We start from the raw sequence: 72,089 nt of genomic DNA, 5'->3' as shown, positions 1-72,089 counted from the left end.
TTGCAGCAAACGTCATCAAAGCACTTCATTTCCTAAAGAAACTTTCAAATAGCCTCAAGGCATTCTTTGACCAGCTGTATATTATATCAGCTAAATGTCCTTTGAGTGAAAAGTGTCCCATAACAGAGGCACCTGGAGGATGTGTTGCAATACACTTCTACTGCACATACTTGTTCAACGCAACCATACAGCTCCACAGGCTCATCATTTATATTCACAATGGACAGCTGGCGCCAGCTAAATTAAACATTACATTTGTTTGTGTTGTCATTCTTAAAAAATGGCTCAGAAAGTTCCTCCAGACTTTGAAATGTTTAATTGTACTTTCAACTGCAAACCAATCAAAAATGTGCTGTTCTCCCGTATAATGAGCACTGAGGGGAAAAAATAAACCTTTGCATCCACTAGAATATTGATAGATCAATTCACCAAATCTGGGAACTCAGACTCTCTCAGTAAGCATACTTCCTTTTCTGCTTCATTAACCGATCATCATTCCACAGAAAAGTTAGCCCTATGCTGTATCTCCCTAACAGAACAGAGGCAAACTGAAGGTTTGTCAGTTTACAATTCTTGAGAACAATGTATATATCTGCTAAATTCTAAGGGGCAAATTCTGGCCTCACATGTACCAAGGGGAGTCCAGCAGGACTAGGATTTCATCCAGAGCAGTTAGGGGCCAATCCTGCAAGGATTTAGCCATATGCTTAACTTTGTACAGTTGAGTAGTTCCATTGAGTTCAGTGGGGCTACTCACGTGCACAAAGTTAAGCATGAGTGTAAATGTTAGCAGCTAAGTTCCCTGTTCCTGCAAAGATTTTAAAGGGCACTCATTTCACATCACTCAACTCTACATTCAGATGACTGACGAATATCAGACCTGAACTATTTACATTTTTAAGTGATATTAGTGCTTGGGAATAGTTCTCAATGGGGAGCAGTAGAGACTTCTTTTAGCAAGTTTCTAAGGGTCTGTCTTCACTGCAGCATTAACTCGAGTTATCTACTCTCAAGTTCCTCCTCTCAAATTAGCCTGGCTCAAGCGACAATGCTTGGGTGGCTGTGTCCACACTGGCACTGCACTCACCTGTGGTGCTAAGACTTCAGGGGGCACATCCCAGGGTTCTGAGCACTGCAACAAGCTGAGCTTCCCTATGAATCCTTCCCCAGTGAATTGTGGGAGAGCAGAGTGTGAAACTGAAGTACAGAAAGGCTTAAGTGACTTGTCCAAGGTCACACAGGTAAATCAGAGAAGCAGGAGCACCAGCTGGAGGGAATTGGGTGCAAATATCCATCCCCATGCAAGGTTTTTGCACATACTTAAGGTTCCATAGGCTGGGGAGCCCGGGGAGCCATGGCCCAACCACTTTTAAGCAATGGTCCCCGTACTAAATCAGTATGGCTGCTGCTGGAGTGGTCCAGAGTGCCGCTCTGGCTGTATAGTTGCAACGCCACTGAAATTTGAACTGACCACTTCTCTATACAGAGAGAAGGGCATCTGGGCCAAACTTCAGTGAATGGCATTGCAACCTGGTGCATGGGACCACAACACCACACACATTTGACCCGGCCACCCCTCTGTCCAGACAGAGGGGCTGCCAGGCCACGAGGTTGCAATCTGGTGCACAGGGTGCCTCTTTCTGCACGTCGCAGCACAGGGGAGTCCACCAAGAATTCCACATCTGACAGCACACAATGTGAGTAAGAGAGAGGAGACACTACCCAGCCAAGGGATACCCATGTCCCTGCCGGGTGGGGGTGGAGCACAAGCAGGGATTAGAATGAGTTCCCTGCGGTGGGGAGGAGAGACAGAGACTGAATTTGCCATCCCCCACCCCAAGAACTTTATGAATTGGCTCCACTGACGAGAAGTAGCGAGAAGAGAATAATCCCAGAAATTGATGGAGACCTCCAGCTCATTTCACTCAGTCGCTGCTAGAGTTGGATGGACAATTAGCAACAAGAAAGACTGATTTTTTACTAATTCACAGTTGTTCAACATATCCATTCTACAAACACATTTCAAACCTAGGCTCCTAGGGGAGTATTCATGAAGATATTTAGTTTTCTCACTGTATGACTGGTTTCCCTAAGTCACATGATTTGGTTTCCTGTCCCACTCAAAACCCCACAGATTTCAAGTGCCTTGCACAGGCACTTCCATTGTGAATACTCACATGCCTATACCAGATAGACACACAAGTACTTGCCAGAGTGTTCCTCACAGTTTCACTTTCTTCAGACATTCTCACTAGCAAAAGTGTGCTTGCATGAAGGTTTATAAAAAGTGAATTAACTGACAAATCTGTAGTTTTTATATGAAAGAATACTTGTGTACACCTTTTGCTGTCTTCCACCCAACTTTGCTCATTACTACGTGATAACTCTTCGGTAACCTTTCATTATTGACCTGGGCCAGACTTGAATCTGTAACTGAATACTAAGAAGTTCTATATCCCACCACTAACCTTTAAGCCACGTAGTTGCCCCTTTGTCCTAAAAAATATATGAAACAAGAACAATGCTCCCATTGCTAAATGAATCAGTGTTCATGAATTGTTATTGAGGGTACCACACAAAGGGTCCTCCCATTTGTGCCTTACGACCTAATTCAATGCCCCCCAAAATGAACAGGCTTTAGATTGTGCCCTCAATTATCCTGCATTTTTCAGCAGGAAAACAGACTTCAGTTGGGTTAAGCCATCAGTTCTCTGAAATGAATGCAGATATAATTACTTGATTTAGTGAAGAATTGTTCATCATTACTATCTTAACCTTTATTAAAATGCCAAAGATTTATTTATTTAAATTTTGGACTGACAAATTTATTTTTAAAGCCATTTATTTAATACCGAAACATCAGGGAATGCTACCAGGGATAAACTCCTGCTGTTAGAATAAATGCTGCATTCTGGTTTGCATCTGTGTTTATTTTTAATGCAGACTCCCAAGGACTTGTTCAACAGTGGGAGTCTATTTATGTGCACAAAGCATTCTCTTATTTACACATTATCACTTGGTAAGGTTATGTCTGAATATAACAGACAAAAGGATAAACTGGACTGACACCGCGTGGATCTAACAGAGGGAGTGCTCTTGACAAAACAGAATACAGGTTAGGATTTTTAGCACTTCATTTTATGAATTGCCAAATGATGCCAATGGTCAGAATGTTAATAAGGTTTATAACCAGGTCCACTTCACTCCCTTGTTTCAATAAATACCATACAATTGTTTGCATAAATAATACAGGTTGTTAGGTTCCCAAACTGACTATTTATCAGAATAATTCAACTGGATGAAGGTCAGAACAGAGAGAGTTGGGCATGAACTTCTCTCTACAATGGGAGAACTGGTGCAAATAAAGTAACTAACTTAACCCAACATTGAACCAAACCCAACCCCAAATTTTCTTGAGGCTCAAAAAACTTTACAAGTAGGATTTCCATAAGCATAACTCTGCTCTCTTGTTTACCTCATGTGTCTATTCCAAAGTTTGCACCATCTTCAACAACTGAACTCTTCTCATTTCCCACCCACCCCTAATCCCTGAACCAGCACTCCAATCGCCTAACAAGCCTGTCCCATCGACACCTGTCTCAACAATGTCTTCAAGGGATCGTTCTTGAAAATCAGAATTTGTGACCAAAGGATAGATCCTAAGCTAGCATAGCTCCATTTAAAGTTAGTGGAGCTACACCAGTTTATACCAGCAGAGGATCTGGCTCCGAGAATACTGAATGCCTGATCCTAAACTCACTGAAGGCAATGGGAGACTTTCCATTGATTTCAGTTGCCAGAGGTCAGGGACTAAGAAATGTTAATGCATACAGGGTATCAGGTCACACCTCTGTATGCCTCTAGTTTTATTGCTTTGTTGTTTATGTAATCCAGCCAATACAACTCCAGTGAAGTGTAAAATCTGTTAGCCATTTCTACTCAATGTTAATCATCATGGTCCTGATTCTCCACTCTGTTACACCAGTTTTGCACCAGTCTAACTCCATTTACTTCAGTGGATTTACACCTGTGTTAAACTGGTGAAATGGAGTGGAAACTCATCCCCAAGACTACACCATGTATTAGCAAGAGAGGAGATACTAACAAGGAGAAGAGGTCAGACCAATATCCTGAAACTCTGGCTCAGTGGGACCCCAAGTTCTTTCACAACATCTATCTAATTCTATAGCAAAGGATATTTTCTATTCTCCCTGGGACTAATCTTAATGGTGAATGTTCTTTCTGGACTCTTTATTACTCGAAAGACTACTGATGCACTACAATGACCAAGGGCTGTTTGGCTGGATTAGCTTTGATATTTATGCACTGAGACTTCAGCCAACACATTAAGAGAACATACAATTGATGACTTTGCAAAGCAGGCAAGATGAAGAATGTAATGCTTTACATGAGCAATATGATCATTGTGCAAGCCAATGTATTTCATAAAGATGTATCTAATTTTACATAAAACTTGTGTGCATGTTACTTATTTGGTCCCACCCTACCCCATTATAAAAATCTTGTATCTAAAACTGAAGTGGTTACTAAATAAAAATCTCTTTAACTTGACTAGCAAATTTCATCATGAATATGGAACACACTTTGCAGTATGTGTTTTTGATTGTTACAAGTCTCTCTTTGTATGCATTGGGATCAATCAGGAGACAAATTTTCTGTTTGCCGATAGGGTTGAAGTATCCCAGGGGAAAATATACATTGTGTTCTAATCTTGCTCCATGTAGCCCAGTTGGGTAGGATACAGTGAACACATTTTGAAAGATGCCTCTAAGGCTAGGTCTACACTACAGCGGTGTTCCGACCTAAGATACGCAACTTCAGCTACGTGAATACCGTAGCTGAAGTTGCGTATTTTAGGTCGGCTTACCTGGTGGTGAGGACGGGGGAAAGCCGACCGCTGCCGCGCTGCCGCCGACTCCGCTGCCGCCTCTTGTCGAGGTGGATTTCCGGAGTCGACGGCAGAGCGATCAGGGATCGATTTTACCGCGTCCTCACGAGACGCGGTAAGTCGATCCCCGATAAACCGATTGCTACCCGCCGGATCGGCGGGTAGTGAAGACGTAGCCTAAGTGAATTTGTATAAATGGCCAACCTCACTATGAACTGTGGATGTGACAGGGTTATGATCTTCAAATCATGTATTTCCCTTCCTTCAAATACTGCTAGCCTGAGTTCTCGGTCATGTCTTAAGTGATAAGTAGAGCCAGAAAACAAGATTGGAGCAGTTTGTATATCAGCTATCATATTTCACATAAAGAATCTTTTAAGTGACAAAGAAAGAGAAATCTGTATGAAATGTATTGCCCTTGTGATACATTCCAGTCAATAATTTGCCACTTTTTATTTTATTTTATTTTTTGCTACTTAGCTGTCCAGCAGAAAAAAGCTCGGTTCTTAAAAAGGGATGAATCTGCTGAATTGCAAATAGTTTGTCCTTTTGCTTTAGAAATGCCTGGGTGAAATTTGGTGGTTTTCTATTCATACAGAGCCGTGCTGCTGTCTCAAGCAGTCCTAAATAGGAAAGATGGCAATGATAGGTGCCCTGTATTTTAATTTTCAATGTTAAGATCCACCAGTATATTTCACACCTGCTTTTTTCTTTATAGAGATTTCACTTTGAGGAAAACCCAGATATTTGTTTTTCTTTTGCCCTAACAATGTTCCTCTAGTATCTTGTTAAATGAGAATACATACTTACAGAGACACACACTTCAGGATAGAGAAAAATAAATGTGATTGATATAGAAATGCTAAGCAAAGAATGCTCATGCAAAGCTTTGCTTGACAATGTAAATGCACATTATTAATTGGTCATATCTTTTATGTTCTTAAAAACATCAGTGATAAAAACAAGTCACAGCCGATGCATAAGACATTAAAGCACTAACGCTGCTTGGAGAAAAATGAAAAAATGAAAAGGCAGTTATCGGGCTGTTTATTTTCCTGTATATTTGAGAAATGTGTAATACCATCTTATCACCTGTCACAAAACCCTTAAACAGAGATGAATATACCATAGAGACATTTATAATATCAACTCCAGTAGCTGTTATAATCTGAGTAAACACAAAAAGCAACTTTGTCTTCTAGCTTAACGCTTTGTATCTCCTGTAGGACGGACACTCTGAGTGGCTCTCACTATAAAACATTGCACCCGCAGTAATCAAATGTCTTTAAATACCAAAATAAATCTTAGGGTTAGAATTCTTTCATACTTACTGACTGTGCTGCTTGCTTTTGAACCCAGACCTTTCACATGCCCCTCATTTTGAAAAGCCTTACTCATTTCTACATATCTATCTGTCATAGGGGTTTATATTGCCACCTATCACTGTAGTATCTGAGTGCCTTCTACCTAAGATCAATAGCAAAGTGCCTCATGGAGGGAACACGGAGACACATGGGAGCACGGCACCTCCCCCTTTTTAGAGTCAAAACTCCACTTGGAATAGTGTTTTTATTATTATTATTATTTGTATTTTATTTTTGGTAGGGGTTTAGGAGTGGAAAGAACCATCATTTACGTCCCATAATTACTTACATTCCACAGATCTGTGGTCTTCTCACCTTTATTGTTGAAAGTTAGTTACCTCAGTAGTAAAGAATAAAAAAAATCTGTGGATACAGAATTATTTACAATAAACACACAATCACCAGGCACTTCAAATTACCTATATGTTTCCCTCAATCTGGGTCATCATTATACATTGGGCCCTATATATGGACCTTGGCAGATTGAGAGGCATGTTTGAACACAGGTCCAGCTAAAGGGCAGGGCAGCTAGAAAACTTTAAAAAAAAAATGTAGGCTCCAAACCCAGGTGGTCACTGGGGTGAGTGGATGAGAGAGCAGTGGCTGCATGCTCCCCCTGCTCCCTGTCTCAGCCACTTCTTGCACTCTTTCTGGTATCTGGGACCACAAGGGAGCAAAAACAGCAGGAGCCAGAAGAGAAAAGCCACCAGCTGCTCTCACAGTAGCAGCTATTCTTCCCCTCTCAATACTGTATTTGATTTAGGAGTGGGACCCCGGTAGAATGGATCAGCTCAGGATTGAGGGAGGGAGAGCAGGACAATGAGCGCTGGGATAAAGGAGAGAGAAGCCCTCTCCAAGAAGAGAAAAAGGGGAGAATCTCAGGGAGTGAAAGAATGGAGAAGCCCATAGGAATCACCTCTTTGCTCCAGGAGAAATTAGGGCAAAACCCTGAGGAACTTCAGGGAGAGAGAAGGGGAACTACCTCCTGAAAATGCCAGAGAAAATTAATCTGCTGTCATCCTGTAAAGAAACAGGAATGGGAAATAGGTCTGTTCTTTTCCCCTAAGTATACCAGGGAGGGAATGGGGAAGGAGCCCGTCCCTGCAGATGCCTGTGAAGGGCAGCAGACCATTGGACTTCCCACCAAGATGACAAGTGCTGGTTTGGGGAACCTGTTGGCCAAGGAGTGGAGATGAAGGGCCTGCTGCAGTATGTCTACACTGCAATTAGCCACCTGCAGCTGGCCCATGCCAGATGACTTGGGCAAAGGGGCTGTTTAACTGCAGTGTAGACATTCAGGCTTGGGCTGCAGCCTGACCTCTGGGACCCTCCCACCTCACAGGGACCAAGAGCCGGGGCTCCAGCATGAACTGGAATGTCTACACCAGAATTAAACAGCCCTTTAGCCCGAGCATAGGTCAGCTGGCACAGGCCAGTCATGGGTTTTTAATTCCAGTGTAGACATACCCTTGGAGAGCATCCATAGGTTTGGATAAGCATTTAAACATATGGAGACTTATCCAAATGCCAGAACTGGTGAGATTCTGATTATTAAGTTTTAAAAAACAAAGTTCACCAGGCCACGCACACAGCCTTCAGCAGCTTGGGCCAAGCAGGCCCCAAATACACAGTTTCTTTAATTGTCTCAAGAAATATTTTTAAATGCTGAAAACTACTAAACCTTCTACTTTTTTTTTTTTATTCAAAACCTGCAAAGTCAGATTTATAAGGCCATAGTTGCCGGAAGGTTAGAGAGCAGATAACAGAATTTCAAAAGAAGAATTTACATTTCGATTGGTTATTTCTCTCTTTTCTTTGGGGGAGGGGAACAAAAGCAATGAACGTTTCAATAAATAGTCCCAGTGACAGATTTTAGTCATTGATGGCAGAAAGCCTCAAAAAGGCTTGCAAGTTCTGATAAAGTGACCCAAACCTCTCTGGTCTGCAAGGAGAATTAGAAATCTTGATGGAACAGGCTTTCCTGTCAGATTGCTGCTTGGATTCAGCCAGGAAAAAGTACTGCCAGAGCAGTTCCTTTTGCTATACATTGGTACATCTGCTTCCAGTACTGGGTGAAACCAAGAACATCAGAGATATGTGGAGATAGGGAGTGAGGGCAGGGGACATCAGGCAGAGATTTTCAGGCAGCTGGATGCTTAACTTTGTGTCTTTGAAAAATCTCCCCCTTTGCCGATATTTTTCAGATCTTTGGACAAAGATTCAAGACAGTTATTTTAACCAAATTGGCTTGGTTTATCTCAAATGCACAGGGCCCTCAGTATATTTAAAATTCATCTTAAATTGTTCTAGAAAGACAAAATAGGACTATGGACATAGAACAGGCTAATGAACATTTAAAAAATAACGGCCTAATCCTGCAAACACTTACTACTAAGCATTGTATTTACTACTAAGTGTAATCAAGGGACTGTGTCTGATAGTAAGAGTTTTCAGAATCAAGCACCAGTTTTCTTCCAAACCTTCATGCACAACTAACAAAATGAAATCATGGGTAGTCTACTAATAGCTGTAAAGAAACTGCTTTGATTAGGAAACAAGTTAGTAGAGGAGGAGATGGTAGTCAGGACTTCTGGGTTCTGTTCCTGGTTCTGCTGCTGACCCATTAACCTTGAACAAGTCACTGAACCACTTTCTGCCTCAGTTTCCCTATCTGTGAAAAGAAGAAGAATGCCATATTCTTCACAATGGTGTTGCAGGATTAGTTAATGTTTATGAAGTGCTTTTATGTGCCAGCTTACTCCGAGGATCTCAAAGCGAAGCATTTTTATGATAATAGACATGTACATAACCTGTAGGATGAGGTTAAGTGCAGAGGACTAAAAGAAAGAGCATCAATGAACTGTCTTCATGTCCATAAGGTACAGTGTATGTAAATATATCAAGCTCACACCTCAGCCACTTAATAAATAGGCAACCAAGCCACCATTCTGAGCTGAATGTCTCTAACTTATTAATTCCTTACGGACTAGTTAAGGAGATGAGAAACCTCTGAAGCATGTAAATTCCATTGTAAATGCAAGTGCTTTTAATCCTGCATAATCATGCCAGACCTCTGAAGTGCACCCTGCTAGCCCTCGAACGTCAGACAGCATTCTCCCAATTCCGATGTTCAGCTCAGCACAATTCTTCTTCAGCTAAGAAACAGCTGCCTCAAAGAGTCAAAGAGAAGGGTGGGGACAGGGGAAACAACTGCAGTTAGAGTATCACTCTTCAAGTACAAAAAGAAGATTAAAAGAGCAACGGGTTTTATGATAATGAGGCCACTTTAACTCGAACCACAAATGACCATACAAGGCCCCTGGCTGACAAAGTTGACTATAAGGCACTAGTTTGAAATCCACTCCTGAGTATAGTCATTCTGTTTCTCAAGTGTGTTACAGGAGGGAAATTCAATCATATTTGACAAAAAACAAAACAAAAACACAAAAACAACAACCCTGCAGAGGATTCCAAAAGAAAAAGAGGATGGCTCTTTTAGTTCTCTCCCATAACATTTTTAATTAGCAAAGATATTTTTAAAAGACTGAGTTCTCCCTCATGGCCCAGTGTCTCCTTCTGTTTGATCTTGCAGTGAAGTCACATGATGGCGCTTCAAAAGTTACAGAGGATCAGGTTGCATGAGCACCCAAAAGTGGCATGCTTGTCTGAACTTTCTCCAAACTATCTGAAACAAAATACTTAGATTGGAATGACTGGGCTGGAATTCTTCCAGGTACATTATTTGCTGTCATCTGTCAAAATGAATGCAGGGTATGTGTAATGGGCATGATTATTTTCTTAGGGTATGTCTACACTACAGGATTAATCCGAATTTAGATAATTCGAATTTGGGAAACAGGTTGTATAAATTCGATTGTGCGCGGCCACACTAAGCACATTAATTCGGTTTTTAACAACATTAATTCGGTGGTGTGCGGCCACACTACCCCATTACTTTAACCACAGTAATTCGGTGGTGTGCGGCCACACTAACCCTAATTCGAATTAACAAAATCGATTTAGGCGCTATTCCGCTCGTCGAGGTGGAGTACAGAAATCGATTTTAAGTGCCCTTTAATTCGAATTAACTGGCTCTGTAGTGTGGACGGGTGAAGGGTTAATTCGGATTAACGCAGCTAAATCCAAATTAAAGTCGTAGTGTAGACCAGGCCTTACTTGCAGCAGTTATACACATCTATAGTTACATTGAGTTCAGTGAAATTACTCCTGATTTATAGCAATTGAGAGCAAAACCGGACTTAATATATTGACAAATACTCCAGTGAGCAAGTGTGCTGCCACATTCAGAACTAGCTGCAAGGGATAGAATCCTTTGGCAGTCTGGACAAGAAGGATTTACAATAGCCCAGCTGTGAGGTTTTGAGGCCCCGAATAGCAGTGGGAAGATTACTGTCTGAGAACAGGGGCAAATACAACACAGGTTATGAACCTGGTAGAAAAGAATCCTGATCTTCTGCCACCTGTATCTTCATATCCAGAGAGCAATAAACTCATCGGCTCCTGCCAATTCCAATTTACCACCAGGAGAGGCCATCAGCTGATTCCTGGAGTGTTGTCCCATCTGCTTTTCCAGATTACTCCTTCGTGTGTGTCTATTTTTTGTTATAAGAAGTCTCCACGGTTTAATGGCCACCTCCTAGAACAGAAGTGGTTGTTGAGTCAGAGATTGATTGGGAGATTGGGTGTACTCCTACCTAAGGGCAAGCCAATATTACAAGACAAGTTAAATGCCGAATTGCAATTAAACATCCGAGCTTCAGAATGACAGACCAAGTGATGAGTACACATGGCTGGCTTTTCCTTTCTGTGACATGGTGTTCTAGCATAGTGAGAGAAAAATCAGACAAATTACCTGACTTCTGAATCAGCAGCTGCTTTCTAAATATGTTTTCTGAAATATCAACATTCTCCTAGCAGGACTTGGGACTACTACTATCAGGCAAAAAGGAATCTGATGCTTTTTAGCATTTTTCCCTTTGATTGAAAACAGTGGCGTGGATTCTGAAGAAGCCAACATTTTATATTACAAGTAGACGTAAGTTAAAGAAAAATATAGATAAATACACAGAAAGAAGCAGCCTGATCAAGGGAAATAGGTGTATTAAAGCATGTCAATATCAAACATAGACAACGTGGTTCATGCTCTCTTCTTAGAAAAGGCTGAATAACACTAAAACATAACATTCAAATGTATCATCTAGTAGAAAAACCTCTACTTGCAGTAACGCTTTTCATGTAGGACTCCCCATGTAGCCTCCTCAGAAAAATAAAAAAGTCATAGTACCTGTAGTGGGGTGGTCACCCCGCTCCGGCCCTGAAGAGGTTAAAGCAGCCCTGGAGAGGGCTGCAGCTGGGAAAAGGGAGGCTGATGGGGAAAGCAGCCACAGCTGTGGACAGCTTAATCAGGGCCCAGCTGGCCCTTATAAGAGGGCAGTTGGCCAGAAGCTAGAATACATACCCTCTTTAGCTCCCTAGAGAGAGAGAAGGGCCTGGCTGCCTGGGAAGCTGAGGAGGGTACCTAGGGAGGAGCAGTGCTGGGGAAGGGCAGAGGGAGCTGGGGAGCTCCAGCCTAGCTAAGCCCCAGGCTGCAGGCCAAGTTAAGGGCCTACAAGGATACTAGAGCTGCAAAGGGGCGGCCCAGGAATAGGCAGAGGCAGCTGGTCCTAACCCCCTTGCCAATGATGAGTGGTTTATAGCCTGCAGTCTGCCCCAGGGAGCGGGGGCTAGACAATGACTGGCAGTAGCCACTGAGGCAAGGTGGGGATAGGGGGTTGGGGGCTCCCCTGGAAGGGGAGACCTTATTGCTGGGGGCAGAACCCTGATGTAAAAGGCACCAGAGTCCGGGAGGGACACGGGGGGCCAGCAGCAGGCAAGACACCAGCCTGCAGAGGGCGCTCTGGGCTGGAAGACCTAATTCCCAGGACGACCAGCAGGAGATGCCATGCCGATGAGTCGTCGCCCCGCCACATACCCAAATTATTTATCTGTGAGCCTTATCAATATAATGGACACAATTTTCACAAGTACCTAAGTGACTTAGGAGTCTAAATCCTCTTTTCAAAGGTAACTTAGGCGCTTCAGAGCCTCTGTCTCATAGGAAACTCAATGAGACTAAGGCTCTTAAGTGCCAAAGTCACTGTTGAAAATGGGACTTAGGCATTTTTGAAAATTTTACCTAATATACATTGGTATTTCACAAAACTATGTAAAGCAAAGTCCCTTGCCCTGAGGAAATTAAACCTCACTCATATACAATGCAACTGCAATCCAGCACAGACATGGTCAGAGGAGAACAATGTTGGAAGCGAAAGAAGACAAAGCATATTTTACAACCAGGGGAAAACTCACAAAGAACCCAAAAGCCCCAATAAGAAACTTGGAGAGAATAAAATAAACCCCAATGGAATGTTCACAGCCACGGTGAAACTGATGGCAGTAGAACCTCAGAGTTACAAACACTTTGGGAATGGAGGTTGTTCGTAACTCTGAACAAAACGTTATGGTTGTTCTTTTAAAAGTTTACAAGTGAACATTGACTTAATACAGCTTTGAAACTTTACTATACAGAAGAAAAATTCTGCTTTTAACCATCTTAATTTAAATGAAACAAGCACAGAAACAGTTTCCTTAACTTGTCAAATCTGTGATTGTACCGTTTCCCACCCCACCCCCTTGCCCTGTTTCCCAAGCAGTTGTGTTTCTTTTCAATAAATGGATTTTTTGGCTTTGAGAACATTCTTTATTATTGCATAAAGTAAAAGATACCTTAGCCCAGGAAAGCAACAGGCACTGCAAGTCAGCGTAGCAAACACAGATTCCTACTAGCATTGGAACCACTGCACTTCACTCCCGTGCAGGGCACCAAACATTACTGGTGGCTTTCAGCATCAAATTGCTGCCTCAAGGCATCTTTAATCCTTGGGCCCCTCTAATAGCCCTGCTCTCTGGCTGTGCAAATTCAGCCTCCAGATGTTGAACCTCCAAGTTCCATGCCTGAGCGAATCTTTCACCCTTCCTTCACAAATGTTATGGAGGGTACAGCACGCGGATATAACTGCGGGGATGTTGTCATCGGCCAGGTCCAGCTTCCCATACAGAGAGTGCCAGCGGCCCTTTAAACAGCCAAAAGCACACTCCACAGTCATTCTGCACCGGCTCAGGCTGTTGTTTAACCGCTCCTTGCTACTGTCAAGGCTCCCTGTGTAAGGTTTCATGAGCCACAGCATTAAAGGGTAAGCGGGGTCTCCAAGGATCACAATGGGCATTTCGACTTCCCCTATGGTGATCTTCTGGTCTGGGAAAAAAGTCCCGGCCTGCAGCTTCCTGAACAGGCCAGTGTTCCGAAAGATGCATGTGTCATGCACCTTTCCAGGCCAGCCTGCATTAATGTCAATGAAACGCCCACGGTGATCCACAAGCGCCTGGAGAACCATAGAAAAATACCCCTTCCGATTAACGTACTCGGAGGCTAGGTGGGCTGGTGCCAAAACTGGAATATGCGTCCCATCTATCACCCCTCCGCAGTTAGGGAAACCCATTTGTGCAAAGCCAGCCACAATGTCATGCACATTACCCAGAGTCACGGTTCTTCTGAGTAGGATGCGATTAATGGCCCTGCAAATTTGCATCAACACGATTCCAGTGGTTGACTTTCCCACTCCAAACTGGTTAGCGACCGATCAGTAGCTGTCTGGAGTTGCCAGCTTCCAGATTGCAATAGCCACCCGCTTCTCCACCATCAGGGCAGCTCTCAATCTCGTGTCCTTGCACCCGCAGGATGGGGGCGAGCTCCTCACACAGTCCCATGAAAGAGGCTTTTCTCATCCGAAAGTTCTGCAGCCACTGCTCATCATCCCAGACTTGCAGGACGATGTGATCCCACCACTGAGTGCTTGTTTCCCGAGCCCAAAAGCAGCATTCCATGGTGGTGAGCATGTCCATGAATGCCACGAGCAATCTCGTGTCGTATGCGTTACTTGAGTCGATATCATAGTCCGAGTCCTCACTGTCAGTTTGGATCTTAAGGAGTAACTCGACTGCCAAACATGACGTGCTGGAGAGACTCATCAGCATATTCCTCAGCAGTTCAGGCTTCATTCCTGCAGACCGAAAGGGAAGACAGCGCGCAGTACAAAAACCATTGAAAGATGGTGCCAAATGTGGACGGAAGCAGAGGGATTGCTGGGATGCGAACCGATACATCACGGGGCGTTGGGACAGGACCCAGAATCCCCTGCACCTTCCCACAAGCCACAGCACCAGAACGAGAAAAGGTGTTCTGTGGGATAGCTCCCCATAATGCACCACTCTCAATGCCGCTGCATGTGCTGCAAATGTGGCCACACCGGTGCGTTTGCTGCTGTCAGTGTGGACAGACTGCAGTGCTTTCCCTACTGCGCTCTCTTAACTCAAAGCGCTCTACATCTGCAAGTGTAGTCATGCCCTGAGTCTTTTGCAGGGAATCACAGCACTTGGTATTCCTGTTTAAATAAAAACAATGGGTCTACTTCATCCCAGCTGTAAGGCCATCAGCTTCTGGGCTGGGTTAGGCCCAGCATCTCCAGGATAAGCCATGGAATGGATGCAGTAGATTTTGTCTGAGAAGTAAAATTAAAAAATAACAAAGAGAACCTTTAAAATGAGACCAAATAAAAGCCCTGTAGAAGCTCACCAATCTGCACTTTGCTAAATCACCCACTTTAGAATTTGAGCCCCCCAAAAATTGGTGGATTCTCCTCATCTCTCAAAGATTTAATAGCAGATACTACAGTGAGGTCTTGTATTTCATTATTTCTGAAAAATATAGGACAGTACATTGGCTCGTAGATTATGAAGGATTATAAATAATTAAGAGTCTGCTAACACTGACAAAAAAGGAGAATATATTTTGTGATGCAGTATCATGAGGCTTTCTTGGGGTGCGTAGGACTGTGAGTCACCTTATCTCCTGCCCCTGTCCCCAACAGAAGACGACCTGTTTATGCTTAACTGGGTGTCAGCTCCCTGACACCTCCAATCTTTTAGCCACCCAAATAATCTCTTCACAGCTATGCTTACCCTTTCAGGTTGACAATAGGCACACGCCCCTCCCTGAGTCCCTTTGAAGAGTTCCCCTCTAGTGTTCAGCCCCTTAGCCATTGAACACTCACTGTTGTACAAGGTTTGCTGTCCCCAAGGGAACAACACACACCAGCCTAAATGATTCAACCCAGGATAAATTCTTGTATAACACCACAGCACTGATTCATAGATTCATAGATTCATAGATTCTAGGACTGGAAGGGACCTCGAGAGGTCATCGAGTCCAGTCCCCTGCCCGCATGGCAGGACCAAATACTGTCTAGACCATCCCTGATAGACATTTATCTAACCTACTCTTAAATATCTCCAGAGATGGAGATTCCACAACCTCCCTAGGCAATTTATTCCAGTGTTTAACCACCCTGACAGTTAGGAACTTTTTCCTAATGTCCAACCTAGACCTCCCTTGCTGCAGTTTAAGCCCATTGCTTCTTGTTCTATCCTCAGAGGCTAAGGTGAACAAGTTTTCTCCCTCCTCCTTATGACACCCTTTTAGATACCTGAAAACTGCTATCATTTCCCCTCTCAGTCTTCTCTTTTCTAAACTAAACAAACCCAATTCTTTCAGCCTTCCTTCATAGGTCATGTTCTCAAGACCTTTAATCATTCTTGTTGCTCTTCTCTGGACCCTTTCCAATTTCTCCACATCTTTCTTGAAATGCGGTGCCCAGAACTGGACACAATACTCCAGTTAGGGCCTAACCAGAGCAGAGTAGAGCGGAAGAATGACTTCTCGTGTCTTGCTCACAACACACCTGTTAATACATCCCAGAATCACGTTTGCTTTTTTTGCAACAGCATCACACTGTTGACTCATATTTAGCTTGTGGTCCACTATAACCCCTAGATCCCTTTCTGCCGTACTCCTTCCTAGACAGTCTCTTCCCATTCTGTATGTGTGAAACTGATTTTTTCTTCCTAAGTGGAGCACTTTGCATTTGTCTTTGTTAAACTTCATCCGGTTTAACTCAGACCATTTCTCCAATTTGTCCAGATCATTTTGAATTATGACTGAGTTATGTTTATAGTGAAAACAATCAGACATTTATTATCAAAGATTAAGATTTAAGAGATAGTGAGTAAGAATAATAGAAACAGAAAGGTTACATAGAGAACAAAATCATAACATGCTTTCTAGAGACTAAAGGCTAATCTATCTAAGTAAGTCTACCTCACCCAAAGGTCCTTTACAGTACTTCCACCCAGGGCAGGGATCCTGTTTTCCTGAATGTCATCAATTACATTACTGTCTGATTATTTCCTCAGGTTCAGGGCAGGTTCCTCTTATATTCCTGAAGTTCAGTGTCTGACCTCAGAGACAGGGCAAGCCCCAGAGGTTCATTCCCTGGGGTGCTCCCTAGAGATACACATCTTACCTCCTGTTTGGAAGAAACCTGTTTTTCAGTTTGGTTGGTGACAGACTTTAAAACATATTTTCAGTATGTATACACAACTCTTTAAACATGTCGGAATTATTACGAGGATCGGTATCGCACAAGTACCTAGACAGAGGCCAAGATTTTCTAAAGGGTGTCTAAAGTTAGGGTCCTAAATATATAGTAGGTATTTAAATAAAGGCCAGATCCAAAGCCCACTGAAGTCAATGGGAGTCTTTCCATTGACTTCAGTGGGCTTTGGATCAGGATTTGCCTGGCCTAATTTTGGGAAGTCCAAAGCACACAAGTGCTCCCATTGACTTCAATGACACACAGAGGGGCTTAAAAATGGACTGAGAAGCCTAAACATCGGCCGTTGATTTTCCAAGTCTTGGTCTGAATGTCTGATGCAAAGTATTCAAAATATAATTAATTTTAAATTATCTTAACAATTTGTGAGCTAAGATTTGGTAACTCACATATCAACTCCTACATTAAAAGGTGACTCTTTTGATGGACTTTTCTACCAATTCGAGTATCTCCCATTAACGTGTTCATGCTAATGAGATCTAAACAGCAGGAGGGGAGCACCATTTCTTTATTAGACATACATGGTTGCCTTCATTTGATGTGACTTCTTCTGACATCTTTTTAGATTCCATTTACAGCTCTTCCTATGTCAAAGTTTAATAGTGAACCTATTCTAGTTTCAGAAATAAATTATCCATTCATCACACTCCAACACATTGGGCAGAAATTTCACACACTAAAAAGCCTGTAAGCAGCTCCCTGTGGAAGTTAATTATCACACTTTATAATTTTGTTTTTAGCAGCAGAGTACAGTAGAAAGCCCCACTGGGCCAGATTCTGATCTCAGCAACACCAGTGTAAATCCAAGTATTTCCAATGAAGTCAGTGGAGTTGTTTCAATTTTTTGCCAGGGATACTGATTTCAGAATCTGATCCATTAATTTATACTCCACAGGTTTTTTATGTGCTGTTTGCAAATGAGGCACAGTTTTCAAAGTAATCGCTTTCCTACCGGTTCATACAAAACATTTTTCCATGCCCGGCTCGGTATGTCGGGATAGAGAAGGTTCTTTTTGTACACCAATGAGCCTCATTTTCTTCTCACTTACTCCAGATCAGGAGCAAAGAGTTAAACAGGTGAGTGAGAGAGGAGCCAGGCCCAAGGATTCTACCTTTCAGCTTAAACCACTAGTTAGTAGCCAACACCTGCCAAAATCAATCATCAAGATTACAAGGAAATAGCGGAGTTGGGGCAGGGCCAGAGGCGGGGGATGGGGGGCGAGCACCCACCGGCACCAGGAAAAGTTGGCGCCTATGACCACAAGGCAAATAAAAAGAGGCCAACATTTACCATTTTTTAAAGAATCCCATGCTTCTTAAGCCAATATCTCAATTTTTGAATGCTTGGTGCTGGCAATATTCAGACTGCATGGCTGGCTGAGGGGACCACAGGGGAGGGAGCAGAAGGGACTGAAACACAGCCTTGAAAGGACTGGATGAGGTCTGCAGGAGAAGGTGCTGCTATCTAGACATTCTTAACTTTGCAAGAGTGGATCTGCTTTCATTCCAATGAGGCTTAAGGAGCTCCTCATGACATGTGCTTTTTTCAGCAGCACGAGAGATATATTCCCATGCAGGTTTGGAGCTCTGCTCTGTGAGGGCTCAGGCGCTTTCATGACATATGCCTCCTCTGGCAAGCAACTCCCTCCAGTTTAAGAGATGTGTAATCAAGCAACATTGCTGCATTACACTGCAAAATTCTGCCGTGTAAATTGGGAGCCTTGCTACACTATGTGAGTCTTGCCTATAAGTCCCAAGAATGAAAGCTGGGAATCCCTGCTTGTTATCAAAGAGTGATAGGTTATCTATCAGCAAGTGCCTGCTGTTGCTGTTATTATTTAATTATATTTCAGTTGTGCCTAGAGGCTACAAACAGGGCAACTTCTTGCCAACAGTTCTAACAGAAAATAATTCCAAAAATAAAGGAAAACAGTTGGTCCTGTCCTACTCACCCATGTAATTAGAAACCAGTGCATCAATCGGCAACTTGTGCATAGATCTTCTGATGTCATGTTTGGGGAAACACAAGTTTAAATTACATGGGGGGGAATGGGGAGAAGCAGTTTGTGAAATCTAATTAGCTTTGTGAATCCAGAATTTATTTTGCAAATTCCATGAGGTTTGATCATCCCTTATTGAAAATAACAGTGCCACCTTCAAAAGGAAGGGAAATTTTTAAAATGCATTTGATAGATTTCAGTGCTCTGTGAAATCTATCGACCAAATTTAGGTCAGATTAAAAAACCATAAAGAGACTTCAAACAGACTCAATACATTAAGAATGTAATATCTACAGCGATATATAGATGGATAGGATTTTGCTTCTACAGACACTTGTGGAGAACTACACGCTATACCAGGGGTCGGCAACGTTCGGCACGTGGCTCGCCAGGGTAAGCACCCTGGCGGGCCGGGCCAGTTTTATTTACCTGCTGACGCGGCAGGTTCGGCCGATCACGGCCCCCACTGGCCGCGGTTCGCCGTCCTGGGCCAATGGGGGCGGCGGGAAGCGGCGCGGGCGAGCGATGTGCCGAACGTTGCCGACCCCTGTGCTATACTATTTGCATGTTGATTTAAACAAAAATTGTTGCTGACAAAGTGCAGCTAACGCCATGTGCCAGTGAAAGTATTCTTCTCCTTTATTATTTGGATAATAAAATTGCCTTGGAGCCCCAGTCATAGGCCAGCACCCCCGTGTGGTAGCTGCTTTACACACACCAAACAAAAGGAGTGCCTCTGCCGCAAAGAGCTTTCAATCAGAGGCTATGGGTGCACTACAGCGTTTACAGGAGTGCAGCTGCGCTTCTGTAGTGCTACTAATGCAGATGCTGTAAGCCCACAGGAGAGAGCTCTCTCACTGACTTAATTACTCCAGCCCCCGCAAGTGGCAGTAGCTATATCAGTGGGATAAATTCTCCCGCCCACATAGTGCTGTCCACACTGGTGCTTAGGTCAGTGTAACTTAAGCCACCCCTCTGAGTGGCATATTACACCCCTGAGCGACATAACTTATACTGACATAAGCTGTAGTGTGTACATAGCCTAGGTAAATTAAAGAAAGTAAATGAGGTGGCATCAGAATATTAAGAAATGACCCTACAGAGGACTCAGTCCTACAAGGTACAGAGTGCTCTCAACTGCCATTGACTTCAGTGGCATGTAAGAGCGCTTAGCACCTTCTAGGATGAAGTCAGACTGATCACACCCAGCCCCTGTTCCATGGACTTCATTAGCTTCACTTAATTTCCTGAACAACTCAAGGTGTCACTTTTAACCCATAACGAATTTTGAGTCATGGCGATGTTACAGATTGCTTCTCCTCCTCCCCAGCTGAGGAGCTTGACTTGACTTGACTGTCCTTAGATTGGGTGTTGGCTGAGGATTTTACTCTGTCTCTCCAAGATTTCTCACAGGATGTTCTTACTTACGCGCCCTTGTCTCTAGCACACACATCTCCCCTTGTTCCAACACAGAGCAAGGGCTTATCATTCACATCAGCTTCTTCTGCAAGAAAGAACTGAAGGAGGGAGAACTTTTTATAAAAAGGGAGGGTGGGTTCTTTTATAATATTAACATTTTTATCAGTTTAGAGGAGTTACGCTGTTTGTTTTTTAACTGTATTGTAAGTACACCTAGTGATTTATGAGAGGCAATGTCATAAATCAATGAAATACATATAGGAGGGTAAATCAGGAGGCAAGCCACATCTTACAGTTATTAGGGAATGTTTTTTCACTCCTCTCTGTGTCTTTATCACATGTTAATTGGGCAAAGAGCTAGTATCAAACCTGAATTCACCTTGCCTTGGGTTAGATCTGAACACATTTCCATGTTTTGGTTTGGTCTTTCCCCTGAGATTTATATTTATTAATGACTCCATAGCTATGAAATTCTTGGGTGAAGGTAAATAAGGCAATAAATCAATATTATATGCAGTCATCTGCTGTGCAAATGTAATTGTGTATTTTTATTACACTAGTAGTCAAGCTTGGCTGGACTAATGATTCTCTTTGTTTTTTTATTAATGACCGGAACATAACATCCTTTTATTAACCTCAGACGACAAAGTGAGAGAGTCAAAATCCAAAGAAATCCAGCAATACTCTCCTCTTTATAGTAAAACGAAGCATGTCATTTCTTTTAACAACCTAAAAAGGACCATCATCTTCTGTCAAGTTGGACAGAGCAATGTAGGTTCTGGGTCTTTGTTTATTGGAAAGCTATAAATATTAACAAACAGCTAATCTCTGACCCTCTGGACTTTTTATAATTCTCTAATTGGTCCCATTTTGTACCAATCAATATGTTACAAGCCCCTAATAGGAAGCCCTGCTAATCATTGAAAATTACCTGTACCACCAAAAATACTACAGCACCGAATATTCATGTGAGTGCAAATGTTAATTCATGCAGTGCTCATGTTACATTGCTCTAATTATCTACTGGAGGCATCTATTCAAGACATGCTGTCAATCCTGCAGATAGGGTTCAGCAGAGTGAAACCAAATTGTGTGCCTTTTCAGCTAATTGGAAAAAAGAATCTGCCTTGACATGCCTTTCAAATTGGCCAAAAAAGCAAGCAAGCAAGTTTGGCCAGCATGTCGCTGAGCAAGCCCTCCTATTGCCTATCCCCTCAAGAGGCCCCACAGCCTATTTCCAGCCATGGCAGCCAAGGAAGGAGAACAAGATGAACACCATAAACAGTGCTGATTTTTATTTGTGATACAAGGGGACAGCTCTTCAGAAAAATTGCTCTCTTGCACTAATGAAAATTTGAATGAACGGCTTCCAAGTAACCTTTTGGCGTTGGTATTCGCAGATGTAATACAATGACTGATGTTACTGCTGTCACAGAAAAGCCCTCAATACATCAGAGCAGTATCATATACCAAGTCCTGGTAAAGGCTCCAAGAACTTCTGCAACAGGAGGGGAAAGCAGAGAAACAAGTTGCTGCCTGAGCCTTCTTTATCCCTTTCTTTCATCCTGTAGTCAATTGTTTTTCTTTTTTGCAGCTGTTAGGACAGCTCAGGTCATGGTCCCCCTGCTGGACACTCACCAAGTTGCTGTGTTTGGATCCCAACACTGGTTGTGTTTTTAAGCTCCCCTTTGGTCAGAGTTGGTTCTAGGCCAGCGGTGCTAGGGTGGCCAACTTACTATTTGCAGAAAACGAAACACCCCTGCCCCACCCCTTCCCCCTCCCTCTGTCACTCACCCTCCCCCACCCTCGTTCACTTGCTCATTTTCACCAGGCTGGGGCCGGGGGTGGGGGTATGGGAGGAGGTGAGGCTCTGGGGTGAGGCTGGAGATGAGGGGTTTGGTGTGCAGGAGGGGTCTCCGGGATGGGGAGTGGAATTCGGAGTGTGGCAGGAGGCTCCAGGCCAGGGCAGGGGTGCAGGAAGGGATGTGCGCTCTGGGGTGGGGTCAGAGATGAGGGGTTTGGGATGCAGGAGGCGGCTCCAGGCTGAGGGGTGGGGCAGGGGGTTGGGGTCTGGAAGGGGATGTGGGCTCCGGGTAGCACTTACCTCAGGCAGCTCCCTACAGCATATCCCTCTGCACAGCTCCTAGGCGCAGGGGCAGCCAGGTGGCTCTGCACGTGGCCCCTGCCTGCAGGCGCCATCCCTGCAGCTCCCATTGCCTGCAGTTCCTGGCCAATCTGAGCTGTGGAGCCAGAGCTTGGGGTGGGGGCAGCGTGCGGAGCCCTGTGGCCACCCCTGTGCCTAGGAGCTGCCCAGAGGGACATGCCGCTCGCTTCCCAGGACCCATGTGGAGCTGGGCATGAAGCCTGCCTATCCCACTGTGGGTGGCCAGCCAGACTTTTAGCAGCCCGGTCAGCAGTGCTGACTGGAGCTGCCAGGGTCCCTTTACAACCACAAGTTCCAGTCAAGAACTGGATGCCTGGCAACCTTAAGTGGTGCCTAAACGTCTCCTGATGCATTCCCCCTTACCAGTAATGGAATCTGGCCATGCCACCCCCTTTTAATGCACCGTTGGCTCAGCAGAGGAGCTTGGGCTGACAAAAGAGCTGAGGTCAGAACTGGGGATGAAAGAGGAGCTGGGGCTAGAGGGGGAATGAGGTCAGAGCTGGGCTGGGGACTGGGCAGAGCAGAGGGCGGAGGACAGCTGGGGCTAGATCTGGAGTGGGGGCAGAGTGGGGCTGGGTTGCACCTGGCTCCCATGTGGGCTGGCCCAGGCCCTACCATACGCCTCCTTGAACGTTCCTCCTCACCCCCCTTCAGGGGCATGCCCCACAGTTTGGAGATTACTGCTCTAGGCATTCCCGCTGGGCATCGACTCTGTCTGACACCGCTTCATGGAAGTGCAACCCCACAGTCCATCTGCTCAGGCCCCAAGACTAGTTCTGAACACCCCACACCCCAAGCTTCCCCAGTAGCTTAAGCACTGTCTTCCCAGAGCTCCATTCTTGTGGGTACTCTGGTTTATAGCTTACCCTTCGAGGACATGCGCAATAGTTGAAACAAATAACACAAACTTTGCAGAGGGATTTCTAAACCAATCACTCTTTACTTTAGACAGTACAAAAGATATACAGATCCATGCAAAATAAAACACCTATACACCATTCCTTGCCTCAGTTTCCTCACCACTCTTGCTCTTTCGTTGCAATTTGATCAGAGTCTTCTGGGAATCAAGGATCCTTCCTCTCCTTCTCCTCCTGCATAGCCTTGCTTGCTGGTTTTGGTCTCTTCTGTAAAATGGCTGATGAGATACCCTTCCTTTTATAGGCTTCCAGTCCCCTCTTCAGGTGACCTCCCTGGTCAGCCACTCTGTTGCTTAGTCACCACCCACCTGGAGTCCAGATTTGAAAATCTGGTTTGCCCTTAGCATTAGCCAACACTTTGTCCATTTGAATGGACGAGCAACATGACCCTCCATTGTTTATCCAGTTGCTAGGTGCAAGAATTTCTTCTAACACCTTCTATGTGTTTCAGCTCAATATGGAGGCTACAGCGCCAATGTGAAGGTGCACAACAGTCTTATAATCAAAACTATACTCAGAAAACAAAATGGAGTTTTGTTATGTTCTTATGAGTTTGTATTGATGTAAATAAATACACAGAGTTCTTAATATAAAACAATCATAAGTTGCACATAGACAGGTCCCCCAAACCATCTCATCAGCTTACACAGTCTACTACATCATAGATATTTCTCCTTGAAATTTAAAAAAAAAATGCTTGAGAATTTAAAAGGGGTGAAAAAAAATAGGATTTTTAAAAAGTGTAATGTTTCTATAGAAATTACTCTGGAAACCTATGGAATTTAATCAGAAATTATCTCCTTCATATAAGATTTTTCAGCCATCCTATAGAATTTTTTATTAAATATAATAGGATGGTCCAAAAACAAACATTGCTTCTTAACAGGAAAAGCACAATGTCCATTAGCGGTTGCAGAATTAGGCCACCTTTCTATGATTTGAAGTATTTTACCTGCACATTTTATTACACCAACAGCAAATAAGCTAAATATTTGTGCTACATCATAAGACTGCCTGTAGCACAAATATTTAACTGTCTCATTTCTAACACTGGATGACTCAGCAAAGAGTAGCCATTAATTACGGACTGATTAAAAACACATTAAATGCTGTACTTTGGCTAAAGCTAAACTTAGATGGCAAGCTCAACCACTAATATGGATTGGCACCATGAGGCCAGCAAAAAGGATAGAGGAAGGAAAAATAGTTAAAATATAGTTAGAAAAACTAGAGAAAAGACAGAATACCACTAAATCTTATCCAGAGAGGTAAATCAAAGTTTCCTTAAATAGTTATGAAAAAATATAGAAATACAATATCTGAATTTAAACAAGGTCATTTATAAGAGAATATCTGTAGCATATTTTCAACCTCCTACAGTAGGAAAATTCATGAATAATATCAGGGGTATTTACATGATCCACTTTTCTCCTGGATAGTGTTTGCCTAATGTAATGAGATCTGGATTGCTTGACTAAAATACAAATTTTAGAGTGTTATACCTGAATCTGACCATGCATGTTTTTAAAAAAAGCAAACAAGAAGCATTTATGCATATAATACTTAATGTTAATATTGACAATCAACTGCATTAATATTGCAGGCTAGTGGGAGTGAATTAGCAATGCTCACAAATTAACAGCATTAGAGGCCACACACATTATAGGAATACCTTCTGTATAACTATTCTTTGAGGTTTGTTTCTATTCAGGTCAAGGCCTTGACATTCTAATTTAATTTGAACAATTCTAATCTTATTTTGTGAGGCAAACAGTGCGTGAGAGCAGGTAATACTGATAGAAGATGGATTGGCTTTATTCACTGAAACCCAAGTTAAAATTACTTTTGTCTCTCTCTCTCGCTATGTGTGTATATATCAATTGTTCCCAAACTGGGGTTTGTGAATCCCTGGGGGTTCATGAAATGTTACAGGGGGTTCTCGGGGGAAAATTCCCTAATGGCAGACAGAGGTGTCCCTAGGGACTGCGGGCAGCACAAAGGCCAGCAGCCCGGAGCCCCTGGACTTCCAAGAGCTAAGCAGATCAAAGCAAGCATATCTATCACACTGAGGAGATTTAAACTTCAAGACTCCTTCTAAGAAATGGAAAGGGAGATGGATATTTTTTGCTGTTTTTAAAATTAAATAGGCAGCTAGTATTGTATTTAAAATGATTACGAAGAACAAGTTTAAGCTTTGTTGTAACATGCGTTGTTTGCCTGGACTGCTCAAGACCTGAATGCTTGTGTAGGAGGAACTCTTTGAGTTGGCTCCTTAAATACTTTCATGCTCTTTCATATCTGATACTCCTTGATGAAACATAGGAGCCTTGTCTTATAACAGGCTTATTCAAACTGATACAAGCTATGAAAGTGAGATCTTGGAAGAGTGTTGCCGTTTTAATATAATAAAAATACTGTAATGATAAATAATAATTAGTGATAAATAGTGTGTAATAAGCATATCATAAAAACAAATTTTATATTTCCAAGATCACTACTTTTATAATTTATACTCAGGTGAAGGAGAAAATTCCTGGAAATATTCATTTTTAGGAAGGGGGGTGAGAGAGACGACATTTTTAATGAAAGGGGTTCACAGGTTGTTAAAGTTTGAGACCCACTGGTGTGTGTGGGTGTGTGTATATACATACATAGCTATAGCTATAGCTATAGCTATAGCTATTTACATACACACACATAGATGCAATCCACCATTATCTCAAGCCTTAAAAGCAGACTGAATTATATTTACAGATGCAAAAAGTAAATAATACTAGCTAAAAAACTTTCATCTTTTTGTTATCTTTCAGCACTACAAAATGTGTTGTTATTAATTATGACAACTTGGGATATCCTTGATATCCATATAAAAATTCAACCCCTTTTTAATCTTGCTAAAGGTTTGGCCTCAATGACTTCACACAGCATGGAATTCCACAGTTTAATTACACGCTGTATGAAAAAGCATTTCCTGTTAGTGGTTTTGAATTTCACACATTTTCATATTACTGAATGTCCTCTTGTTACTGTGTTATGAGACAGGAAGAACTAAAGCTCCAGATCTACATCATTTACATATCAGAAAGCATTAAAAAAGGCACAAACCCAATCTTGTCTCCCCCTTTCTTACAGATCATTGATAAAGGCTTTCCACTGTTCCTTAAAAAGCTCTGTTGAAATGGCTAACACTTGGATGAATGCATGAAGGCTACAGTCATCAGAACTTCCCCAATCACCTATTTTTCCAGTTGTTTATTTTATGCTCACCTGCAGTATTTCAGAGCTTAAAAAATAGTTTATACATATGTGTCCCCCCCCACGACTATTTGCAGTTTTTATTCAGCCATGGCTCCTTTGGGCTTCTGTCACTGTAGCAGTAGCATCTGGCATAAGATATTTTTTCTCTTAATCTTAACAAAAGAGCTCCGAGCTCCACTTTGACCACACAAAAAACCCAACACAAATGTTTTGTTCCGCCATGTTGTGCAGGAGCCTCCCCAGAGTAACCCCATACTCTCAGTGAACTTTCCCCTCTCAATCCCTCCCTTATCAGTATTGTTACACTCCCGCTTCCAGCTCACAGCACTCCATTTTGTTACACATGAAGTTAGACTGGCAACTTTTTGGACCATCCCATGCCTTCTTCTCTGTCAGCATGCACACTTTGTTGGCAATGCAATATGAAGAAACGGAATAATAAATGTTCTTTGTGCTTCTTGGGTTTGGCACCAGTAATTTCAAAAAGGAGCATCACGTTTCACACCAAGGTGAGATTGAGTTGGGTGGTTGGTGAGTTTTGTATTTTGGAAAAGGCTAGGGGGAAGGTACAGGACTGTTCTGTTAAAAGCCCAATCCCATCTTTTGTATAAGAAATAACTTTTTCACCTTTTGTTTGTTTGTTTGCAGATTTACGCTCTCATTTTAATATTCAACATCACTGGAGCTCACAGTATTGTCAGCCACTACTGTGGCATCTGATAGTGAAGGTAGAACAGAATAATTTGCAGGCTACCAACAACTGCTGTGAGTTGCCAGGTTCCTTCTTGTAATATAGGATGCAGGAAGAAAGCTAATGACTAAAGCTTCCTTCAACCCTACCCTCCACTATAAACATGTAGCTTGAAATACTCCAGGCAAAAATAATGAGTTCTCTCATTCAAAAGCAGCCCTGTATTTTTAAAAGTAAACGGTCAAAGCCCCAGTGATAGCTTGTGTGATTATTGACAGAATTACGGTCCTAGCTGCATAATTTCAGATTTTTAAAAAGCAAACCTACATACATAGTTTTCATCACTGGAGCACCTGTGCACCTCACAAATATTAGTGAATTTATCATAGCAATCCTCCTGTGAGGCAGGGAATCATCATTCCCATTTGTATAGATGGGAAAAGGCCCAGCGAGATTAAGAATCAGATTTCAAAACCACTCAGCATTATCCAAACTCTGCTCCCAGTGAAGGCAACAGAAATATTGACGTCAATGGGAGCAAAGCCAGGCTAACCGTAAGCACTTCTGAAAATTCCATCATCTGTGATTTGCCCAAGATTACACAGAAAGTCTACAGAGCTAGGAACTGAACCGTGATCCCCAGGCCCATGTCTTAGCCACAAAGCCATCCTCTCCTAGCAACTGTAGTAGCTTTTGCCCATCAAGAACAAGCTCCATGATGATTGCATATTTAAGCAGTGAAATCAGGAAATATCAGAGCTAAGACTGTACATGCAACTCTGGGTTTTTGATGCTCAGTCAGGGTCTTTGAGCTCTCAAGGACAGGTAGGAACCTCTAAAAGATCTCAGTGTAGCAGATCATGTCTACCTTGTATTCGGACTTTGAAAAGGGACAACAGCTTTCTCTTCAGTATCTCCATAAGTACCAATAAGAAAAACAAAAACACTTAACACACATTCAGAGTAGTTCTGTTATTTAGAAACGTGTACAAACTCTGCATGCAAGCTGATTGCTCATACACACAGAAAACTTAAGTCTATTCTGCTGTAAACAATGCAAATATGCTTCAGATGGGCAATATCCAACCATCCAATTCCAGAGTCTGCACAGCACAGCACAACTAACTGAATCAAAATGTAAAGGTCCATTCCTCATTGATCTTCTCTCCCTGAACAGGGGCAACTGCAGCTCAATGCAATGTATATCCCTCAGTGGCTGTCCTGTCAATGAGACATTTTGTAAGTTTTGCACAAACCAATTTCAGGACGTGCGACTGCAGCCTGAGCGTTGAATGAGAGAATGCACTGCACCATAAGACTAGGTGATCAGTCACCTGCAGTGCAGTCTGATGAATTATTGGTACACAACTGACACTACACTTTAGGAGTTTAACTTCAAAATCCCACACTTCCTATTTGGGATCTTTGCAAACCCTGCTCTCTCATTAAGCTGTGAATGTTAATGCCACTGGATAGACATTCTAGAGATCATCAGTATAGAGGAGAAAAGGATGGTTTTCTAGATAAAACCTGGGACTAGGATATCTGAGCTTGGTTTCCAGCTCTGACACAGACATCCTGTCTCACACTGGGGAAGTGGGGTTGGTGATACAAACTCTACCTCGGAGGGATGCTGTGAGGCTAAATTACATCTACACTACAGACTTCTGCCAGCACAGCAGTGTTGGTCAGGACAGTGAAGAGGTGAGATCCCTGGCGGACGTAGCTATGCGGCAGTAACCCTAGCATGGATACAGCTATACTGACAAAGCTGCACCTTTACTGGCATAGCTTGTTTCTCTCATGGGAGGGGTTTTACTACACTGGTGCAAAGTGCAGCTTTGCTGGTATAGCTGTGTCCACACTAAAAGTGCTTTGCTGGTATAGTATACTGTTATTCCTATACAGATGAAACACTCCTAGTGTTGACATGACCTTCTATTTCTAAAGTACTTTAAGGGCCTCAGCTAAAAACAACTGAGGAGAGTTGGCAGTTTTTCAAAGGGACACTATTAAGGGCCCAAAAGCAAGCTATTCCGCTGGTTAGGAAAGATAGAAAATGTGGCAAAAGACCACCTTGGCTTAACCACGAGATCTTGCATGATCTAAAAAATAAAAAGGAGTCATATAAAAAATGGAAACTAGGGCAGATTACAAAGGATGAATATAGGCAAACAACACAGGAATGCAGGGGCAAGATTAGAAAGGCAAAGGCACAAAATGAACTCAAACTAGCTACGAGAATAAAGGGAAACAAGAAGACTTTTTATCAATACATTAGAAGCAAGAGGAAGACCAAAGACAGGTAGGCCCACTGCTCAGTGAAGAGGGAGAAACAGTAACAGGAAACTTGGAAATGACAGAGATGCTTAATGACTTCTTTGTTTCGGTCTTCACCGAGAATTCTGAAGGAATGCCCAACATAGTGAATGCTAATGGGAAGTGGGTAGGTTTAGCAGATAAAATAAAAAAAGAACAAGTTAAAAATCACTTAGAAAAATTAGATGCCTGCAAGTCACCGGGGCCTGATGAAATGCATCCTAGAATACTCAAGGAGCTAATAGAGGAGGTATCTGAGCCTCTAGCTATTAACTTTGGAAAATCATGGGAGACGGGAGAGATTCCAGAAGACTGGAAAAGGGCAAATATAATGCCCATCTATAAAAAGGGAAATAAAAACAACCCAGGAAACTACAGACCAGTTAGTTTAACTTCTGTGCCAGGGAAGATAATGGAGCAAGTAATTAAGGAAATCATCTGCGAACACTTGGAAGGTGGTAAGGTGATAGGGAATAGCCAGCATGGATTTGTAAAGAACAAATCGTGTCAAACCAATCTAATAGCTTTCTTTGATAGGATAACGAGTCTTGTGGATAAGGGAGAAGCTGTGGATGTGGTATACCTAGACTTTAGTAAGGCATTTGATACGGTCTCGCATGATATTCTTATCGATAAACTAGGCAAATACAACTTAGATGGGGCTACTATAAGGTGGGTGCATAACTGGCTGGATAACCGTACTCAGAGAGTTGTTATTAATGGTTCCCAATCCTGCTGGAAAGGCATAACAAGTGGGGTTCTGCAGGGGTCTGTTTGGGGTCCGGCTCTGTTCAATATCTTCATTAACGACTTAGATATTGGCATAGAAAGTACGCTTATTAAGTTTGCGGATGATACCAAACTGGGAGGGATTGCAACTGCTTTGGAGGACAGGGTCATAATTCAAAATTATCTGGACCAATTGGAGAAATGGTCTGAGGTAAACAGGATGAAGTTTAACAAAGACAAATGCAAAGTGCTCCACTTAGGAAGGAAAAATCAGTTTCACACATACAGAATGGGAAGAGACTGTCTAGGAAGGAGTACGGCAGAAAGGGATCTAGGGGTTATAGTGGACCACAAGCTAAATATGAGTCAACAGTGTGATGCTGTTGCAAAAAAAAGCAAACATGATTCTGGGATGTATTAACAGGTGTGTTGTGAGCAAGACACGAGAAGTCATTCTTCTGCTCTACTCTGCGCTGGTTAGGCCTCAACTGGAGTATTGTGTCCAGTTCTGGGCACTGCATTTCAAGAAAGATGTGGAGAAATTGGAGAGGGTCCAGAGAAGAGCAACAAGAATGATTAAAGGTCTTGAGAACATGACCTATGAAGGAAGGCTGAAAGAATTGGGTTTGTTTAGTTTAGAAAAGAGAAGACTGAGAGGGGAAATGATAGCAGTTTTCAGGTATCTAAAAGGGTGTCATAAGGAGGAGGGAGAAAACTTGTTCACCTTAGCCTCTGAGGATAGAACAAGAAGCAATGGGCTTAAACTGCAGCACGGGAGGTTTAGGTTGGACATTAGGAAAAAGTTCCTAACTGTCAGGGTGGTTAAACACTGGAATAAATTGCCTAGGGAGGTTGTCGAATCTCCATCTCTGGAGATATTTAAGAGTAGGTTAGATAAATGTCTATCAGGGATGGTCTAGACAGTATTTGGTCCTGCCATGCGGGCAGGGGACTGGACTCAATGACCTCTCGAGGTCCCTTCCAGTCCTAGAATCTATGACTCTATAAGGGCATTACATAAGTGAAACAAGCCTATTTGTAGGAAGTGGTCCTAAAATATTTCATTTCTCTCACTGTGAAAGTATTGCAATGGGTCAAATTCTGCTTTCAGGGACATTGGCGCAACCAAGTCACAAACATGTGGAAAGCGAATAGGCAATCCCTCCCATGCTACTCACCAAGGGCTTGTCTACACTAGCTACACAGCTGTACTGGCAATCCCTCCCACTGGAGAGTCAGCTTATAGTGCACTTTTGCCAAGACAGCTCATATCAGTTCCGCTAATGGAACAAACTATGCTGGCAGGAGCACTTCTTTGTTGATATAACTGTATCTATACTAGGGCTTTTGTTGGCATAGTTATGTCAGTTAGGGGTTGGATTTTTTCACATAGCTGTGCCAGCAAAACTTTGAAATGCAGAGCAGGGTTTGAAATAGATGGCAGAAGAGTCTCTCTTTCCATCTCTCCATCACAGGCTAATAATGCCACTATTGCAGCTCTCCAATGTTATTGCATGGAATAAAAACCCAGATTATCTCCTTTGGCAGCACACAGTGCAAAATATCATGGCTCCAAACTGGGGCCTTACCCTGTATTTACACATAATTGGTTCCCGAGCTGATGGGCAAAAACAAAGTAGTATAATTTCAATTTATTTATCAAAGTACAGAAACAAGATTCCGTTATCTCAAAGCTGAGTTCTATGAGGATCTGGATGTTCAGGGTAATGGAATACAGGGCATGTCACATCCAGATTGCCAGCATGACACCAGCCTAGTTCAGTGGAGACCAAAACCCGACAATGGCTGGTGGTTTAAGTCTAGCTCTTTGTAAATTTGTCTAAAAAAAAAAAAAAAAATTCACACACCATCAGATTTGGCAATAATTATTTTTCTACCTGCAGAGACGTAATGAATAACCTATGACAGGGTGTGCATTCATAGGCCAGCAGCATACACTTCAGATTTAAGGAAGAATACCAAAGTTCAAGTGTCATCCACAGAAGAAATGCATTAAATTCTCATCAACACACACCCTGCCCTGGGTTATTGCTGTTAGAATATGGCTCTTTCATTTTACATTTCATTTTAAAATAGTTTTTTGGGGGAATGGCAGAGGTCTTTATGTCCTTGGAGCTGCAGTGTTAGATACACTAGCAGCGTGCTGATTCAGCAGATCTCAATGTTATTCATAAAGAGAGACCACAGGCTTGGTTCAGTGGAGAAGGCGCTTGGCCAGGTTTATTGTTGCCAAAGCATGGTACTAGTGCCCCCTGGGAGCTACAGGTACACTAACATGTGACAAGTACCAGCTCAATCAACAGAACATGATGCTGTTTTGTTGATTGGCCAGCACAAAAGGAGAATGCCCTTCCTTCCATTCTCCCTTTATACCCAGATACAAACAAGTTACCTATTACATTTCATATGCTTTTTGTTATTATCCTGTGCCTTGTACCTTCCAGTGTGAACAAAACATCCTCATCCATTATCCTGTCATTCCCTCCCTCTGCTTTTAGGAGACAGAGCAGAGGCTGCACTGCCCCTTACTTTAAACTCCTAGGCAAAAATTAATGAAGGAATCCATAGCAACACTGCCTATTTACTCCGAACAACAAATACACACATTCCTATTCTAGACCACCAGGCTGTGTAAGAGCCTTTGTTGAGTAATCACTTACTGTTACCTCCCCATTATTCTTCCTCCATCCCCTTCCTACTGTCTTGGTACCTCTGTGATACAACATGTTTAATTTAGTCTGTAAGTGTCTCAGGACAGGGAGCATGTCTTCCTTCTGTTTGGGGAAGTGCCTGGCACACCTCTGAGCCCCTTTAATTAGAAACAAATATTTTAATTATTAAAATTAAATAAGATACTATTATTCAGGGCAGACACAATATACATCTAACAGGTACACCTGCAAGCATGAAGGAAACAACACTATGATAATTGCTATTCTTTGTGTTAAGCTTGTTAGAGATGAGAGCTTTGCCTTGTTATTCTGTTTGAATTGTACTGAAGTGCTGGAATAAGATTACTTGAATGCCATCCACTCTCACAGAACTAAGATGCAGATCTCAGGAGACTTTCTCAAGTGGCCAAATAGGTTACCTGAGACCAAAAAGGATCAGAATGAGCTTGTGCTACAGCTATAGAGGGCCCATCGTGGACAGATGCTAGTGTATAAATATCACACTAGTGTAATATAAATAGTGTCTGAGACAGGGGAAGAGCCCATCCAAAAATCTCTAGAATCCCTACAAGAGCTACTGTAACACTGCATGAGAATAAGCCTCTCATTGCTTGTCTTTGCCCACTCTCATTGGTTTGGCTACTTTTAAGGCATAAGGTCACACCAACAAACAATATGACCGTCAAAATTGAATGAATCATCTTCTATGTTGTCCACCATATGCATAATTTATTTTTAAAAATGCCCTAAGAATTTGTAAAAGTGAAAGTTTTACTCACATATGGGTAAAGCTACAATTTTGTCATGGATATTTTTAGTAAAAGTCAGGGACAGGTCATGGGCAATAAACAAAAAATCATGGAAGCCGTGACCTGACTTTTACTAAAAACATCCCTGACAAAATGGGGAGGAAGGAGAGTCCAGCACCCTGCCCCCCCCCCCCCCCGCAGCAACAGGGACCCCATTGCCCAGTGGCAGGGAGGGGTCCCCCTGCCCCTGTGTGGGGCTCGGAACTGCAGGAGGGAGAGGCCCTTTGCCAGCCACTGAGCAGCTCCGGGATCCAGGGCCAGTGCAAGGAAGTTTCGCGCCCTAAGCGAAACTTCCACCTTGCGCCCCACCCCACCCCCCAGCCAACCCTGCCCCCCCACGGCAGCTAACCCAGCCCCCCACCCAGGGAGCCCGCCACCACCCCCGCCCGGGGAGCCCCCACCCCACAGCAGCTACCCCCCCTCTGCAGCTAACCCCACCCAGGGAGACCTCCCCCCTCCGTGGCAGCTAACCATGGGGAGACCCCCCCCGTGGCAGCTAACCCCGCCCGGGGAGACTCCCCACCCCACGGAAGCTAGCCCCACCCGGGGAGGGCCCCCCTCTGCAGCAGCTAACCCCACCTGGGGAGACTCCCCCCCCGCGGCAGCTAACTCCGCCCGGGGAGCCCGTCCCAGCTCCGCCTCCTCCGCTGAGCACGCCGGCGCCACTCTAATTCTTCTCCCCTCCCAGGCTTGCGGCGCCGATTGGAGGAGACTTAGAGTGGGGGCTGTGTGCTCAGTGGAGGAGGCAGAGTGGAGGTGATCTGGGGCGGGGAGTGGTTTCCCTGTGCGCCTCCCCCCGTTACTGCAGGCGGCCCTCCCCGCGCCCCCTGCCCCAGCTCACCTCCACTCCACCTCCTCGCTCGAGCGGGCTTTTAGGCGCCCCAGGCGGCCGTCTAGTTTGCCTAAATGGTTGCACCGGCCCTGCCGGGATCCCTCTGCCGCTGCCGGCTGGAAGCTGTAGGAGGGCCAGCTGAGCAGCTGCAGGGGGTCCCCTGCCAGCAGCTGGAGAGCTGCAGCTGCCCTACCCCTCCCCCCCGTCCGCAGCCACTGAGCAGCTCCAAGGTCCCTCTGCCACCAGCAGCTGGGAGCTGCAGGGGGATCCCTGCCAGCAGCGGTGGCTGGGCAGCTCAGGGATCGTTGCCAATGGCAGCAACTAGTCAGTTGCGGGGGGTCCTGCCATCCACAGCTGCTGTTCAGCTGCGGAGGGATCCCCTGCCACCCATGGAGGCTGGGCTGCTGTGGGGTCCCCCACTGCCAGAAGCAGGGGCGGCTCCAGGCACCAGCACTCCAAGCACGTGCGTGGGGCGGCAAGCCGCGGGGGGCGCCCTGCCGGTCCCTGCAAGGGCAGCAGTCAGGCAGCCTTCAGTGGCTTGCCTCCGGGAGGTCCGCCGGTCCCATGGATTCGGCGGCAATTCGGCAGCGGGTACGTTGAATCCACGGGACGGGGACCTCCCGCAGGCATGCCGCCGAAGGCAGCATGCCTGCTGTGCTTGGGGCGGCAAAAAAGCTAGAGCCACCCCTGGCCAGAAGCAGCTGGTCAGCTGTGGGGCCCCCACTGTCACAGAGGTCGCGGAAGTCACGGATTCCGTGAGTTCCGCAACCTCTGTGACATAATCTTAGCTTATCGTATGGGTAATCATATTGCCTTCTAGTGGTTTTCCTGTAGACGTTAAAAGACTTAATGCTACTAAAACTACCAGAGATCCCTTGGTAGCTGAAGTGCTGACTGCGCATGTTTACGAAGCAGCATGTCTTGAATTCTGTCCCCACTGCCCTGGTTGACCAGTCTTGTGTGACCATGCTATGGAGATTAGTTGGTGACCACAAAGCTCCTACATCTGTAGAATCATTATGCTAAAGAAAGAATGAGTGCATAATGTCAACCTACAACAAAGAGAAAACACTTATAGAAGTGAGCACCTTAAACATAATGGTAATAGGAGATGGAACTTCAAAGAATTACACAGGCACATATATAAAAAGCAAAACCATACCAATCTCAGCTTCATACTTGGACACCAGCCCCTCCTCTTGAGAGTGGTTTCACAGCTACTCATCCATGAAAGAGAGTTATGACATTTTTGCTGAAGAAGGAAGTCATTTTAGTTTAGTTACTACCTACAATGCATTTTAAATAAGGCCATGGGGGCTCTGCATGAAACTCTACAAAACCCATAAAAAAAAAAAAATCCACCGAACCCACTACATCCCCTCAGGGCTCCACAAGCAGGCAGGAAGACCAGCCCAGGAAAGCACGTTTTGACGGATGTCACATCACGGTTAAGATATCTCTTATACAAAATTATCTCCAGTTAGAAATCCTGTATCAGAGACATGTTGACACAATTTAAAAGATGAGGCTAGTGAGTGAGTATTCCCCATGCTCACTGCTCCAACCTGACAAAGTGATTACTGAAAATGAAAGTAAGTTTCACCTTTACCTGAGGTTTTTAATTTACTGGTAAGAAACAGTCAGAATCTGCCTCTCAAATTCCTGCTGCAAGGAAGTGAACAGTACAGTCTACAGCATTGTCTTTGGTCTGTAATATTTCAAAAGTTAAGTAAATATCCCACAGGGCAATATTCTATTCCAAGACAGAGCAGTCTACTTAAATCAGACATGGCACTTGGAGGCTTTATAACACCCTTGCTATGTTACCCAACCCTTCCTAAGGCATTCTTCTCCCTCTGCCCCCTCCCCCAAGCAGCCACTGCTAGGCCACATCGACAATGACGATTTTCAGAAATCCCTCGAAAGTCGGTCTGCCACTGCTCCATCAGATCTAGCAACGGTGAAAGCACTAGCATAAAGCAGGGCAGCAGGGAGTTCTACCACTGTTGTCAAACCCTGTTCCAAATAGATTGACTAGGAGGGTGGTGAAGCACTGGAATGGGTTCCCTAGGGAGGTGGTGGAATCTCCTTCCTTAGAGGTTTTTAAGGTCAGGCTTGACAAAGCCCTGGCTAGGATGATTTAGTTGGGGATTGGTCCTGCTTTGAGCAGGGGATTGGACTAGATGACCTCTTGAGGTCCCTTCTAACCCTGATATTCTGTGACTCCAGTCCTTCCACCACTGCGAGTTCTGGTGGAGTTTCCAAAAGGGCTGGTAGGGTTTAACAGAGAGGTGAGTGGAGCAGGCATCTCTGAGGAGTGGAAAGACATTGGGAGTAGGAGTGTTCATGCTATATAGGTTGAAATGGAGGGGGGGGCGGGTGATAAAGTTACTTTCTTCATTTGGGACCAACTGCTGCCCCCTGCTTTCCGAGACATATTTGTATGACTTTCAAGTTTTATTGCAGTGCTTTGGTCGACTGTTTGCTATTTTACACACCTTTTAGGATGTCTGACTGCTTCCCTTTCCTATTCCACATCTTACCAAGAATGGCATATCACTGACCTGAGTTTTTTAGTCCCCTAGCAGAGCGCAACAGCCCATACTCATTTGTGAGTGTCATGTTTTTCCACTCTAATCCACAGAGGAGAATTCCTTTTGACAAGCCAGAGTGAATTTAATTGAGCTATGTCATATGCCATTAGATAAAGTTTCAAATTTGGCAAACATCAAAAGTGCCTTAACTCAGGCTTGCATATAATTTTTACTAGCTTCCTACACGATTTCTTATCATTCCATATAAAATAGGGAAATTGCTTTTTTACATTTGCAAATAAAAATGGCAGAAAGGTACAAGGCTAATTCCATAATTACACTGTAATACAGATATACCCCCCCACTCGTCTTCTCTGCCTTTCCCATATGTAGGGCCCAATGTATATTGCGTAGAATGTGATTGTACAGGACTGCACAAATTATCCCATCATTTATTGCTTTGCCAAAAGGCCACATAAATCTCAGTGGGTGCTGAATAAATCCACTAAAATGGCCATTTTCGTCATCATTTAGCCCCTCGGCTTCTCCAGCTACCTTTTAGCATTCCTTCTCCCTGTCTGTCCATTAACCCCACAAAAACGGTTTGGCACATTTGCTGCACCTCTTTCTGTACTGCTGCCCTTAAAAGCAAAGTAGGAAGCTATGAGGGAGATTCTTTGCAATTCAGCACACCAGGAATCAACCTTCTCTCAGGCTTGGTCTACACTAGGAACTCATGTTGGTATAACTACGTCGCTCAGGGGTTAGAAAATCCACCTCCCTGAGCGATGTAGTTATGCCGCCCTAACCCCCAGTATAGACAGTGCAATGTCAACAGGAGGGTTTCTCCCATCAACATAGCTAGAGCCTCTCAGGGAGGCTGACAGGAGAAGCTCTTCCGTTGGCACAGGTAGTGTCTTCGCTAAGCACTACAGTGACGCAGCTGCACCAGTTCTGTCCCCACACTGCAGCCCTGTAAGTGCAGACAAGCCCTCAGAGGAAGAGGGCAGAAAGTGCTGAAGCACTGTCTGGAGGGGGAGCAGAAGGCGGCTTACAGTAAGAAGCAATTGCTATGCACAGCCTTTCAGAAGTGAAACTTTGGCAGCTACCTCCTCTTGCAATTTTCATGCTGTTCTCCTCAAGACAGTGTGTCTCAGCTCTCTTCTGATCCTTGTGCTAGTGCATGATCCCCGAACTTCCAACCAGCCTACACTCCAAAAAAATCTCTCTTGGACCTCCTAGGTTCCCCAGGAGCAGTACTCCCCTTCTACAATGCAAGTAACCAACATGCATTAGCTACAGGTTGTCATTTTGTGGTGCTTTAGCCTTAGTTAAAAACATGCTTTTGGGAGATTAGTGAAGGATTTCATAATCACTTAAAATCGCTGCATGACTCAGTGCAGATCCCAAATAAATCAGGAGGCCTTGCTGCATAACTTAGGTCTAATATGACACACAGTACACAGGGACTTGCCCATATGCCGTGATTTAGGGAAGCCTAACTTTCAAGAACTCTTCTGTTGTGCATCTCCTGAGTTATCTTCAACTATGCAGCTTAACCATGTTTAATTTGATTCCTGAGTAAGTGAGATTCTTGGTTTTCCATTTCAATTCCCACCGGGCAAATAAAACTGATGGAAAACATTTTGAGAAGGGTACTGTGATTTCATCCAGTTGACTTTGTAGCCTGAGATGACTCCAAATTCAGATATTATATTTAATGTTTTTAGGACAGATGCTGTTGGGTCTTTTCAGAGGAGTAGACTATCATCTGCATACATTAGCAACTTGTGTGCCTCCACAGAACACCCTTCATATCCTCCTTGGTTCTCAAAGATACTGCTGCTGACAATACAATGCCAGTGGAGCAAACCAAGCTCATGGCCGGGTTCCCCCACACAAGCGGCAAGCAGGATTGTGGAAGCCCACACAGCAGAGTGCCTCACCACATGTGGCGTGGAGCAGAGTCTCCCAGAGGTACCTTTTATGCATCCTCCCACACCCAGGGCTAAGGTTTAGAGCTCTGCATGATTACAAAATTTGTCCCTGCATCCGATCCGTGATCTGCAGATATAAAACGGATATCCGTGGATTTGCAGGGCTCTACTGAGGTCCACCAGTACAAGGAATCATTAAATCACTGCATCTCTCCCAGAGTGGAGGCCCCTGAGTTTTGGAGGCTACCATGGCCTCAGGCCTACAGTTACAGCTCTGGGGTGGTTCCACTGCTGCTCCATAGCCTTAATGGTGTGGGATTGTCTCTCCTCTCCCATTGGCCTGGCCAGAACCCCTCTGTGCACAACATAATGTGGACAGTGATAGCAGTGATGTGACATCTTCATTTTGTTTCCCCTATGTAGTACAGAGGGAGGAACAGGAAACTGTAAACCATTGGTTTGAACTGTAGTAATGAGACGAGAACAAACCACTAGTTTATATTGTCCCCAAAGCCAACTTTCCCTGATAAGTAGTACAGTAAATTCCTATTGAATACAGTCTAAAAATGTTCTGGCATCTACCAAAGTTGCTGCCATTAGTTCTAGTTCTTGTCTCCCACTTGAAGTGCAATAAGCCTCTGGAGATCAGTTGACTCTTACCGGCTGTACATGAAGCCTTCTCCGACATACTGAGATTCAGGATTATTTTATCGCAATGTATCTGGCCCGCTAGCATCTATACTTGTACAAGAGAGAAGTGTGAAATATCCTATTTTACTGGGTGAGGTTCTGTGGCCTGTGTTATATAGGAGCTCAGACCAGATGATCACAAAGGACCCTGCTGGTTTTACAATCTATGAATGTAAGGGTTGCCACGCCGCCTGCTTCCGGGGGGTGGGGGGGGGAGGAGGGCGGAGTGGGCATATACAAAAGGATTTTCAAACAGAAGCAGATCTGGAATGGGGAGACAGTAAGGGCTCCAAAAACGAGGTTGATAGTCATACTTTTTTTTTTTTTAAACAAGGACCTAAAAGAACATTATTTTATTTGTATTCATTTTGCCATAGCTGCTGCTGCTATAAAGAAGTTCATATTTTGGTATATAAGCCAAATTACTTTAAAGCAATTTTGATGCAACGCCCTACTGCAGTAAGGCAATATCAATTATTTCTTTCTAAGTGTGACTGGGGGTCAGCTTCAAGTTCAGGCTACGCAGGCTAGGATTCACAGGGCAAAGACAGCTGACAGACTCCTCTGGGGATACCTTGTCCATTCCAACGCCAAACTGCTGCCCCTTCATCCATAGACACAGGCAATGGGGAATGACAGGGTGTGAACTGCTATATTAATTCCATTCTGCCTGCATGGGACTGAAGGCTGGACTCTACCATCAGAGCTAGGTGTGCGTACACAGCACTCTCACCCGGAGAATCTTACTGAGATTACAAAATGTGAGTTTTCAAAAACTTTACTGCTTACATAAACATGCCATGTCTCTATAAAATATTTTCCAATCATAACAAGATTCCTACATTGGGGTCTGTGGAGAGCTGGCTAGTCATATGGTGCCTGACTCGCCTCCTACTTTCCAGCAGCTAAATTGCATTAAACCAAGTTAAAAAGACATTAATTAATCTTCTACGTAAGAAATTACTATTGTTGCCACAGGGATATTGGAAAAAAGAGGGGACAACCTTTGCATTGGTACACGGACCACGCTATAAAAAAGCTTGGGAACCCCAGCAGGGTAATATATAACCATTAGAGCCTTAACAAATTCAGGGTCCATTTTGATCAATTTCATGGCCAGAGGGTTCTAAAATTGGTCAATTTCACATTTTCAGATGTTTACATCTGAAATTTCATGGTGTTTTAACCCTGGGGGTCCCAACCCAAAAGGGGGTCACAAAGCTGCTGTGAAAGGGGGGGGTGTCGCAGGATTGCCACCTTCACTGCTGGGTTCTGAAGGCAGCATCTGCAGAGCTTCCTGCAACTGGGGGAGATTCCTGGAAGTGGGTCTAATCTCCCTCGTGCTGCTGGGAGCGTCCCTGCCAGAGGCCCCTACTTGCTAGCTGGGCTGGGGAGGGATAGGACTTCTTCTTCCCCTGCACAGCTGCTCTCGGGGGGAGATCAGACCCATATCCGGGTACCTCCTCTGGCTGGAGGAAACTCCGCATCCGCTGCCTTCAGAGCTGGACTCTGAAAGCAGCGCAGCTGTGGAGCTTCCTGCAGCCAGAGGAGGTACCCGGTGGTGGAGGTGGGTCTGATCTCCCTCTTGCTGCTGGGAGCCTTCAGAGCTGGCAACAGCCATGGAGCTTCCTGCAGCTGGGGGAAGATACCCGGAGGTGGGTCTGATCTCCCCCCGAGACCAGCCATGCAGGGGAAGAGAAAGTCCTTCCCTCCCCAGCCTTGCTGACTAGCAGCTGGAGCCCGGTGAACAGTAGGAGTTCCCAGCCCTGCCCCTCCAACAGCTAGATTTTATGGGGGAAGTCTGATTTCACAGTCTGTGATGTGTTTTCCATGGCCGTGAATTTGGTAGGGCCCTAATAATAATGAACTAGCTCAGGGGTTCTCAAACTCGGGGTTGGGACCCCTCATGGGGTCATGAGGTTATTACATGGGGGGTCACGAGCTGTCAACCTCCACCCCAAACCCCGCTTGCCTCCAGCATTTGTAATGGTGTTAAATATATTAAAAAGTGTTTAATTTATTAGGGGGGGGGTAGCACTCATAGGCTTGCTGTGTGAAAGGGGTCGCCAGTAAAAAAGTTTGAGACCCACTGAACTAGCTTTGTAATACTGCATACAGATGTGGTCACTCCATTTAAAAAAAAGATATATTGGAATTGGAAAAGGTTCTGAAAAGGGCAACAAAAATGATTAGGGGTATGGAACTGCTTCCATATGAGGAGCGATTATAAGACTGGGATTTTTCAGCTTGGAAAAGAGATGACTAAGGGGGGATATGAGAAAGGTCTATAAAATCATGACTGTGGAGAAAGTAAATAAGGAAGTATTATTTACTCCTTCTCATAACACAAGAACTAAGGGTCACCAAATGAAATCAATAGGCAGCTCATTTAAAACAAATAAAAGGAAGTATTTCTTCACACAACACACAATCAATCTGTGGAACGCTTTGCCAGAGGATGTTATGAAGGCCAAGACTATAACTGGGTTCAAAAAAGAAATAGATAAATTCATGGAGGATAGGTCCATCAATGGCTATTAGCCAGGATGGACAGGGATGGTGTCCCTAGCCTCTGTTTGCCAGAAGCTGGGAATGAGCGACGGGATGCATCACTTGATGATTACCTATTCTGTTCGTTCCCTCTGGGGCACCTGGCATTGGCCACTGTTGGAAGACAGGATACTGGGCTAGATGGACCTTTGCTGTGACCCAGTATGGCCGTTCTTATGTAAGTGTGAACTCACCCTCTACTAGACAGAATCAGAACTGTCCAATCATATGTCAAAAGCTTCATACTGCTGACCAAGGTATCTTATACTTCAAGTGCTGTCCTTCTAAGCACAGAGATCTGAATTCTACCTCTGCTGTTCTCAGGAGTTCAAAGCAGCGAGAGTGTGCAGCACAGTAATAGCGGTGATGTGCTAGATGGCCACAGATTTGTTGCCGTGTTTATAAATGCAATCCTAGGTGAGACATGTCTAGTAGAAAAGTATTAATGCCATTGTACAAGGCAATGGTAAGACCTCAATAGGAATACTGTGTATCATTCTGATCACCCATGTTCAAGAAAGTTGAATTTAAACTGGAACATATGCAGAGAAGAGATACTAGGATGATCATGGGAATGGAGGAACTATTTTATGAGAGAAGACTGGAAGAGCTCGGTTTGTTTAGCCTAGCAAAAAGAAAGCTGAGAGGGATATGATTGCTCTTTACAAATATATTAGGGGAGTAAATACTAGGGATGCTGAAGAGCTAGGTAAGCTAAAGCACAATGTTGGCACAAGAACAAATGGATGTAAACTGTCCATGAACAAATTCAGGCTGGAAATTAGAAGAAGGTTTCTAACCATCAGAGAGGTGAGGTTTTGGAATAGACTCCCAGTAGGAGCTATCGGGGAACGCAACTCAATTAGTTTTAAGAGCGAGCTGGACAAATAGATGAGAGTGATTATAAGATGGAGTTGCTTTTGATGGTAGGGGGCAGGGCTCAATAGCCCTAGGGCTCACTTCCGGTTTAAATTCAGAAAAGCTCATGCTTCCAGGTTTCAGCCGACACCTGCGGGGGTCAGGAAGGGACCCTCCAAAAGTATGTATTTAGTGAGGGTTGTTTTTTTTTTTAATCTCCTTCCTCTGAAGCATCAGCGATGGGCACAGCTGGAGATGGAACACTGGGTAGGGTGGGCCAGGACTGTGAGGTGCCATTGAGTGTTCTCTCTCTCAGGTGCTTGGCTGGCTGGTTCTTGCTCACATGCTCAAGGTCTAACTGCTCATCATACATTGAGTTTGGAAGGAATTTTCCCCCAGGTCAGACTGGCAGTGACTCAGGATTTTTCCACCTTCCTCGGCAGCATGTCAGGACATGTCACTTGTCCGGATTAACTGGGTATATCTCAATTATTTCCCTGCTATCGCAGGCTCCTCAGGCACTGGTGCACCTCAATCCATCCTATTCTCTGCCTGTGGCACATAGGCTTTAATATTTTGGTCTAATTTCAGTTGTTGGGTTTAGTTTACAAATGCTGGGTGGTGGTCTGTAATATATAGGAGGTCAGATTAGAAGACCTGGTGGTTCCTTCTGGCCTTAAACTCTATGACTCTAAAACTGACAGGAGAATAGAAGGGAACAAGAATTCAGGGCTGTCACTAATTACAAAATACATTGCTAAGAACCTAAAAAAGAAAAGAGTCAACTTCAGTTTTCAGCCAAAACTATGATGCTTTAGCATTGCAATTGTAACTGTAATTAAGTTTGCAATAACAATTTTAGGGGGGAAAAGATTTCCCTGTGTTTTCTAATTTGTTTACTTGGCACATCTGACTGCACACTGTGTACAGTCAGTTTTACTCTTGTCCCTGTAGAGTCACCTAGGTTCCCCTGTTTGCATAGTCTTTCACAAGGTAATGGGGGAGAGAAAAAACATTTAAAAAAAAATAGGAATACGTAATTGTATAACCACAAAAACTGGCAGGGGAATTCATGGGGGTGCAGGACTAAAAACTGTTCTTATTTTTCAATAATAGCAAATTGACTTTGTCCCTTTACATTCAGAATAGTTAAATATTATGTATTAAAGTCACTGCTCATGAATTTTAGAGCCTTGTGAAATTGGTATATACAGCATGACATAACACTGGGATCCTCTCTCCCTACACACCAGATATGACATCACTAATTCACATAACATTTCATAACCCAGTGAATAAACTACTTCTCCAGATTGTCTGTAGTGCTCATTATGACTGCAATTATGTAACAAAATGCTGAACAGCGTGCAGTTATTGCAGTTATTAATCATTCTGGTTTTGTTTCAATTACTTGCATTATAGCCTGCTGGATAGACTGCATTATGCCACAAACTGAATGTCAAAGCTAAATGACATGTCTGTGAATCTACTGTTTTAAGGGCCTTTCATCATAATTTACCCTTTCAATTCATATTCTGATAATCTGAAAAAAGATGAAAAGCTCGTGTCAATATAGTCGCTGACCTTTGCAGTAAACAGAAGACAGTTCTTACCAGTAAACAACTTGGCAAATAAGAAACCTGTTTCGCCAGAGCTTGGACTAGTCCCTGCTTAAGACGACGGACTCTGCATACAAATCAGATCTTACAGAAAACCAGCGATTTCTGGACCGATTTGGAAATAAAAAAGGCAGGAGTGAAGAGACCTTGGAAAAGGACCTTTCAAACTAACCATTACTGAGCAGAATATTTTTCAAAGTACTTTACTTAAAAAGATGTATGATTTTAAAGAAAGAAAAAACGAATCAACTACACAACAGGAAATACTTCCCCCCCAGCCGCCCTTCCACATCCTGTATCCAGTCGCCCTAACCCCACCCCTTGTTTCCCCCGGGGAAATCCCTGCAAATCCACAGATATCCACTTTATATCCACGGGTATCCACATCCGCGGATACCCGTGGATCATTTTTGCAGATCACGGATTGGATGAGGATCCAAATTTCATGTCTAGAGCCCCACCAATTTGTGGATATCTGTGGGTGTCCATGGATGCAAATTTTGTATCCGTGCAAATTTTCTACCCCCAGGCTCTCTGTGCCAAGGTGCTAGAGCTGGTGTGCACCATCATGGGCTGGACCATGGAGTACATCTGGGAGCATGTGCTGGCCTGGATACAGGCACAGGGAGGATGGGTGTGTCCAGACCCCTCCCTCCCCCCGGCTAGCCACCAGCCATCTGGAAGAGGTAAGCAAATGAGGTAATGTCCTAATTTACATAGGCAGTGAATGTGCGTGGATCATTTGCATATTTACCCTCATGCCAGCCTTCCACTTCCTGCAGCTTCTCCCAGAGCAAGGGTTCAAACCCAGAAGTCCTGACTCCCAGGGCTGCTGCTGCTCTAACCCACTAGACCCCGTTTCCTTTCCCAGAGCTGAGGAAGGAACGCAGGTGTCCTGTCTCTCAGCCTAGTGTCCAAACCACTAGACCATGCAGCCTCCATGTAACGCTCAACCAGTTGTGCAGTGTCACCCACAGCCAGCCACATACTAGCCATATTGACATGATAGTTCAAAGACCCTACCCCCCGCACTGCTTCCTGCTGATCGCTTCCACTCCCCTCTCCCTCCAGGAAGGCCTGCTCTCCTACTTTGGTGCTCCCACCTGGCAGACTATCACCTTCTTTGCACAGGACTCCTCACTGCCTATCTCAGCATCTGGAAGATGTTTTAGACCAAGGACAGGGGTTGGGGTGGGGGGCGTTCCCTGTCACCTGGACAGCGCTGGGTTTGCCGGGGGCACTGGCTCCCTCATTCACTCACCGTTCTGCAATAGTTCTTTTTTTAGAGCAGTGACTAGGTGGAAGTAACAGATACTCATGACAGTGGCTGACTAGCAGATAAGCCATGGACAAAACTAGTCCCTGCTGGGGTAATAGGGAGAAGACTCTTTCCAATGCTTCAAGCCCCATGATAAGCTACTCCATGTTAGGAACGTGAGCAAAGTAAATTCACTCCTGTTCCTTTTGCTTCGCCTCTCCCATGCATTGGGACCCCTGTTTCCCCCACCCCTCTCCTGAATAAGACTCATCCCACCTCCATAGTCCCATGCTGCTGAGCACCCACTTGCTCCCAGTACACCAACAGCATCCTGCTTCCTACACAAGGTTCCTTTGGGCTTCATGAGTTAAATGCACAAAATAAGTTAGATGCCTAAGTGCCTAGTTTAGGCACCTAAGTCCTGGTTTTGGCACTACTGTGATACACAACCCTCCTACCCCCTCAACCCTGTAGGTGCCTAAACACACTTGGCATCTAAGTTTTTACAGTAAAAGTTCCCTGGGTGCCTAAGTTTCTGCCTCTGGGAATGTGCACTGCTGCCTCCCTCTAGGCGTCCAGGTGTCTATCTCCCACCTAAGCATCAGAATGATTCACCAACCAGGAGACAATAAGCATTTGGCTGCTTAAGTAGTGTGTAGGGCCTAATCCAGTAAGTGAACTCAGAGGCTGCCTACCAAATCGGATCCCCTTTAGGCAAGCTTGCACAAAATGACGAGAGAAGGAGGGCCTCTTCCCTCACAAGTTTTATGGCCCAGTGGTTAGGGTACTCTTTCAGGATGTGGGAGATCCCCAGCTAACGTCTCCCTCTGCTTGAGGGGGAGAAGGGATCTGAACTGAGATTGGTCACCTCTCCCGTCAGTGCTCTTACCGTTGGAACATAGGATATTCTGACATGGGGGGCCAGTCTCTCCTGTTGAAGCTGTTGCACTCCGGATAAATACCCATTGTAGCAGGGGAATTGAATCCAGGATATCCCACATCCTGGTGAGTCCTTTAGCCACCAGGCTATCGAATCATTCTCATGCTTGTGCGTGCACACTCGCTCACTCTCAGAGCGTCATTTAGGCCAGAGAGTGAGTGAATTGGCCGGTCCTCACGGTGTCAAGCACCTGGGGATTAGCAAGTATTTAAAAGGTTAACCCAATTCTTGAGTGCTGAGGCTGATTTCTAGTATCCCACTTAGGTTCTAGCAGTCTGGCAGCTCCTTCTTCCACTATGAGAAAGTGGAGGCTGTGCTCAGCCCTGACTGTGTTATACAGAAATTTACACAGACTAGATGAGCACAATGGCCCCTTCTGGCCTTGGAATCTAGGAATCAGCATCTTCTGGGCCAGGGTCTCACATCCTGTCCTACAGAGTGTAACATGTGTGCCACAGGATGTGAGGCACCCTCATCTGCTTCCTTCATGCCCTAAGAGTTCCAGTTTACCCTCCATCATACTCCAGTGCAAGAAAACACTGAGGATAATTTTTCCTTTCTTCAGGGTTCTCTCACCCCCACTCCCCCAAACAGTTATTCATAAGCAAAAGGCAAAAGATTCAAGTTTCTTTTATAGAAAACAATATAAAACGTGTGCATTGTACTTTGACTGCTGCCCTGATGAACAAAATGTCTCTGTAGACTAAATCATTACATTGTATATCTGTCTTCTTGTCAACACATTTTCATTATGAAAGTATTTTAGGATTATTATTTTTTTAACAAAGCAACTTGTGTTTCTTTTTGTGCCATTAGCAGGAATGTGAGAGTATCAGGTTTGACATACTGACTCCTTCAAACCCAGCAGAGGGGATGCAACTCTGCATCCTCTTGTGAAAGAGTAGTTAAGTTCTGTGCAGGTTTATTTTGTGCAGGTCAGTCAGATAAGACCATGGCGAAGGTCCTGTCCACCTCAGGCAGACACTGAAGATCCTCTCTTCCTCACTGTACAGCAAGGTTTGTGCGAGTTGGCTGCTGCCCTTCACCCCAAAAGCAGATGCATTTCTGCCATGTTGCTATATAGAAGGTTAAGTGCTTTTGGACTCTTCAAGATGAAATAATATATAAATAAGATATTACGGAGTCTGGAATACATTTGCCTCTGTAGACTTATACATTAATGGGCTCCACATGGGTCCAGATGCCAGAGGTTTGTGCCAACTGATCCAGCTGCAAGCTTAGGCCATACTGGATATGGTCCTATTTACAAATTAAACCTCAAATTTAATGATCATTTGACAGCATCTGATATACCAGTTCACAACTCTAAATCCAGGCTACTTGGACAAATATTTGGCACAGATTGCATATGCATACAGTGTATTAAAAATAAATAAGAATCTGTCAATATGACTTACAAAAGCCTAATAATGCCACCTAGACTACGTTTTCTTTAATTTAGCTACATACATAGGCCCCCATGCTTTCCCCTTCGCTGGAAGTACTAAAAGTTCATGTGGCTGGACACCAGCAACCAGAGAGAACTCATCGGAAACGACGTTGGCCAGTTCACTTATATCTACAGGCAGAACGTTACTGCAGGAGTTTAGGATGTGACTGATTACATCACTGTTTTCTGCCTTCGAGAGAGTGCACGTAGAATAGACCACAGATCCTCCAGGACACAAAGCTTCAATGGCAGACCTGTAAGTAACCAAAATAAAACTAAATTTAGATCAGTCAGAGTCATTAAACATAACCAAATGGGAAAAAACAAACCACACCCACAGGAAATAAACCTTCATCAAACTGTCACAACTGAGCATTTCATTGATACCCAGGGAATTACCTGTGTTACATTCTGCTATCTCATTTAGGTGTGTATTTCCAAACTACCCTATGATATTCTTAAAGGCATAGAACAATGTACAAGTAGCATTTTAATATACGATTCCAAGTGTACTTCAGAATCATTATTTTACCAACGTTTAACCAGTACTCTTTGGACCTGATTTTCAAATATGGGCATGCACAACTGCATGCCTAATTTGCACGTGGAAGTGTTGTGATTGTGCATACAAACTGGGTGATAGAACCTAGCTGGCCATTTGCACATGCAGACACCAAAATGAACATGCAATTGCAGTAACAGCACAGAATTATTAGGCTTGCCGTTTGGCATGCATTTCTGCAAATCAGACTTACTGCTTACTTGAAAGGTGCCCTACTACTGTATCATCTTACAATCTCCATATGATGGATAAATAACTCTGATTGTTTAGTAACAACGTATTTTGGGGCTGATCCAGAAGCTTTTCCATGTATTTAACCGCTGCAGGATTGGGCCCTTAATCAGCAAATGCTTTGTCTAATCAAATGTCTCTAATGACATGAAAGCTAAACGTTAAAATGCACAACCGCTCGGTTTACAAAAATAAAACCATAGCAATTACAGACAGTCTCAATGTTACAAATGGCATCTGTTATTTTTCCTCAACCTCCAAACACAAGAAAAAGAAACAGGGACCCCATTTGCTTTAAATTAAAGCAGACATCTTATTAAGAGGGGGGGAAATACAGCACAATAAGTTCTTAAAATGCTGAAAGGAGATCTGTAAGGCACATTCAACTATCACAGATGAAATGTTATGGGAGCAAGGGAAAAAAAGCCATGGTACAATACAACCTATTTTCTTCCAATACTGTAGTATTCTTCATACCTAGCATCATTAAATGTTTAAAAGAGTTACTCCTGGTGGTAAAGCTGTTGTCCTAAAACAATCTCTCTTCTAGCAATTTTCACCCTGAAGGCTCCTAAGAGGGATTTATAAACTGATATGTAAATAGATCACTTCAGTCACTACTGGAATATGGCCACCTCTGGTTGAAACGTGCCCACTTCAGTAGTTGGCAATACTAAATGCAAGTTTACTGAAGCATACCCCTCTCATTTGAAAAGGCAGCTGAATGCAATTACTCAACTTGGAATAAACAACTCAATGTTTCCAAAGGGCTACGCAAATATTAATGCATTCGAGTGGTCAGGACCGAGTTTTATATCTCCTCTGGAAGACTGCATCTGCAGAGACAGCACTTTCTAGAACCATGCCAGCCTACTGGTTCAGCAGCGATCCAATAGGAAAAATGCTGCCACCATCACCACCACCTATTCCTATGTAACACCTTGGTGTTCCTTACAGGGATCTCACACAAAACTAGCTTAACCAGGCCATGCTTCACTTTTGAGATCTGATGGGATAGGTCATATTAGAATATATATTTAATCAGCAGAAGATATTTGGAAGAAGTGGGAGTAAGTGATGTACGATGTCTCAAAGAAACAGTTATGATAACATGGGAAAAATTCTTTTTTAAAATACTGCTCTTGTAGTGTCATGGAAGAATAAAGTCATATTTTTGGTACTGGCTTTTCATACAAAGCGTAACGGTATTTATATCCTAGGAGCATAATTAAAACACTATTCAGCTGGATGCGTTGTTTGAAGAGAAAGTTAAAATGAGAGGTATAATTTCACTCTAGACCAATGGGGGGAGCTGTTCAGTGCAGCTCCCACTTGGCAGATAAGTAATGCCACTTCACAATGAGAACAGATGGAGGAAGGAAAGCGGACCTTGAAGAACAGAATGGGCCCTTTCAACGTGATTGGGGGAGTTTCCCCCTTTATTGGTGAAACCTCAATGAAGAGAAGCCCAATCCAAACCGGGTTCAGGATAAGTCAAGGGTTAGAGGAGCTCTGCATGGAAAGGAAAGCCCTGCTCAAGGAAGCTAAGGAGGCACGAGAGGGAGTAACTTTTTCAGTGATTGTTATTACAGTAAAGTTCTGTTCAGCTTCCCAACTGAATGGGTGTTGCTGCGTATTCCTGCCAACCCTCCTTTCTGTTCAGAGTGCAATATTCACTCCCTTCCTCCCACAAATCCTATTTAGCTTTGTTACCAGAATGAACACATGGCTTCCTGTAGTTTAATCTAATGCAGTGCTAGCACACACATTTGGGTAGCTAACCTCAAACCTGCCATTTCTGCACATCATTCTCAGCAGGAAAATAGGGACATGAAGCACCAATGTTGGCACCAAACACATTGCGACTTCTCTGCCCTTTCTCTCTCACCCCACCCATTTGCCTCTTCACCCTCCTTTTCTCTCTGCATTTGTCTCCATTCTCTCACCGTCCTATTGTTTGTAAAAGAAATGGGGCGATGTTTAGGCCAGCCAAGCCACCAGAGTGCACCTGGACTAGTGGAGCACAATTGACTGGAAAACGGGGCAGGTAGCCAGCAACACATATTTGACTTCACAAATAAGCACATTGAGGGAAGTGCTGTAAATTAAGTAATATTCTTTCCTGCTTAAGGACAAGTTAGACCAGGTGCTTTAGTGCCTCTGTTGGCTGCCTGTTCTGCTTTGTTTTCATTCTAGCATTTGCAATTTATCTTTCTGAAATTAGTTAGTTAAGGCTCAATTGGCAGGACTGTTTTCTAATCCAAAAGACTTTGTGGTAAAGTGTCTCCTCAGAATTCAGGCTAATGTCTGACACTACAGCACAGTATTTTGAGAGAGGATAGCACTGCCTAGTTAAACGGCCAGTTTTGCTTCTGTTGGGCGGAGGAGTTTTTGTAGATAATGAAAATATTATAACACTGAAAAAAAGTTGAAGGATAAGCCCTATGCTGTGGTCAACATTATTTCCTGAATTTAGGTCACTTCTCATTGGATAGAACTTGGAGATGCTGAAGAATTCATGAATGCAGTTCCACAGCAGGCAGTCCCTATATAAACAGGAACCTGAGAGGATTCATGTAAATAGAATTATGTACAGTACTGTAACTAACACTATTTACAGGGTTCAGGGAAGTGCTGAGATTTGGGGTTATGCCATGCAAATTACAAAAACTTCTTACTTATATTACAGTAGTGCTTAGAGGTTCCAACCAAGATCAGGGCCCCATTACGCTGGGTGCTGTACCAAAACACATTGGAAGAGACAGTCTGTGCACCAAAGGGTTTACACTATAAATAGACAAGGCAGACACAGGAAAGAGAGGAAGTAGTACTCCCCCTTTCTTACACATGAGGAACCGAGTCCGAGAGATTAAACAACTTGCCAAAGGTGAACAGTCAGTCTCTGGCAGAGCTGGGAATTGAATCCAGGCCTCCTGAATCCCAGTCCAGTGCCTTAATCACAAAACCATACTTTCCTCTCATGGGTGTTTTGTTTACCAACATATCTTTAAACCTCTAACATGGAAAGAAAGGGCGAAGTTCTGACTGGGGAGGCAGTATACGTTGGGAAGCATTCCCCTCATCTTGAAAAAAGTATCTACTGTACCCAATTTCACAGAAGTAGATCCCCCCTCTCCCCTGACAAAGCTTTCCAGATGTGCAAAGCCATGTGGCTCAGATTACTATCGAGCTACAAACGTATGAGATTTCACTGCTAAACATGCAGAGTCTCTTACATTTATATAGCACCTCTCTTCCTAGAGAATCCCAAAGTGACTTACTAACTTTAAATATGCAGAAATCTCTTCACCCAGCACGGAAATGCAGACAGCTATGAGGAGATGACACCAGCTGTTTAACAGTACAGCAAGAACACTACACTGCAGTTTAGAAAAGGAAAAAACATAAGCAGCTGAAACTGCAGGAAGAATTTACAGTAGATAAAACACAAATACCAAACAGGGATTTGGCCGTAACTACAGGGTTACCACTACTACACTTATTAAAGATCCCATAACACCTTTCACAAGTGCAAGTGGTCAAGACCTTGCCAAAACGCACAGTGCCCCTAGAATATTAGGCTGCAGCAGTGATTCAATGCTGATTCAAAGGAAAGAGCAGCACCTTTGGAATGACCAACATAACCTCCTGCAGCAAGTCTTGGAAATCTCACATCAAAAACAGACCAGCTTTGAGCACTCTTAGGGTACGTCCTCACTACCCGCCGTATCGGCGGGTAGCAATCGATTTATCCGGGATCGATATATCGATCCCCGAACGCGCTCACCATCGACTCCGGAACGCCACCAGAGCGAGCGGCGGTAGTGCAGTCGACGGGGGAGCCGCGGCCGTCGATCCTGCGACGTCTGGACCCCAGGTAATTCGATCCAAGATACTTCGACTTCAGCTACGCTATTCGCGTAGCTGAAGTTGCGTATCTTGGATCGATCCCCCCCCCAGTGTAGACCAGCCCTTTGCTTGTGAATTTTGACAGGATTGTGCCCCAAAATGGTCAAACTGCAAAATAAAGAAAAGTTTTTAATTCTTACATCATGATCTAGGTTCAAGAATCTAAAAGGATTACTTTACACCACAAGGTTAAAAGGAGATTGATACAGCTTGTAATTGCTCACATAGAACTCAGTCATTAAAAATCCAGTCCTGTCAGATGCTCAGTGCCCTCGACTCCTGATACAATCAATGGCTGATCAAAAATAAAAATAAAAAAAGGTAAGGCACTGAAGGCACTTGTCACCTGTCATGAGGTGCTCTGTACATTTAAGAAATGGGCTCTAAATCTACAAACGTAATAGCATAGTTCACTTATACATCTACCACTTATTTCAAAATATGTATGATTAAAATGGAAGCAATGTCTGAAGGGCCCTAAAAATACTTTGGTGAAAATGAAACTCAAGTACATTGCTTTAAAACAATCAAACTGTGATCATATTTGTTCCTAGCAATGCAATTTCCTTTAATTATATTTCTTAACGCATCATAAGTCAATCTTTAGTAAAACTTAACTATTAAAATATAAAACTAGTTACACTAAATGTGTTTTCAAAAATTTAAATCCAAGTTCATGTATACACCATACTGGATTAAAAATGGTATTAATTTGCACACAATTGAAGCGGTTTGGAATTGAAGCTTTACTTCTTTATACTGAAGCCCTAGTTCAGTACAGGAGCGACTGATACTTTAAGCCTTATTTTGACCTAAACTTTAAAGTAATCCAATATACATTCCTGTAAGACTATTTGTTTAAAAAGCCATAAGAAAGACACCTGTGACTGCTTATTAACAAGGATGGGCAATTGTTAACGGGAGACTCTGTAGTACTTTTGATGCACATAATCCCCATTTTTGTTTTATAGACAAGAGAAACTGTTAATAGCACTAACATTAAAATGCCTACTAACAAATCACTGCTATCAAAAGATGACCTGCACAGCAGCCTGAAAAAAGAAGCTTCCCAGTTTGCCAAGTAGGTGCCTAAAATAATTACACCACTTCAGAAGAGCCAGATTTTTGGGGCTTCAGAGGCTAACAAGCTGTTGAGTATGGAAATGTACCTATAATTTATGATGCTAAAGAAAGTAGTATGGTAAGTTGCTGAGGCTCGATTTTATCCATTAACAGGCTTCATTCACAATTTCCAGGCCTACTCCGAGATATCCTCTTCCAGGTAGCCAGGATTTTCAGGCAGATAATGCACATCTCTATGTGTATAGGAAGAGAAGCTGCAAAATATGCCATTAGATTTTATAACAGGAAGAGGATGAGGGAAGAGAGGCACTGAGGAAGAAAATAAAATGTTCAGAGGCAAAAATAAATCCTTCCCTGGGTGTCATGTGGTACTTTATGAGACATCGGATTAGTACAATTTATGGGACCCACTGTGATATCAAATACTCACATCCGTTTAATAATGTTTTCAATCACTAAAGGACTGGGACATGGCAAATTAGATTTGAGGGGGACTGGCAGATATGTCTGTGGAAGTTTGCATGATGCTTGCCCACACTATGCATGGCTTAAATAGTGATATCAACATTTTTGGATAATTAAATTAATCTTTAAATAATTAAAATATTTCCAAGGCAGACATATGTAACAGTCAGGGCATAGCTGTATACCATTTTTCAGATGGATGTTTAGGAAACCCAGGTACAACTCTAATGCAATTAAGAGGAGTGTAAATTCCCCTATGGTAGAAATTATGCATTTACAAAGAATTCATCATCACTCATTTTTTACTGAATATCTCTTTGGAGACAGATTTACTAACATGCATATTGAATTACAGCAGTCAGAGGTGGAAAAGACCTATTAAGGTAATCTAATCTGACCACCTGCCAGGCAGGGTTGTTGGATGTGATTTTGAAAAACTACATCGTATTCTAACACATACTTAATGTTTTCTTTGGTTGAAGTCTCAAGATTCACATTAAATGTAACAGGAGAGGAAACTGACACTTAAAAATTAAATTAGAAATTAAAAAGAAAAACAGCAATAAAATTACTTCAGTATCTCAAAAAATAAAAAGATCTGTTGTAGAGACATGCGTTCAATGACTTTGAAACACTTAAATGTCACAAAAACTTTGGAGTTATCTAATGCCAAAAAGTGGGTATTTCACACTAAAAGTAAATTAAACAATGTGATAGGTTGGCATTTTATCCCTTTTTTAAAAAATGGCATTACAAACCCAGACTTTTATAAAACAGACATATAAGTGAATATCAAAACAATACCGGTATAGTATTTCGTATTACCAATCCCACGTCCCCAGACGGCTCTTTCTGTGCATGATTATATGTTCTACATCTTTTTGGAAGGGTCAGCATTAATTATATCACTAATTTAACCATTTTCAGTGTTAAAAAAAAGATTATATGGGTTTCAGGGCAAGTTACAAAAAAAATGTAACATTTCAACAGCGCCATCTTTTGGTCACTAAGCAGAAAATGGATTTTTCTGGTTTTGATCAGGAAAAAAAAGCAATGAATCCCTTCTAAACCATTCATGCAGCAAAGAATCTGAAGTCACATTTACTTTCATCCACACCCCTTCTCATTTGAGATGAATTAGATCATGGAATTCCACCCTCCTTCTTTAAAAATCAAACTGAGTCCAGTCATCCCAGAGTCATGTCAGTTATATCCCATAGTTTTTCCAAAATCAAGCTGTCAAGGCCAAGGAAATTCCCTGTGTCTACAATACCTAATTCACAATATATTGTGATGACAGCATGGCACGGGGATGGCGTGACATCAGTACAAATATTCTCTCTGTGTCCCAAGCATTATGCTTTCCTCTCTCCTCATTACAGTAAGCTTTCTTGTCATATAGAGACAATGTCGTTCCGAACAATAATTAAGATAAAAAAGGGAGTTATAGCAAGTAAATCTCACCTGTTTTGTTTTCCCCAACAGCCTGAACACTTTGAAAGACAACAGGCCCCTCTTACTCTGAGGCAAATCCTGGGGATGATCCTCTTGCTAACAGAGAGCTACTGTATGTCATTTACGACACCAGAAATACAGAAGCCCTGTACTAGAGGCTGACTACCAGTTTCCTTCTTGCTCCCATGATGGTTTAACCATCAGAATTGTAACAATCAGCTGTGTAACATTCAGATATATTTTATTTCCATATTAAATGTTGCACCTGGTTTGCAAGTTCCCACTCTGGGTTTCCATGCTGCCATTATCACAAGTGGCAATGCTATTTTTAGCAAGACAGCCTCCACCAGCAGGAGGCATTCCACATATGCCGCAGTCACAAAACTTAAATACTCTAGTCATGTAATCGTAATGGAAATGGCTTCTTCTCTTGCAAACTTTCAAATGCCTGAGCTGAATGAATGTTCTTTTTTATGCCAACAACTTAGTTCACTAATTAAAAAACACCATGTTTGTCTACAGCCCAAGCAGCACTTCCTCTACTAGGGAAGGGAGAACAAAAGACTCACAAAATCTCCTAGGGACTTCATCCTGCAGCCCTAATTATCCCAGGCAGCACTACAGATGGGATATTAAAAAGCCCCAAAGGGAGTTAGAGCTGGTCAGGAATTTTCTGACAAAACAGATTTCCCTCAGAAAATGCCAATTTGTCAAAAACAAAATGTTTCACAGAAACATCAATTTCAATGAAATGCCAATGAAACACGTGCAGGGCTCTGTCACAAACTTGTCTGATTTCCTGCCAACTTGCCCGGGGACCCTGGACTTCCAGGGTACACGGCTCTAGGGGGCAGCCCTGCCATATGGACTTCCCTGGAGTCAGGGACCACAGGTCTTCCAGGCTCCCTGCTCCATGGCACCTCTACTGGAGCACAGAAGCCCCGAGAACAGCAGCTGAGTCAGAAACCTGAGCTCGGGCGCTGAGGGTCAATTTTGTTTAGAAATTTTTGAAACAGTTTTAATTATTTCAAAATGAAATTGGGGGGAATTTTCCCTTCCATCAGATATTTTGAATTTTTTTACACTTTGTTCCAAAATGGAATGAGTTTTTCCCTTCAGAATTTCCCATAGAAGAGAAATGCCGACTTTTCACCAAGTCTACTTGGTATTTATGCTTCTAAGTCACATAGGGGCCTTTGAAAATCCCACTCTATAATGATGGATGTTAGGGTTTTCTATAAGAAAAATTCATATGTAGCCACTTAGCTATGTAGTCAGTTTTCACTTACAGTTTATAAGGATAAACTAGATTTTTCAGTCTTTTCATGCTGAAAAACGAAGATGTTAACCTTCCATTCTTTTCTCTTTTTCTACTAAACTTAGGACTAGTGAAAAGCAGCAAACTGACACCCCAGGAGACTGAAAACTCCACAGTACAATCCTGCCCACGTGCCCTATCCGTGCACTGAAACACCACCGCTGACAACCATGGGTATGTCAACATGGCAATTAAAAATCCGCAGCTGGCACGTGCTGGCTGACACGGGCTCATGGGCTGTTTAACTGTGGTGTAAATATTCAGGCTTGAGCTGAAGCCTGGCCTCTAGAACCCTATGAGGTGGGAGGGTCCCCGAGCTTTTAATTGCTGTGTAGACATACCCCATAAGTTTTATTCACTCTCCAGATGCATTCAGTTCTTGGCCTCTCTGTTGAGACTAACAACAGTGCCAAATTAATGCCAAGTATGATATTTTTGTGACACACTTGTTCATTAGGAAATTAACCAATTCCTATTTACACACGTCACTGAACGGCATTTAGATAGTAATACTGTAGCTTTGATGTCACTACTGACTTCAGCTGGACTTGAATGGAAGGGCTAAAAGTGAAGAGCCCTGTATCCAACTGCTACTCTTTTGAGCTACTCAGACCACTGAGATACAGACCTTGTGAAATAATTTTATTTGCTGGAATAAATTCACTGCTGTTAATTGTCACATATAGTAGTTTTACCCTGGCTACACTGGGGTTTCTGCTGGTGCAGATAGCAACCTGTCATCAGTGTGATGGCTAAAATAAGAGCAAATTCCCACTGGCGATAAGACCTTATCTGGTTAACTGAGTGAAAGGTGACTTCAAGGGGACTACTCATTTGCTTAAAGTTAAGGACATGCTTAAGTGGTTTACTGCATGAGGACCACAGCCATCATTTGATTAAAGAGGAACAACTAACTGCAAGGAAAGGCTTGTGTGAAATGGATACAGTAGAACCGCAGAGTTCATGAACACCAGTTACACACTGACCAGTCAACCACACACCTCATTTGGAACCAGAAGTACACAATCAGGCAGCAGCAGAGACAAAAATAAATAAATAGCAAATACAGTACAGTACCATGTAAAAAATAAACTACTAAAAAAATAAAGGGAAAGTTTAAAAAAAACATTTGACAAGACAAGGAAACGGTTTCTGTGCTTGTTTCATTTAAATTAAGATGGTTAAAAGCAGCATTTTTCTTCTGCGTGGTAAAGTTTCAAACCTATATTAAGTCAGTTGCAAATTTTGGAAAGAAATGTTTTGTCCAGAGTTATGAATATTTCAGAGTTACAAACAGCCTCCATTCCCGAGGTGTTCATAACGCTGAGGTTCTACTGTACTACTGTACATGTAATCAGAGAAATCAGACCCTCTTTAGCAACATATGGAAGAAGAGTTCAATCTCTGTCTTTCAAAACACCAGAAGGCAGCAATAAATAGCAAGACAAAAAAACAAAACAAAACAAACCATGAGGCTTACAAAAAAATGTGAAAGTGAAAAAAAGAGTCTTGTTTTTCTCTTAAGTTTAAATAAAGCATCACGAGAAATATTCACCTGGGTTAGGACCTTGTATAGTGATCTGTGTACCTTGTACTGCCCAATGCAATTAAATGACTGAATTATAACTCCCAGAAAAAAAGATAAGAAATTAAAACAGTCAATCTTTTCTGCATTACTGGATGCTGCTCTAGTAAAAAATAAGGTATTTTACCTATTCACATAGAGACAGAAAATCCATCTCTCCTCTTTCTGAACACAAAGCATGATAAAAAATGAAAATGAATGGAAAGAAGCGCTGTAGTTTATTTCCAATCATGTTAAGCAAATTCACCACCTCAATGGAAACGTGCAAATAACCTAGAAATTTTGAGGGGGAAATATATCTGGTAACGTACAACATTTACTACAAATTAAATGCTATTTTTCATTAAAAATGAATAAATTCTTTAGTGAGACCACATCACTATTTTTCAACTGCTGGCGAAAGTAGATAAGCATATAATAGCTGTGTTTTGAAAAGCAGTAGTCTGTTCACTCTCTTTCAGAAGAAAGAATATTTTCAAAAGGCTGGACTCAAGGGGAAAGTGCAGGTTAGGTGGCATATTAGGTTACCGTATTAGCTAGTCACCTGGAGAACTGTGCTGAAAATCCTATCTTATGACACAAGGGCAAATGGTGAGCTCATTCTAGTCCACCCATTTGTGTAGATCTCTAAGCCATCATGTAGTGCGGCTGCATGATCAGCAATCTCTGCTCAGGAGAAGCCTAGGACTGAAGCACCAAGAGTAACACGGACCAGAAGCTTTCTGAGGAAGCTTATGCAGCATCTACCTATTTGCACCTGGGTTTAACGAATGCTATTAATTCCCTATTTTTCTGAATTCACTCACTCACTTTTCTTTTTTTCTTTGTAAGCCTCCTGGCTTACAAAAAGAGATGCTAACCAAAACCATTTAAAATACCATATTACCAATATTCATAGTACAATTGAAGTTATATATACACACAAGCACATACACAATACTGCACTACAGCACTTCAGTTGCACAACAGTAATAATAAAAATACATATTATGGAGTACCTGTCACAGTTCCATAGTTAAGGTTGAATTGTGTACAGCAATTCAAACACTTCATTACATACAAAGAATACAGTGTGTACTCTCCAAAATTTCAGCTCTTGCTCCGAGTACAGGACGAATTTTCCAAACGTTTATAAATAAATCAATGAGTGACTTAAAATTAAAATAAGACCTTTAAGAAATTTAGCATTCTGTGTCAAAACATTTTTCTGTATCAAATGATCAGAATAATACAGACTCTTCACGCTTCCGATATAGTTAAAATGCACTGAAATCCTGAGCACTGGCTACACTTTTTAAAGTATTACCAATCAATTTTGGCCCAAACAACCTTAGCTCTGCTGTGCAATGACATCATAAAGCAAAAAAGAGGGGGAAAAAAATCAAATTTGCCTTTAAAAAATCAGTTTAGTCTAATCTGGGCCTGCAAACACTATTATACAGTAATCATAATTGTACAGTCATCACAAGTTTTTACTACAAGGAGGAGTTACAATTGTTTGGCTCTGCATTTCTATACCTTAACTTGAAAGTTGATTTTTTTTTTTTTAAATCACAAATTTTGGGCCATTTACCTCATTTGCATTTCATCCATTTTATTATTATTCTCTTTCCTTCTATATTTAAGAATTACAGCTAAACAATGTAAATGTTCAGCCTTTACAAAGAACTAATTAATCCTAATAAAATCTCTGAAGTAGATAGGTATTTATCCCTGATTTACAGTTAGGGAAACTGAGGTAGACACTTTAAACAACTTGCTCAAGATCAATGGTAAAGTCTCTATTAGAGCCACGATTTGAACTCAGTTAAAACAAATAAAAGGAAGTTCCTCCTGACACAGCGCACAGTCAACCTGTGGAACTCCTTGCCTGAGGAGGTTGTGAAGGCTAGAACTATAACATGGTTTAAAAAAGAACTAGATAAATTCATGGAGGTTAAGTCCATTAATGGCTATTAGCCAGGATGGGTAAGGAATGGTGTCCCTAGCCTCTGTTTGTCAGACGATGGAGATGGATGGCAAGAGAGAGATCACTTGATCGTTACCTGTTAGGTTCACTCCCTCTGGGGCACCTGGCATTGGCCACTGTCGGTAGACAGGATACTGGGCTGGATGGACCTTTGGTCTGACCCAGAATGGCTGTTCTTATGTTCCTCAATCTTAGTCACGCACAGGCCATCAGAGTAATAATTGACAGTGAGTAGAACTGTATTCTATTATTATTGCTGCCACTGAATTGCTGACCCATCTTGCACAAGTCACTTAGCTTCTCCCTAATACTGTTTCATCCTTTTTCTTGATGAGGTGTTGTGAGAATTCATTAGTGTTTGTAAAGCATCCTGAGATAAAAGATACTATAGAAATCCAAAGCATTATTAAACCATTTACTGAACTCATTGGGACTACGCACATGCTTAAATACCTTGCTGAATCTTAATCCTTGACATACTCCTGACAACAGGAGCCTAACAAAAATGTTTTAGTCCCTAAATTCCAAAATCCAGACAAGTGAAAAATTACAGTGCATACGTTGTTGAATTTACAGTCTTATTGAGCCCATTGGAAGGAAAGCTATATTAACATTTTTCTACTAGAAGTTACAGATCAAAAATATATTGTCCTCACAAATCCAAATTTTTGTTGCTGCTACTGTTTGAGGCTAGTTCACTGCACATTCAGCAGATGTGATGTTTTTCTCTTCTAGATTTAAGGATAATTGTATTAAATGTTATTTGGGGTGATAGGCACTTTTTTGGCTTGCTTTTTTAAAAACCAGGTTCCTGCTGTCAGGAGTTTTCTACATCAGGATTATAATCCAGAATGATTTATACAAATTTGGAAAATTTCAGTGAATGATGTATGCTTCCTTTTGCTAGAAGTTCACAAATTAGATTTTATATGTCAAATATTGAAAAGAGAAAACCGAAGGAGGTCAGTGTTTCAAATGTGATTGATTTCTTCAAAGGAAATGGGTGACATGATGCATTACTGCAATAAGACACTCATATTTCTGTTATCAATCATAGGTTTCTGCGAGGCCTTTTTTCTCTGGAAGTCATGCAAAAGTATCTTACACTGTTCCTATGGAGCCTTCCATAAAAAACACTCTTTAAAAAAAACATTACTTTATTCCTCTCTCAATTTGCCTTGACAGCTGGATACTTCTGAAGTGAATCACCGTGCGCATTTAAAAGTTTAGTGTTTGATCAATACCTATAAAACAATATACAGCTGCAGAAACTATTTTTTGGAAAGAAAAATAATTCTTCTTTAACCCAGCTCCAAAAACATGTTCATTTATTATACCGTATTGCATTATTTAATTGTTCGTTTCAACTTTTAAAAATTATTTTCTATAACACATATACAAGGACAACAGTTGTATTAATAGTAAACCAAAAGGCTTTAATAGGAAAAAATATTAATTTTCACGTGCTTGGAGGCAAAAACTAAATCACTGCTAAAATAATAAACTTTCAGCACTATTATAGTCAACAAAATATAGTCAAACCAAATCTGAAAGGTACTGTCAAGGCTGAATCCCCACTCTGTCAATCCGAGTGCAGAAGGTGTGGGCCCGCAAGGATTCTAAAAATTAATACTTGCCACTCTCAGACCTTGACTTGGTAAATGCTACCACCACCCAAATGCAAAAAAACCCCTCTTGGACTCAGGAAGGAGCACTTGGGAATTCCTCCCTGTGGGGTACCCTCAAGCCCTTTCACACACACACACCCCGGGAAGAGCTGAGAAAGAAAACAAAGGAAATCAGCTGTTGCCACCAGCTAATCAAACAGCATATGCACAAACCTCTTAGGACACCAAAAATCCAATCCTGTTCTTAAAAAAGGTAAATTTTATTAAAAACAAAAAGAAAAAATACATCTGGAATTTACGCTTTTGCTAGATTTTAAAAGGGCAATCCAAAAATCAAGCACTCAAACTAGCTTTCTTTGGGGTTCATCTTAAAGGTTACAAGCAAACAAAAGCATCTGGGGTTAGCACAGAGGAATCCACAAGCCAATAAGAAATAAAAGAAATAACCCTAATTGTGTCTTTTTAGACATTCCCTCATTTTTCTTACATATCCGAGGCTCCAGATAAGTAGGTTCAAGGTATGAATTGATAATCTATAATCATACCTGGCTTAAAGCTACTTACAGCATTACTGCTCCGTGTCACTGCAGCCCAGAGAACAACAGACAAAGGAAAAGTTTCTTTCCCAATTTTAAAAAGTTCTACCTTCCCATTGGCTCTTTTGGTCAGGTGCCTACTCCTTTTCTTTACCTGTGGGCTTGTTAACCCTTTACAGGTAAAGCAAGCAGAGAACAGACCAGGAGGGATTTTATAGCTAACTGGCTGGCTGGGTGTCCATCAAAGGGAGCTACTCCCCCTTCTCCCCCGCCCATGTATCACAGGTATTGTGGGGAAGCTTGCATTGCTGTTTCTCATGCTCTGGATAAAGAAAGGGCTTCAGTTTTCCATACTGCTGACCTAGAACCTTGTACAGGAATGAAATTCCTTTTCAAGTAAAATATGTAACAAGCCTGATTTGGAGTAAATTGTGAATTTTTACATAAACACTACCATTTGTATTGCTGCTTAACCTCTTATTTATAAGCATGTGCCTCAAACACTGCAAAGCTATAACAATTCTGCAGCAGCAGCACAGACAGCTAAAAGCTTGTGGTTCAATCCTGCAAACACACATGGGTAAACCTACTGAGTTTGTGTGTGTGTGTAAGTGTGGACAACACTGGGCCCTTACGCTCCTCCTGGAAACAGTCCTAATAACACAAACAGAGAGGCAGAACAATCTGAGATCTAGTGTGACAACTCTAGTGGTAACCATCACTGACTGGCATGTTTGTCATCAAATTAGCCTAAAAGTGAACTTCAAGTGATAATTCTGCTGAAAAGTAACAGAGAAAAATGCCTGATCAGAACTTCCACTATTGGACATAGTTATAGACCACTTCATTGAAAGTAGACATGGATTCTTGCAGGGTAAGCAGTCTTTATAAAATGGTTTTTAAAAACAATTATAAACCCTACTCAAACCTCCGCTTAAAATGTGGAATACGGCCAGAATCAAAAATACCTCTAAAGCCACAATGAACTTTTTAGGTGCTCCCTCTCCCTGTGTGTTTGTTTCTGTATCATAGCAGGGTGTTTTGAATCATTCTGAAATTGAGGCCAAGTATTACATGAAGATGCACTCTTAATGAAGTCAATAGAATGGCATGGGCTGTATGTCAGTTGAGGATTTGGACCCTGGTGTTTATATTGCAGTTCTACATTTAAATAGCTCCACATTAACGCTTATCTAACTTTAAATTTAACAATGCTACAGACCGCAGCACATTCTGCACTTACCAAGTGGAAGGAGTACTGTACATGAAACCTGGAATTGGTTGTTACCAAATCTTGCCACAATATTATTTAATTTAATCATGAGAAAGCTTCTTTAACAGCTTTTCTTTCCACTTCTCACCTTAGTAGCTGTACCTGTAGAGCAGATAACTCCTTCCTTTGGATGAGTCTAAGTGTAGCCTGCTGAATATCCGAAGAGAATAACCAACTTCTGTCATTTGAACAGGGAGCATCCAGCAGTACCTGTACAGACAATGAGTAAAAGAATGAACAAAAGTATTAACTGTCAAGAAGTTAACTGTCTGTGCAATGCATCTGATTTGAATGTATTGGAAAATAATTTCTGTAGAAATTTAAAGCATCATTTTTTTGCTTTTTAGAAGCATGAAAAAAATACAATTTAAAATGTTTTACCATTTTTGTGCATGTCTGAGAAAACCACACCCTAATTACTGCACCATGAATACCATCAATATTATTATAATTATTATCATCCATTTGAATAGCTCCCACCCTTGATCACTCTTGTTTATTCATCTATTTAAATGTTACAGAGTACTAACTGCTGTGTATTATTCATAATTCAATGTGATGAGTCAATAAGCAACATCCTGTAACATAGGCTCAAAGACACATGCACAAAGTCTCATCAGTTCAAAGTATGCAGAAAACATGTGGTCAGCTCAGTAGACTCCTCCCAGACAAATCAGAAGGACCATCAAATGGAGAATACGTTTTAACATTAAAATAAAAAGTTTCATCTTCACTTCATGAGCGTTTCACAGGACATAGTCAAATAGCTACAGAGCAGGTCAGGTTACAGTAGGAAAGGAAGGAGGAGAACAATAAAAGTATCATTTTAATTCCATCAACTTGCCAATACATAATGGTGCTACCTTGTCGTACAATTCAGGATGGAGATCTCCAATCTGTCTCCCATCCAGTTCAGAGAGAGTAATTAAATTCATCAGGGGCTCTGGGATGAAGGATTCTAGTGTCTGCTTCAGCCACTTTGATCTCAGACTATCATACTCATTACAGTGAAGATGACCTAAACACAAATTACCTAGAATCAGTGCTCTTATATTTTTATAAATATTAGAAGTTACAATTACAGACGTTTCAGTATTTCCCTGGGATTGTCAGAGATTATAACGTATGTGCTTATGTTACTGCACATTTTACAACACTAATGGATTTTTATAAACCCTAATAAAATGTCAACATGCTCCTAAAAGGTGATCCATAAATATTTAGTAATAAATACCTACAGAGTGAAAAACTTTCACAGTAAAACAAACTTAAAACGGTCACCCATATTCAAAGAGCAGTGGTATGAGTATTTTTCTGAGATCTTTCTACTGCTATGGGGAGGATGTACATGTCATTTTTTAATTCATCACAAGCTTGGTCTTCATCTTATGTTCCCAAAGCATTTCAACTCCTCGCCTACCAGAGGCTGTAACCTACTAGTATTGACATAAACACACTTGCTCTTTTTATTTTTAGCACTATAGCAGGGGTCGGCAACGTTTGGCACGCGGCTCGCCAGGGTAAGCACCCTGGCGGCCCGGGCCAGTTTATTTACCTGCTGACGCGGCAGGTTCGGTCGATCGCGGCCCCCACTGGCCGTGGTCCGCCGTCCCGGGCCAATGGGGGCAGCGAGAAGCAGCGTGGGTGAGGGATGTGCTGGCAGCGGCTTCCCGCCGCCACTATTGGCCCGGGACGGCGAACCGCGGCCAGTGGGGGCCGCGATCAGCCGAACCTGCCGCGTCAGCGGGTAAATAAACTGGCCCGGCCTGCTAGAGTGCTTACCCTGGCGAGCCGCGTGCCAAACGTTGCCGACTCCTGCACTATAGCCATGACAATTACCCATTTAGATTAAACCTTGCTATGTACAGGCATTGGTCCAAGCAACAGCATCTCATTTTCCTCCTGCTCTTGCCCTTAGATACTCAATACTCCCATTCATTTTCCTTGCCTTTAGGACCTCCTGACACCACAAGAACCATAACGGGCTGTGTATATGACCTATGTATATCATAACAGTCACTCTCTTTTGGTTGAAATCATCCTCCTAAAGCTTATTCATTTCCTTTGCCAACAATCTGATCCCCTTACAGCTAAAGTGTAGAACAACCCTCCGGCACAGGTACTCCATTCTCCAAAGATTCTCACTCTGCTTAACGAACTTGGGCCCATCCCTTTTATGCACCATCTACACACTCTGAGATTGCTGTATGTTCTTGTCCAGCCAATCCTGTGCAATTAACATATCGTATTATCACAAAGGTGTAAAAATATTTGACACTTGAAAAAAGCTTGTTTTCCTGCGCTAAGAACTCTGTGATTAATTTACAGTTACAGTAACATGCTTGGCAGCAGTACACGATACACAGAGTGCATTCTAGACAGGAAGAAAAAGCAGTACCACTCTGTTAATGGTTTTTCAATCTGCATTAATATGAAGCCAATTTACATATTAACATGTCCAGGTTTTTGACCTTACTAATACTAGGACAAACTGACTCCACAATATTCTGATTTCAACAATCTGAATCTACTCAGTACCGTGTCCCTTTTAAACTGAAATTTAATCTCATAACGGACACAAACATGCCTTCAAATAACTTTGATAACTGCATCTGGAACCTGATTTCTGTATTTTAATTGCATAACAATAAAATACATTACCTGGCCAGGCACACTGCAGCATAGCTATTGATTTACCGCCTGGAGCAGCACACATATCCAAAACCCTTTCCCCATCCTTTATTTCCAATGCCAGCACCGACAGAAGTGAAGCAGCATTCAGCAGATAATATTCCTTGAGTTTACCAATGTGGTGTTTTTGTGCAGGGAATCTCCCAGGAGTTCTACTAATGTAACATTTTAATGATCCTGGGAGATAGGGTAAGGTTTCCTGAAAGAGACTATGATACCCCTTCAAATGCAAGTTGTTCTCCAGTTCAGAGGAATAGCTGAATTTATTAAGCAGAACAGCATATTGCCAGCACAATGGTGATGTGAGCACTTCCCTGGAGGTTTAAAAAGGAAAAACAAAGAAGAGTTATATTTAATAAGTGGCAGGTTACAGTTAAGTTTCCATAATGTAGCAAGCCCTTCATCTCAGGGAATTAAAGCAAACACCACAGCTAGGTTTTGTGCTCGCCCACAGTTATGATATTTTAAGTGTATTCTAGTGGTTTGAGTCTGTTTCCACAGGTTAATTATGTAATAGAGTATTTTCTTCTATAGTTTTAAATGTGTTACTTTTCAATTTCATGAAATATCCCTTTGTTCTCATGTCAAGAGAAAGGGTAAGTCAGAACACTTGGTTCACCTCCATTATTTTTATATACAGGATCTCAGGAGCATACAAGCATAGAGAAGCTGTGAACTCATTTGTAAAAAAAGACAGAAACAAAAAACCCAACGCTGCTCCCAATTAATCTTTCACCTTGCTCTTTTAAATCAACCTTTCATGTATTCTTTAATAATCATTATATAATACTGTGAATCTCACAAATAATAGGTATTTTATTCCTTAGTAAAACTTATCACATAGTAAATGGTCTCTTCCAATAATGAAATTTTCATGTCTGAAATCGGGGGCTGGGGGTGGAAGGGGAGTTTAATGTATTTGGTTTTCACTGAAAAGGATAACAGTGTTTGCTGATTTGGAATCCTTTTTTGCAGTCTTTGAAAAAAATAAACCCAACAGGGTTTTGTTAGCATTTACATTTTGGGAGACGTAAGTCAGACCATGGACTGATCTGACTGATACTGACTAACTGAATCCATAAAACTAAAAAGTGACTCCAAGAGCAGATCAAATGGGCACTAAAATAAACACACTTAATCCAACATCCATTACAATCTTCTTTGAAGAAGTTTTCTGAAAATAAACAAGCAAACAAAACAAAAAATAAACATTACAGATGGTCTTTTAATACTAGGGAAAGTTACCAAATAAATCCGATTCAAATCTGTTTATTTATTAGGTTCCTCAATCTTCTTTGAAAACGGTTAGAAAACAATTCAGAAGGATCTGTGTTTTAACAATTTGACTCGCCAATGAGGACAGAGACAAAAAGCGTTTGAAGTGTTTGAAAATGAAATGTTTGATAATAGGCTCTGACTTACTCTAAAATATTTTTCAGCTCTATCCCATCATGGTTTGGTCCTGCCCACACGGTACTAGAAATGTATCTAATGGGAACTATATTCGAATTACTGGTATGTTTTACCATCCTGCCAATTTAGAAAACAATGTTCTCCAACTCTACCTCTAAGGGGCAGATCTTCAGTTGTGTAAACTGTGAAAGCTCTGTTGAAATATCTTGGGGATGTCACGTAATTTTGATGCGACTCCGTTTCCCCGTTTGTAAGATAGGGATAATGATCTCACTCAAGGATATGCAGGAGAAGAAGCTGAATAATGTTATTTTAATCAGGCAGAGCTTAGAAAAGTACCCAGGGAAATAAATATAATTAATGGTAAATCAAGTTACTGTTTGTTCTGTAATTGGAGTGATTCCTCTTTTATATTGTGAATATTTCTGAAGTTCATTTGATCTTTTTTTGGTCACTGTCTCTGATATAATTATTGTTTCCTCATTTTTCAATAAATTGCTACAGGAAATATGAAACTGGCTGATGCACCTCCTCTCCTGAGACCCTAAAGGGCTTTCCATAGGCCAAATTCTGGTGCTATTGGAGTCAAAGCAAAAATCGCATTGACTTCAGCCAGACCATAATTTGGCCCTAAGTATTCTGAGGAAGAAAGAACAGAAAGAAAAAAGGAAATCAGGAGGGAGGAGGAGAAAAGGAAAAAATATGTTTCTCTTTACTTATCATGGAACGTTACAGAGACTAAGGATTTGTTTGTCTTATTTTTCTTAAAACTGGCTGTATTCGCAATTGTTTTGCTTTTTTGACATTATTCAGACACGTTAAAACCCCTAAAGATAAAAATAATAAAAGCTATTTTGTTATGAAATATTCCCTCATTTTAACTGTTTTTCCATTTTGTAAGTCTGTCTTGACGATCATCATGGCACTCACTGATGAAGCAATTCAAGGCTATGATTAATACTTAGCTTTCAGCTCATAACATTGTCTCTTTTTCTTTTCACAACTAAGTGGAAACTAAATGAGTTATGGTTATGGAGAAGACATCCAGCCTTTATATGTTCAATTCTTTGAGGGGATTTGTCCAAGTGGGATAATGTCCCATCAAGAATGAAAAGATAAGATTGCATATGATAATAAAAGGGTCATGTCACCTAAACTGTATCTCTACATTAGGCAATGTGATCTTTCCTGCACATTCCCTCATTTCCCAGATGCTTAACTGGAATTATTAAAGACAGTGCTCATCTATCATTCCATGCTGGTATCTTAGTTGATCCATAAAATAATCAAAAGCACAATGTCCAGTTTGTATGAATTCTATATAGATCTTTGCAGTTATTTTATGGGGTAATGAAAAGAGAAAAAATAACCTGACTCTGCTCCATGCCTCTCCCAGCTCCTTCATGTATTGCTTCTCAAAGTGATCCAGAACAACTTGGCAGATCTGCTTTTGAGGCTTCCCTTCTGATTTCAGCTTAGAGAGAAGGAGGGGGGGGGGGAAGTCGACATGAAAAACTATTAGGCAAAGATTGCAGTACATCAGATTTTAAATACATGTGTTTGGATTAATAATGACATTAAGGTGCTCAGGTACCCCACTGATGGGCATGGTATACATGTTTTCAGGGCTGGCAACAGGAAATTTGGAGCCCTCTGTAAAATAAGATGTGTGAATACCATCTCTCCTGACCTGTGAACAAATCATCCAAACTGTTTGCTCAGGATGCTCCCTCCCTGGACTACTAAATAAATTAAAAGGATTCTGGGGCGCCCACATACCAGGAGCAAAATAAACAAACCATCATTAAGGAGATTATATCCCTAGAAAATTAGCGCGCCTGCAAAGGAATCCCTCTCAATGTATCTAACTAAAAGATAGAAGTTAAAGTGTATCCTTGTGCAAGTCATATGGAATCCAATCCCGCTTTGAAGAGTTATAGCAACTGCTTTCTTCTAGGAGTCACAGTGAATAAGAACATTAGAATTAATTCAAGTGTACGTTTTGTTTGTTTTACTTACATACACAAAGAAAATTCCTAGCAATATTTAGGGACTCATTCTGCAGAAACAATCCACTGAGATAGATATTTGGGCTTCTATACCAGATTAAGCTATTTAAAGATCTGCAAAGGAAAACACTGGGTGTGTGTTCTTTTTTGCTTTTTTGGGGAATTCTGTGCCAAAACGATAAAAATTCTGCATATTTTATTCCTGAATAAATAAATGTGGAGGCTCCAGCATAGCAGTGGGGAGCACAGGCCACTGGCTGCATGAAGGTGGGAGACCACCCTGCAGCCCTCGCCCCAGGACACGGACTCGGTGGTGAGTCTGCACCCAACCCTGACACAGTGCAAGAGCTGGGCCTGCCCCAGAAGCACACTGGGGCCCTGTCCCTCTGCACCAGGTGCACCAAGATAGCAAGTGAGAAGGACAGAATCTCACATGCATGCCCAGCCCTGGCCCGTGAACCAGGTATGGGGCAGGCAGGCTCAGCCTAGCAGGAACCAAGTGTGGAGGGGCTTAGTGTGGGGGGATCCAAGTGTGGGGTGAGATGGTTCTGTGTGGGGCAATCTGGAGGTGGGCGGGTCGGGGGGGGGGGGAGAGAGAGAGAGAGAGAGATCTGGATGCACAGTAGAGTTGCCAACCCTCCAGGATTGTCCTGGAGTCTGCAGGAATTAAAAGATTAATCTTTAATTAAAGATTATGTCCTGTGATGAAACCTCCTGGAATACATCCAACCAAAATTGGCAACCCTAATGCACAGGGACTCGTTGGGGGGTTCCGGGTGCAGGTGGCAATGGGATTCTGCAGGGGGGGTCCAGGTAAAGGTGGTTGGGGCTCAGCAGGGGGGTCTGGGTGTTGGGAATGGGCTCAGTACTGGGTCCGGGTGCTGGGGGCTTAGTAAGGAGGTTCGGGTGCAGCTGGTTGGGGCTCAGTGGGGTGGGGGTTCGGGTGTGGGATGCTTCTTGGGGTGGCCCAGGTGCAGGAGGGTGGGACTTGTCGGGATGGGGATTCAAGTTCGGGGGGCTCAGCGGGGAATGGTCTGGGTGCAGTGCTGGGGGTCTGGATGCAGGGAGGAAGGGCTTGACAGGGGTCTGGATGCAGGGGTTTGGCTCAGCAGGGGGTGGGGTGGGGGGAGGCCAGGTGCAGGGCAGGTCTGGGAGCATGGGGTGAGGCTCGATGGGGTATGTGGCTGGGGGACTTGGTGGGGGATTCTGGGTGTGAAGGGTTGAGGTTTGTTGTGGGGGTCTGGGTATGCGGGGGTCCAGATGCATGGGGGTTGGGCAGATGGGGAAGCAGATCCCCATACAGTGACTCCTCCTCCTTCAGTTTAGGAGCGATGGGGGCAGGAAGCGGGGGCGGGGGGGATACGGAGCTTCCTGCATCCGGGGGAGGTTTCCTCGGCCACTCCTTGCAGGGGAAGAGGAAGTCCTGTCCTACCATACCCCCAGCCCAGCTGGGA

At 42.7% G+C, this 72,089-nt stretch overlaps 1 protein-coding gene across 1 annotated transcript; it reads right to left on the bottom strand.

Annotated features, from left to right (window-relative positions):
* Positions 1–47,718: 47,718 nt before the first annotated feature.
* On the bottom strand, positions 47,719–70,574 carry NSUN3 (NOP2/Sun RNA methyltransferase 3). The gene is made up of 5 exons (XM_024208622.3): positions 69,997–70,574; positions 67,184–67,527; positions 65,386–65,540; positions 64,611–64,732; positions 47,719–48,762 (listed from the first exon to the last, which is right to left on the bottom strand). The coding sequence occupies exons 1-5, from the start codon at positions 70,164–70,166 to the stop codon at positions 48,501–48,503; spliced, it is 1,053 nt and encodes a 350-aa protein (XP_024064390.2). The 5' UTR covers positions 70,167–70,574; the 3' UTR covers positions 47,719–48,500.
* Positions 70,575–72,089: the final 1,515 nt, after the last annotated feature.

The sequence above is a fragment of the Terrapene carolina genome, unplaced genomic scaffold (genome assembly GCF_002925995.2).
Source record: "Terrapene carolina triunguis isolate 2854851 unplaced genomic scaffold, T_m_triunguis-2.0 Scaffold558, whole genome shotgun sequence".
NCBI classification, from domain to species: domain Eukaryota; kingdom Metazoa; phylum Chordata; order Testudines; family Emydidae; genus Terrapene; species Terrapene triunguis.
This window is presented reverse-complemented; position numbering and strand designations above follow the sequence as displayed.

Bases quoted from the DNA above. Each gene is read 5' to 3' on its own strand.
- NSUN3 (XM_024208622.3), bottom strand. From the start codon at position 70,166: ATGTACTGCAATCTTTGCCTAATAGTTTTTCATGTCGACTTCCCCCCC. The intron at 65,541-67,183 runs GTAATGTATTTT...ATTTGTGTTTAG, and splicing joins GCTGCAGTGTGCCTGGCCAG to GTCATCTTCACTGTAATGAG. The intron at 64,733-65,385 runs GTAGCACCATTA...TTGTCTGTACAG, and splicing joins ATCCTGAATTGTACGACAAG to GTACTGCTGGATGCTCCCTG.